At 43.8% G+C, this 72,089-nt stretch overlaps 5 protein-coding genes across 5 annotated transcripts; all 5 read left to right on the top strand.

Moving 5' to 3' along the window:
• Positions 1-40,311: 40,311 nt before the first annotated feature.
• On the top strand, positions 40,312-40,836 carry LOC124694260 (GPI-anchored protein LLG1-like). The gene is made up of 2 exons (XM_047227267.1): positions 40,312-40,375; positions 40,475-40,836. The coding sequence occupies exons 1-2, from the start codon at positions 40,312-40,314 to the stop codon at positions 40,834-40,836; spliced, it is 426 nt and encodes a 141-aa protein (XP_047083223.1).
• A 6,608-nt stretch (positions 40,837-47,444) lies between these two features.
• Positions 47,445-48,020, top strand: LOC124694259 (GPI-anchored protein LLG1-like). The gene is made up of 2 exons (XM_047227266.1): positions 47,445-47,583; positions 47,662-48,020. Exons 1-2 carry the CDS (start codon positions 47,445-47,447, stop codon positions 48,018-48,020), a joined length of 498 nt encoding a protein of 165 aa, XP_047083222.1.
• Positions 48,021-56,613: 8,593 nt separating this feature from the next.
• On the top strand, positions 56,614-59,337 carry LOC124694286 (trafficking protein particle complex subunit 3-like). Its single transcript, XM_047227288.1, has 5 exons — positions 56,614-56,708; positions 56,831-56,928; positions 57,706-57,805; positions 58,353-58,535; positions 58,918-59,337. The coding sequence occupies exons 1-5, from the start codon at positions 56,649-56,651 to the stop codon at positions 59,038-59,040; spliced, it is 564 nt and encodes a 187-aa protein (XP_047083244.1). The 5' UTR covers positions 56,614-56,648; the 3' UTR covers positions 59,041-59,337.
• A 367-nt stretch (positions 59,338-59,704) lies between these two features.
• Positions 59,705-60,076, top strand: LOC124694258 (pollen allergen Phl p 2-like). The gene has a single exon (XM_047227265.1). The coding sequence runs from the start codon at positions 59,705-59,707 to the stop codon at positions 60,074-60,076; it is 372 nt and encodes a 123-aa protein (XP_047083221.1).
• Positions 60,077-65,142: 5,066 nt separating this feature from the next.
• On the top strand, positions 65,143-65,937 carry LOC124694256 (pollen allergen Lol p 1-like). Its single transcript, XM_047227263.1, has one exon. The coding sequence runs from the start codon at positions 65,143-65,145 to the stop codon at positions 65,935-65,937; it is 795 nt and encodes a 264-aa protein (XP_047083219.1).
• Positions 65,938-72,089: the final 6,152 nt, after the last annotated feature.

The following is a 72,089-nucleotide window of genomic DNA, read 5'->3' as shown; positions in this document are numbered from 1 at the left end:
AATTTACCCTTTGTTTGTGTTCTAATATGGCACATCAACGTCAAAACCCCCCAAAGTGGGAAAGTTCATAGAAAACTCGGTCGGTGCCCATGAAATGGTAGTTACCCACTATAAGTAGGGACCTTAATGTGGTATAATCATGTGTGTGAAGCAGCTTTACTTTAAAGTGGTGCAAGGATTTTCCTATATATATCACCCTTACACTCCCATATTATGACCGACTAAAAAAGAGTAAGGGGTTTCAACCCTTCTTCTTGTGATTTCATGTGCCCCTGTTCGGGAGGCTCCACGATGTCTCCCCGCTATCTTTTCATCGAAGGTGGTCATTCCATGTGAATTTACCCTTTGTTTTTGTTTTAATAGGTCACATCAACGTCAAAACCCCCCAAAGTGGCAAAGTTCATAGAAAACTTGGTCGGTGCCCATGAAATGGTAGTTATCTACTATAAGTTAGAATTTTCCTGCGGTATAGCCATGTTTGTGAAGCGAGTTTACTTTAAAGTTGTGTATTAGATTTAAATTTTTGTACCACCCTTACATACCCATAGTATGGCCGAATGCAAAAGAGTAAGAGTTTTCGACCCTTCCTCGTGTGATTTCATGCGTCCGCTGCCCAAGGCAGCCACGAGGACCACACCGCTATCTTTCATTGAAGGTGGTGATTCCATGTGAATTTGCCCTTTGTTTGTGTTCTAATAGGTGACATAAACATGAAAACCCCCCATGGTGGCAAATATCATTGAAAACTGGGTCGGTGCCCATGAAATGGTAGTTATCCACTGTAAGTTAGAATCTTCATGCGGCATAGCCATGTTTGTGAAGCAAGTTTTACTTTAAAGTTGTGTACTGGATTTGCATTTCTGTACCACCCATACATACCCATAGCATGGCCGAATGCCAAAGAGTAAGGGTTTTTGACCCTTTCTCGTGTGATTTCATGCGTCCCCTGTCCGATAGTAGCCACGATGTCCTCGCCGCTATCTTTTCATCGAAGGTGTTGACTCCATGTACTGAATTTACGCTTTTTTGTGTTCTAATAGGTCACATAATTAAACATGAAAACCCCCACATTGCAATACTAGCATGTATGTTCCACGAGAGTCTTCTAGACCCCTCCTTTGTGCAAAAGAAGTCAACCTTATACGTGTTTGACTAACTTTGTAGAAATGAGTACCAACATGTACAATGTCAGATTGATAGATTCTGAAACTAAATTTGAAAATATAGATCTAGTGACATCAGTTTAGCAACGTAAAAATGTTGCTACGTTTGTGTATAAAGTAAAGTTGAATTTAAAAGAGTTTGATTCAAAGATAAAAGTATATTTACCCAGGGGTAGAGGGAATAACTAGCTAGTGTACGTTGGTACTCCATTCTGAAAATATAGCTTACGGCGATTTTACTACTACTATAAATTATACATTGCACTGGATGTTAACTTTTTTTCATTCTAAATATTCAATCAAATTTTATTAAGTTTGACTAAACTTAAAACACGATCTAATTGTGAGCGGAGGGAGTAGTCTCTCTTTTTGAATTCGATGATGGTTGCTAAAATAAAGGTTCCAAACATCATCGAGTAAGTTAAGGTAAGCAAAAATCTAAACTGCTAGCTAAAAGAAGGGAGTACTTGGCCACGGTGCAAAGTGCATATGGCATGATAGGGAACAGGGGAAGACGCCAAAGTGCGTGGTAACTTGGTGAGCAGTACTCCGAGTTTTATTAATCTTTTAGATTAATCGATGGATGTGATCAGTGCTAGCTTTTGGACTTCTCCGAGTTTTATTAATCTTCCGCGTGTGTGCGCAAAACACAAGGAGAAAGTTAGAGAGTTCCTTGCCTTGATTAACACATGCAGCGGGGGCAGTTAAGTCTCCAATTTTCTCCGTCTTCTCGCTAAACGCGCGGCAATCAATCTTTGATGATCCACTCTCCATCTAATCTAATACCACCACGCAACGCGGAGCCGTCTCCCCGCATCCATCGCTCGAAGAGCACAGATCCAAAAAAAATCCATTATCGAAAAAAATAAACACCTTTTTTCATATATATTATATGTTGTATGGCTCGAAGAGTTTTTGAAGTCGGTTTGAAATATAGCCTCCTCCTCGAGGACCATAAAAACTGTTTGGTTTATGTAAATCGTTTTATGGGCAACCGGCCAAAGTCTATCGGCAAAGACTTTCTCCACCAGCTTCAAAATGACGTTCCTATCCGGCGGAGTTGTCTAATTCAATCCACGCAAGAGGTTGTCGGTACCAAGTTTGGACAACTGATGTCTACGAAACCAAAAAGGCCCCTGTGACCTCGGATGGTTAAGATTTTCACTAGGACCCAATCGCGGCGCATATTTACGTCTCGGATGCGTCTAGGCGGATGCTGCATGGCCGTGCAGCGTGACCACTCGCTTTTTTATGGGCCCGCCTCACAGCGACCTAGAGGCATGTATCGAGTGCATCACTTCTGTGACCGTCGCTTCGGTGGTCTACGCTTCCGCGTCTGCGCCGGCAATGACCGACGATGAGATCGCAAAGCTCAGTGTCCTCGTGTGGCAGGTCGACCGACATCATGCCGTCAAGCCTCACGGAGGACATTATGCCACCAGGCCTCACGGAGGACATTATGCCGCCAGGCCTCACGGAGGACGGTGCGCTACAACGGGCACTGCAGAACTCGGCCCCGCACCCGTCGATGCCTCCACCTCCGCCGTTCAACCCGTGGGCTCCTCGACTTTCATCACTGGCGGTACCGTCGTATGTTCCGCTGATTGCCAACTGGCCGTGGTAGAATACCGGATTTCGTCGTGCTCGACGACGACGACGACGAGGAGTAGGCTAGGGTAGTAGGCGGTACATGCGCCTTTTAGTATTTATAGTTTTTTTTATTTTCCTTTATCCACTATGTAAATTATGTTTATGTTTGAAAGAATGCATAAACCAAAATAATTGCACCGTGCCGCTGGGGGCACCCGACGCAAACCGACGCGTGGTCGATTTTGACCATTTCGACCGACGCAAACGGACGCGCGCGGTTGAAAATGCGTCGGGCCATTAGAGATGCCCTAAGCCAACACTACGCGCGCTGTTCATTCCTCACCTTGTGACCTGACTTTGACGAGGCTCTGGCTAGTTGAATTTGTCGCTGGTGAGCCCAATCCGGCGAGGTCGGTTTGCATCTAAACAAATCTTAAGTGACGTAAATGTTGCTACGCTTTACGTATAAAGTAAAGTTGAATTTAAAAGAGTTTGACTCAAAGGTAAAGGTATAATTACCCATGGATGGAGGGAGTTTGACTCAAATTTTGTTGACTTTAACTAAAAGGCGATCTAGTTGTGAGAGGAGGGAGTAGTCTTTTTTATATATTTTATTTCGATGATGGTTGCTAAAATAAAGATTCCAATAATTATCGAATAAGTTAAGGTAAACAAAAATTTAAACTGCTAGCTAAAAGAAGGGAGTTAGCCACGGTGCAAACTGCATATGGCATGATTAGCAAAGTGCATGGTGATCGAGTATAGATGGATGCATCGATTAATCGATGGATGTGATCAGTGCTAGCTTTTGGACTAGCTTCTCCGACTTTTATTAATCTTACGCGTGCGTGCGTGTGCGCAAAACACAAGGAGAAAGTTAGAGAGTGGTCCCTTGATTAACACATGCAGCGGGGTCTCCAATTTTCCCCGTCGCCTCGCTAAACGCGCGGCATCCTCGATTCACTCTCCATCTAATGACACACCACGGAGAGCCGTCTCCCCGGATCCCCTTTCTTCCTCCATCGCCCGCGTTGTCCGCCATTCGCATGATTCGTGTGGTCGAATGCCATGCATTCGCGTGGAGTGAATCTCATCTTGATGCATGTTGTCCTCTAGCTACTAGTAGTAGCTACTCCCCCTTCCACGAATAAGTATACTTGTATCTTTCTTTTAAGTTAATTTTATTTGTGTTTGATCAACTTTATATAAATAAGTACCGACATATACGATGTCAGATTGGTAGATACGAAACTAAATTTGAAAATAGATCTAGTGACATGAGGTTAGTGACGTAAATATTGTAAAGTAAAGTGAGGGTTTTTTAACAAGGAGAGCCCCGAAGGGCCTGAAAGCTTATATTAAAACACAAAGAGTGAAGGTGTACAATATTACAAAGACCCCAAAAGATTAAGAAAATAATACATAGGTCCTCGGGTTATGTGGAGGAGACCTCTCTGGAAGATCTAAGAAGCAATCAAGTCCCTCCCTATCTCCTCTGCCGACCCAGACGTCAGCTGCAGCGTCGTCGAGCACCGCCGCGGGGACGGAACCACTTGCTTCAATGCCGGCATTGGGCGCGGCCGCTGACCTAAAAGAATGCCTCCGATGGAGGTTGAAAGGACGCCGAAGCTCACAGGATTTAACAGACGACATGCAGGCGTCGAGATGAAGGTCGCCGAAGTTGCTTCCAAGCTTCAGAAATCCTAGACACAGGAATTCTCAATAGCTCCATCGATGTCGAGTAACCCGCCTTCTAGCATAACACTCCTGCCACGGGTGGGAGAAGGCCGGAGGAGAAGTTCGGAGAAGCCATGATTCGGCACAAATTGGCCGCAGAAGCCAACGACGTCGCCACCATATTCATCTTCCTCCTCGCTGCCACGGCCGGCCAATTGCGAGCGGAGGGGTAGTCTTTGTTTTTTAACTTTAACTGGACTTAAAACGCGATCTAATTGTGAGCGGAGGGGTAGTCTTTGTTTTTTTAATTTGATGATGGTTGGGTACGCAAAATCTAAACTGCTAGCTAAAAGAAGGGAGTACTTGGCCACGGTGCAAAGAAGTCACGTTGATTAATCGATGGGTGCTAGCTTTTGGACTTGTCCGAGTTTTATTAATCTTCCGCGTGCGCTTGCAAAAACATGGTCCGATTAACACATGCAGCGGGGGCAGTTAATAAAGTCTCCAATTTTCTCCGTCGCCTCGCTAAACGCGCGGCAATCAATCTTTGATTTGATGACACCACGCAGTCTCCCCGGATCTTTACTTTCTTCCTCCATCGCCCGCGTCGGCCGCCATTCGCCGGCCCCTGCATCCCCGCTCGCCGGCACTCGAGTCCCTCCCCGCGCACCGCCGTATCCCCGGCCACGGTCATATTCTGCTCGTCCGCGGCATCAAGCGCCGCTCCAGCTGGTCGGTCACCTGCTCCAAGGTCGCCGGCATGGAGGCCTTCCAGCATCCACGCACCTCGGTCAGCCCCTCCCCCTCCTCCCTCATCCTATGCCTTTCGTCTTCAATCGCCGATTTGCTCACGCCGGGGCTCGTCCCCTTCCCTTAATTTGGTCCGGACTTCGGAACACCGACCAGGAGGACGGCCAATCGGAGGACGGGGAAAACGGCCAACCGCCGACGTCGCCGTCCGGAGCGTGGAGCTGCGAGTGGGTGACGCGCGCGCAACGGGATGGAGCAGGCGGGCGGCCCGGCCACGACGAGTAGGCCACCCAGTCGAGTCCGGTCTTGTGCTTGCTCAAGGGAGACGTCGACCAGCCCTGCAACTGCAAAAGGTACTTTCTTTCCCCCCGCCTCCTCTTCTGTGTTACAGCCTAGTTAGATTCCACGGTTGAATCATCCGGCTAGCTGCTGATCTGCTGTGCTCCACGGTGAGCATGCATGATATATAGCACAAGAGTAGTACTAGTACTGGGTAGGAGGAACCTGCAAGCATGCAAGCCCGGCAATCACGATTTCCTTTGTTCTCCTTTCTTTTGATGCTCAAAACAGAGGTTGCCAATGCTATCCGTGACAAGCACAATGAAAAGTTCTTGACGAACCTTCCTCTGGGGCGGGAGATGGAAGAGCTGTGTCCCAAGTTCCCAACACCCCGAACGCTAATACAGGAAGCAATGATCGAGTAGAAAATGGTCTGAAGATCAGTCCGACGTTTTCGAGTACGCGAAGAGCCGTTACATACCCACACTCATTGAAGATGATGAAGCTAGATGTCGGTGCCATAATGGTGCACGAGTTCATTGAACAAGTGCTGCAAGTTATTGTTTGCAAAGAGTTCGTTTTTGATCTTCTCTAAAGCTCGAAAGCATGTTAACTAATGTATTGCATTTGTGAGAATATAATTGGATATGGACCGTATAAGTGGCATTTCAAATCAGTAAGTATTTTCCAAAAAAATGTAATTCAGTAACTCTAATTTGCCTTGTGTATAATGTATGATGTGCTGAACTTGAGTGATCGTACCTGGTTGATTAATGTGACATAGACCAAGGATAATTTAAGCCGCTAGGTATTTGTTGTCTTTGTATCAAGCATGTATAGAGAATCCATGCCTAACAAAGGAACATATATTGTTTTCCAATATTATTGTGCTTAATGACTTCCTGGTTCGGTTCATTTAGGGACTGAATTTGTTTTGTGGGAAGTCAGGGTGCAATCTAGTTTGCTTGCCACCACAGCCTCCTATTCTCTGTAACAGGAGCCTTGCCTATGCTGAATGAGCATGGTGCTCTAGATAGTTTAGTGCTGCTCAGTTCAAGAAACATCATGTTTCTTTTTCCTGCAGCCTTTTTGAGCTAGATTTTCAAATCATATCTAATAATTGTGCACTATTTTTGTGCGCAGCAAGCCCCTAGGCGTGCCCATGATGGCCAGAAAACAATAAGGCCCATGGGTAAGTCTTGGTACCAATTTTTCTGTGTAGAGTGAGCGAGGAGTAGTATGTGTAACCGGTGATTTTGACCCGATTGTATTTCTCATGCAGGACTGCTCATGCTTTGAAGCCAAAGACTTCACTCCAAGAGCATACTCCGTTGCGAGCAATACCAACTCAGAGTGCCCCGAGGAGATCAAGGTGTAGATCACCTGGTTGTCGCAAACTCTGAGAGCATAAACCTAGGCTGCTGTGTGTGGCGTTGCGGTGGATGGACTCCCTTGGGCGCCGTGGGTTAGTACCACCTTCGGATGGCTTTGGTTAAGAATTTGCAAAGTTGATATGTTTTCTTGGTATGGCTTTACTTGATTTCTGTTGTTTTGCTCTTCTTCGCTCTAGACTATCAAGTGTAGGTAGCTTGTGCTATGTGATGATAAGCTCGCACGTAGTCTTACTTGTCTGTTCTTTTTCTTTTTGTGGGGAGTAGGCTTGTCTTGCTTGGTCGCAAATTGACTCCTCCTAATATCTAAATCACTTCTATCATTCTAAACCTTTTGGACATACATACATATAGTCTGCACATTCAGGTTCATTTTATCTGTTAATGTTCCTCCAGATTATACCCTGCTAGTATATTACATGATGATTATTAAATAACTGATTTTGGATTCCTCTTTTCCACCATGAGTGTATCAGCAGTGTAATCTATTCAGGTTCATTCTATATTATGAAATGATGGATTATCCAATATCCATTAACTCCTATCAAATCTATTAATTTGTACTAAATAAGTTCTGTAGCTTCTAGCTCTTTTCATGGAACCTGAATAGATGGTACTCAAGTAAAATAATTTATTTTGTCAAATGGTCATATGTACGACAGCTTGACAGTTTCTTGTTTTTAGTTCAGCTCATCTCTCGCTTCTTGTACACTATTTGGTGCAATGTTTTTCTAATCACACCATGTTCCTTGCAGGTTGCTTTGGCTCTTGGGGATGCGAGGCAGCAGCGTCAACAAGAGGCAAGTGGAGTTAGACGTGGCTTGGAGGTACCAGCTAAAACCTCTGGCTTGGAAGTTCTAGTGGCCGAGCTTTTTCTTAAAACTCAACTTACATGCTCACAACAACGCCCTCCAGCTCAAAAAAAGCCCTCTGCTATTAACTTCCATCACCTTAAGTGATTCGTTTTCTCGCAAAATACTGGGTAAAAGGAATCAGTTCAGGCTTTGGAAGGGAGTATTTTCTAGATATTTTGCATTTCTCCTATGTAGTTGGCAACTGAATTATGTACAGGGGATGGTCTTTTCTATTTTCTTTTGACCTGGAAACGGTATATTCACTTTATACTAGTGATGTGTGTTCAATTCTGAAGGCTGGGAGTTTGACCATTTTTATCAATAAAGTTACTGGACATTTATATGATTGATGATAACCTTTGCTAACTAGTACTAGAGATGATTTTCACAATTTAGACTAGGCATGATTTACATATGTCCTCGTATTCGTGTCAAGCTACTTTCCGTCAAGACCTGAAAGCATTCCTTGTTAGGAAAAAAATTACCTTTATGCATTTGCAGCTTTATGGGTGTGCGTAAAGCTTCTGCAGGCTAGATAGTTCTACATTTGTTGTAGTTCGAGTTATAATAGACAACAATTTTTCTACATGTGTGAATTAAATCTGAATCAGACCAGCTCTAGTGTTTGATAACTTGATCAAATTGACAGGTGGATAAGGAACCTTGGAGGAGTAGCTTTGAGTTATTGCCTGGACACAATCAGAAATACTCCCTCCAGTCTCTTTTAGTTGACTCGGATTTAGAACAACTTTGTACTAAATTTGAGTCAATTAAAAATGACCGGAGGGAGTACATAAGAAGCTGGTATAGTTACCAGCTTTTACTTTTTGGTTCTTTTCCACATGATGGTCCTTTCACACTACATGACATGAAGGTACCAGCTTAGGTTCAGTCATGTAGTAAGAAACGATGGTAGCATATTCATCGTTAGTCTTGCATCTTAGCGAACATCCCATTCGAAGAAAAATTCTTTATATTTTTCATACTCTGCAATAGATAAGCACAAGTATTGCAATTCAATGCAGGAGTTTATTTTTTGTTCATCATCCTATAGGAATACAAATATGCTTATTTGCGGACTAAAGCACGACCAAAATTTGCACTTTCTGCAGCTTTTCACGCTCCAAATGTTACCGGGATAAGTGTTGGACAAACGAGAACACTCAAGCTATTCTTAGTTAGCTTCAGGAATTGTATATCATGCTTTTCGGTAAATATTCAACATGGATTGATACTTTGTTCATTAAACATGTATATGAATCAAGTGCATTTGGATCTTTGTCTTGCTCGTGGTTTTATTTTAAAAAAGGCTCAGAGATCTAGCAAATATGTTTGAACAGCAACCAAGTACGTTCAGCATCAAAACTGTTCAATTCTGAAGCTTTGTTTTTGTTTTCATCGTAAATTTTCGAGTTAGAAATTTCCCTGTACCGAAGCTTTGTCGTTGTAGGGTTATGTATGCTCCAAGCTAGGATACAGCAAGCTGCTAGCTTATTAGTAGCATGTGCGCAGCTGAGAAGCGTGCCCACGGTATATGATTCAGGAGTGAGGCATGCATGAACGAAAGCAAAATATAATTTAATGGATAGATGGATTGATATCGATTGATAGGGAACGGGCATCAGCAAGTCTACTTGTTGTTGACTTGGATGAAAAACCATATAGACAATCCAATGATCTTATTTTCTTTTCTTTTTTGGTGATCTTCGCTTGTTGTAAGGGCAGAAAAATAGCTATGTAATGACTTGCAGTGGGGTTTGTCTATGCAATACTCTCTATTACCAGTCCCCCTTTTGTACCTCCCAAATTGATTTGCTGTTAAAAAAATTACTAAAATATCTATGTACACTATGAAATTACTTTGAGTTGTTATCTGCACAGTGTGCATCATGATCGCCAGGGGATGTTTAACATTCTTTTGTTTTGTTATTTTTTTATCTACTCATTCCTTGTCTCTTTGCACAATATGTTCTTACAGTCACAGGCTCAACTTGCACAGTCGCACCTAAAAAGAAAGATTGGTGTATATTGTATATCTTTCCCTGGGTTGTTAATTCATATTAACAAATCCCTTGCATAGGATTTGTGCGCAGACTAGACACATGTACCTAATTAAAGATGCTATAGTAGTAGTAAGACCTTGTGTATAACTGCTGCCATCATGGGAACAATTAATCATCAGTTCACCACCAAGTAGAGAGAGAATTTGTCTTTTTCAAATTCCAGAGCTTTATTGTCACTTCTTGCAAGGAAATTCCTGGGCATAGAATGTTAATACCTCTCCTAGTTCTTCAACTTCTGCACTTCAGTCCAATTGATTTCATGAGCTTATGAAGTTCAAATTTAAATCATGGAAATCGAGGGTGCATCCAGATACCTTTCAACTATTGTCGTGGACAGAATTGTTTTGTGCGGATTTATTCATGATTTAATATGTTAGCGATTTGAGCGTAGTATTTCATAAGGTGGGGATTCCCACGAAAATTACCAACACTCAGACTATTACCATTTGTTAACAGGGAAAAACTTTTCTTATAGTATGAATCATACTTATCCTACAACTCTTTTGAAGAATGTGTATCAAACCATGAAATAAGGTACTCCCTCTGTCCCGTGAAGGATGTTTCAACTTTATTTAGGTACTCATGTATATAGACGAGTTTTAGGTAGACTCGGATCTAGACAAAGTTGAGACATCCTTTTCGGGATGGAGGGAGGAGTAAAAGATAAGCCTACTGTTAAAGACCTGATTTTGTTGGCAAACAAGTAAATGTGGACAATAAATACCTAAGATATCTTAAGTTAGAAAGCATACAATGAGCTATCGATCCCAAACCTTGCATGACATCAACAGCTGAGATTACAATATTCTTAAGAGTAACTGCATCCGCCTGTTAATATAATGGCAATACCATTAGTCACAATCTCAAACGTAATTATTTGGGCACAAGTAGAATTGCAACCGCAAAATTATTCCAAGTTTAATCAATGCAGTTTTCACAGCATACCCTCGCTCCTGATGTGACTGGCAGTCGCCGTTTGCTTGATTTTAGAGCTTCAGTTGCCCGGAATAAGAATAGACTATTCTCCTTTTCAAGTGTTGGCAATGTAGCTTGTTGTAGCTGATCTGGAGTAGATAGCCATCTTTGAACCTTTCATGAACGAATCAGTAGCTATATGTGACATCTATGTTAGTTTTTTCATGGTTCTTCTTCTTTCACTTGATAGGAATCATCAGATCTGAATATTTGGACTATATAGTCATTTTGGCTAACATGCACTTGGGCTGCATTTTTTATATTTCTCAGCGAGAACAGATTAATATGAAGTTTTATTTATATGTTTGCTATAAGCTCTAAGAAACTTGCTTGTGTATAGCAAGGATGACCAAATCAGTCCTCGTGCTGCTATTTGGCATGGTGGAGCGGCTAGGGGTGTTTCCCTTGCCGGCGGAGAAGATGGAGCAACATGAGGTGACCGAGGAGGATTTTCTGAGTAGCACAACATCAAGGTGGGGCTCATTGTTCTGGTATGCTATTCTAATTGCTCTCTGAATAGAAATTGACATCTATGTGTAGTTCATAGGTTATCATGATTCTTCTTATAAATGTACTGCATCTAGTTTCAGAGCTGCTCTAATGCTAGATGTACATTGTGTTGTGATGCTCTAGCTACTGTGCTGGTTTTGTATTGTTACTTGTGGACTGAGTGCACTTATGGGAGCTGAGCTGGAACAGTAGATCAGAGTGGTTGCTCTTTTGCAATACAACAAACACAATATTTGCCTAAGATAGATGAATTTTGTTTATAGCTTTCTTGATGCATGTAGTGATGGTTATTTCTGCTCCTTATTTGTTGCTGAATAGTTGCCTTTGTGTTCCAGGACTGGTCGGACCTTGGACTGGTTGGACCTTGCATCTTTTCACAGGAGCAGTAGCTGTTCCAGAGCGATGTTGATGCCTCCCTCCTAGGTTGTTCTACGACTTCTAAGCATTTAGAATTGCTTCATGATTGATTGCATATGCTAGATCTGCCTCTACTGTATGAGTTGTAGGTCGTCTACTACTGTTTTTTGATAACTTAATGGCTTGATCTAAACATGTATTGAGGTCTTTGGAACTAGTTTTGTTCTTAATGTACTATTGTTCAATGTCTGTTTGCTGATGTGTATATTGAGGTTCTGGAAAGCTAGCTATTGCATCGTACTGTGCTTTTGGTTTGGGAAGTGCAACATTTGGTGAGTGTGGAGCTTTACTCTGTTTTACATTGTCTTTACCTGGGACCTCTTTATCTATACACAAATCAAGCAAGCTACATGTTGCATGTACATATCTTACTTTTTTTTTAGTTCTACACGTAGTTTGACATTGTCAACATTTACTTTGACCTTAGTTTGATTATTATGGTTTTTATTCAAGTTGGAGGTTTTCTCTAAGTCTTTAACTCATTTACCTATTAGTCTGATGAAAGCAGTTTCTGTTGTATAAATATTACTTCTTGCTGTAAAATTTAGTCGCCTTGTCTAGTTTCTAGTATGAATGTAATTACAAATTTTCAAGAAAGGGACACCATTCTCTCGACATTCATTCCCTTGATGTGTGTATGTAGGTGTTGTCACTTATTGACATAGGCATCCCAAATGGGCCTGCCTCATATAGTACCCGGGGTTTATTGAAGGCCCACTACCCGAAGAATAAGAAGACTCGAGAGCCCAAGATGTATTTAAGGAAAAGATAGAGTTGTAATAGGAAGTGTTATTTGTAATCTGGCGGGATGAGTTAGAAACCGTCCCGGACTATGTAATCCTTGTATAGCACGAATCCCTCGGCTCCACCTATATAAAGGGGGGGTCGGGGGACGAGAAGATCATCGAGTCATTGTCTGCAAACCCTAGTTTTCATATTCGTCGAGTACTTTTCGACTGAAACCTTCGAGATCTACTTGCCCTCTACTTCTAACTAAACCCTAGCCTATAATCTATAGGCATTGACAAGTTAATCCTTTGTCAATTGGCGCCGTCTCGTGGGAATTAGAGGCGTAAGGATCCGATCTCGATGGCACGTTCAAGATCTTCGACATCGTCAACCGGGAGCAACACTATGGATCGAGGTAAACAGATCGCTACCGGTCCCGTTGATTTTGTTCCTCACCCACCCTCCCGTTTGGATGCATATGCGTATCTGGCGGAGCCCTTGGAGATGACGTTCGGAAGGTTCCACTTTCGCGTCAAGAAAGAAGGATCGTATCGTGTCGAAATTCCAAATTCGTCGGGATCGTCGGCGGTCGATTCTGAATTTTCAAGCTATGCATCATCAACTGAGTCGAAGAAGAAACTTCGGCAACACGCTACGTCAGCACCGAACAAGAGAGAAACTCGCCAAGATCTTCGACAACGCATCGTCCGGGTCATCCGCGGACTCATATATAGCGATGGCTCAAGCGATGTCGACAGCTACGACTTCATCGACAAATCTCTCACAATGGGCAAGGTCTTCATCAATCTCAACAATGATGTCACCAAACCCAACATAGATCTGAGTACAAAATATCATCGGATTTATGCTATCGAAGATCAAGAGGAAACATCGGAGGCTTTCGATCAATTGGGAAATCCTTTTGTCGATCCCTCGGATCTAAGGAGAGGTATGGGCACTAAATACGTCGGGCCCACACCACGCGTCGAGTCCAACTTCCACGAGCAGCTCTGGGATAGAGCGGCAAAAGCCATAGATGGTTCAGTAACCAATGACGACAACAGCCTACAGCTCAAGAACCGCAAGCTTATCAATATATGCTCGCACGAACCGCCCGAGAAATAGAAAAACGACGTGACTGAGCTAAACAGAGAAAGGAGGCAGCTTCTCGCATCCAGCAGAGAAGGGCAGATCTAAGTGGACAATCTAGAGTTTCGGGTGATAGCCACAGGGAGGCTCGGAACGGAGGAAGATCAAGGCTACAACACATACCCGAAGCGTAAAGAGAGTACTTGGTTCAAAACCTCGACATGTCCTGTATGACGATAGATACAAGAGAAAAGATTATCCCTAAGACACCGTAAGCTGGGTATATGGCGACACAAGCTTACATCCTCGCATCCAAGCCGCCCCAGGAGATCCAAGGGAAACATTATACAACATGGCATTGGCAGGAGTTGGAGCTATGGGGACAGCGTTCGTAGCAACGCCTCCCGAAGGAGCAAGCAAGGCAAAATAGTCCACGACTCGCGGCAGCAACGGCGGCAGCTCCGGAAGGACCAAGTGGAGCAAGAGACACAGGAGCACAAGCGAGGGTCGATAGAGCAAGGCAAAGCGAAGAGATCATCGGCAGTCCCCGGAGCTTAATGACGAGGATATGTGTGGTCTACCGTGCTTCACGAGAAGAGTCCGAAAAACTCGAGTCCCCTCAGGATTCAAGTTACCCGATCACTTCAAAAAGTTCGACGGCTTGCAAGACCCGGAGGACTCGGTTAATTGATTACCTCGAGACGGTGAAGCTAACTCGGAGGAACTAGAGCAACAGCGATGCAAAGTATTCAGGTGCACTTAAGTGGAGCCGCTCGATCTTGGATCAAAAAACTTCCGCCGAGATCCATCGACAACTGGGAAAGTTTCGAGGACGTTTTCGTCAAGAACTTTAGATCCACATGCAAGAAGCCTGCATCGTTGGAAGAGTTGAGGGCGTGTCGACAAAAGCCAGATGAGTCAATGAGAAAATACATCCAAAGGTGGAACATCATAAAAAACTCGGCAGAAAACATATCTGACGAGAGAGCAATAGATGCGTTTGTCGCAGGATCGAGCGCGGAGATTTTGTCGAGGACTTGGGAAGGACCAATCCAAAAACAAGTATCCGCGTTGATGGAGATAGCAAATAGATGGGCAGACGGAGAAGACGCTTGTCCACAATAAACGACACAGGTCGCCGGAGGAGGACCGTAGTCGAAATTATCGACGAGGCGACGATTTCCTCGGCAAGTATCCGAATTACGACGCCCTGGGGCAAATTTCGGCAGGATTTCGGTCAAATACAGGAGCAAGCAACAGAGATGATTATCGGAGAAGCAATGAGCAGCGAGGCGATAATAGGGACGACTCCCGTAACGAGCAAAATAGTGGGCCAAGGTTTCCACGACCTTTTATGTCTCCCGAAGAAATGCTGAACGGACCGTGCCGGATGCATTTTTTCCTCGATAGCAATGGGAAAAGACAGTCAGACACCCGCGTAAAGATTGTCGAAATTTCCAAGCAATGTTCGGATGTGCAGTAAAACGCTCACGCACGAGCAGACACGAGAAACCCTCGGGAGCCTAGGAGCGAAATTCATCTACCGCCACCTCCCGCGATTACGTAAGGCAATCAACACCAGCTCGGAATAGCGGCAGCACCAGCACCACCACCCTATGTTGATCCTAACTCCAACGGAGCAAGTGTCGATGATTCGAAGGGAAGGCCATCCAATAGAGCTCAAAAAGTAATCTCGCGACAGTGTTCATGGCGTAGAAAATGCCTCCACCAACAGCTTGAGTACCTCAATTGGTCAGGACAAGACATCGGCTTCACCATAGCGGACCACCCGCAGCAAGTTCCTCGACCAGGGCGGTCAGCACTCATTCTCGCGCAGCTATCGCAGGATTTGACGTTTCTCGAGTATTCATAGATGGCGGCAAGCAGCCTAAACCTCATGTATGCGGATACATTGAGGAAGATGAACATATCCTTAGCAAACCCGAAGCCACCGGACACAAGGTTCCACGGCATCACACCAGTAGAAACCAAGTTACCCATTGGGGAAGATCAACCTCGACGTTCGCTTTGGAACCCGAGAAAATTATAGAATCGAGAAGCCGGAGTTTGAAGTCGTGGATTTCCCATCGCAGCACCACGCTTTGTTGGGACGACCAGCATACGCTAGATTTATGGCAGTACCACACTATACATACCTGTTATGGAGATTGCCTGGACCCAAGGGACCAATCACGGTCAAAGGGAGTTTTGCTTTAGCTGATAAGTGCGACAAGGATTTCCATCGATTGTCAGAAACCTTCGGGATGCAAGCTGAATACTTGGCGTCGAAGAGCATGACCGATTACGACGTACCGCCGTACGTCGGAAGGCCAAACAAGGAATCAACTTTCAACACAGAGAAAAATTCTAAGGAGGTGCGTATTCACCCGACGGATCCAAAAAAGACGACATCCATTGCAAACAACATGGATATCGCATAGGAAAGCGCGCTCGTCGAGTTCCTCCGTGAGAACCGGAAAATCTTCGCATGGTGTCCAGCCGACATGCCAGGAGTACCCAGGGAACTTGCCGAGCACCACCTAAATTTGGATCCAACAAATGAAACCAATCGGACAACCTTTGCGGCGCTTTTCGTAACCAAACCGCAAATCCATGCTATCGAAATAAATCGACTAGAGGAAGCTGGCTTTATCGTAGAGATATCTACGTAAGCCACATGGGTAGCTAACCCAGTGATGGTGCCAAAGAAAAACACGACAGTCCTTCGCATGTGCGTCGACTTCACGTGTCTCAACAAACATTGCCCTAAGGATCACTTCCCCTCCCAAGGATCGATCAAATTATCGACTCCACGGCAGGTTGTGAACGTCTTTCCTTTTTGGATGCATACTCTGGTTATAACCAGATCAGACTAAAAGAAGATGACGAAGCCAAGACAGCGTTTATTACACCTTACGGCGTGTTTTGCTACAAGACAATGCCCTTCGGTCTAAAAAATGCGGGAGCAACATATCAGAGGATGATGCGTAAGTGTTTAGCAACACAGATTGGGAAAAACGTGCAAGTATACATCGATGATGTCGTTATAACATCAAAAAAGGGGGCAACGCTGATCGAGGATCTCAAAGAAACTTTTGACAACCTCGACAAATTCTGCCTCAAGCCGAACCCGACGAAGTGTTCTTTTGGGGTCCCAGCAGGAGAACTTCTGGGATTTCTAGTTTCAGCAAGAGGGATTGAAGCAAATCCCGACAAAATACAAGCCATAGTAACAATGAGGAAGCCAACCAAGTTGAAAGAAATACAAGCAGCCTAATCGGGCGAGTCGCAGCTTCCGAGCGGATTCGTCGCCGAGTTAGGAGAAAAAGCACTACCATTTTATGCGCCGATAAAGCAAGGAGATAAATTCCAAGTGGAACGAAGAAGCTGATCGAGCTTTCGAAGATCTAAAGCGAAAAATATCGACACCACCAATCTTAGTGGCTCCTAAGGAAAAGGAACCTCTCCCGCTGTATATTGCAGCCACGCCCCAAGTGGTTAGCACGGTGTTAGTTGTCGAAAGAGAAGAAGAAGGGAAAATCCATGGAGTGCAGCGACCAAGCATACTTCGTGAGCGAAGTCTTGTCGCCTCGAAACGCAGGTACCCTCGCACCAAAAGCTAGCATATGGAGTGTTCACGACAAGCACGAAAATTGCGCCACTATTTTTCGGCACACCCGATCATAGTGGTCAATGAAGCTCCTTTGTCAAATATACCGAACAACCCAGAAGCTACGGGTCGTGTCTCCCTTTGGGGAATAGAACTTTCCCTCGGGACATCACGTATGAAAAAAGAAAAGCAATAAAGTCGCAAATACTACCGGACTTCATCGCAGAGTGGATGGAGTTGCAAAATACAGGACCCCTGCATTTATCGAGAACCTGGACTATGAATTTCGATGGGTCCAAGAGGCTAGAAGGGGCTGGCGCAGGAGTAGTACTCATATCACCTGAAGGCGACAAGTTGAAGTACATCCTTCGTATGACGTTCCCCAACGCATCTAACAATGAAGCGGAATATGAGGCTCTCATACACGGGATGAAGATGGCGAAAGACTCGCGGAGCAACTCGACTAAAAATCTTTGGCGACTCACAGCTTGGTAGCTCAGCAAGTTATGAATCAATGTGACGCAGTCAATGATAGCATGATGGCATACAAGGAGGTGTACAATGAGCTCGAGAAATTGTTCGATGGATGCGAAGTAAAACATATTAGCAGATTGAGCAACGACGAAGCCGACGTTCTTGCAAACATCGGGTCGCAGTGCCTTGCAGTCCCACCAGGTGTATTTTGGGAGGAGATAACAGAGAGATCCACTGAGACGACAAAATCAAAAAAGAAGGAGAAGAAACCCCTGGGGCTATCAAGGAGAAGCAAGAGGAAGAAGAAGAAGAGCAAGACCTGGTCCTAGTAATACAGTATACCATGGATGCAGCCATACATATCATATATCCTCAGGAAAGAAATACCGGATGATCCAGCTTGAGGCAAGGCGAGTAATCCGACGCTCCAAAGCTTTCACGGTGGTTAAAGGAGAATTATATAAGCGAAGTATTTCAGGCGTCTTGCAAAGGTGCGTTACACCCGAAGAAGGAAGAATAATTCTAAAGGACGTACATGAAGGAATATGTGGCCACCACGCAAGTAGTCGAGCTATCGCAGCCAAGGTTTTTCGGGCAGGATTCTACTCGGTTGACAGCAATAGAGGACGCTAAGGACATAGTACGAACTTGCGACGCGTGTCAAAGGTTTGCCGCAAAACCTCACTCTCCAGCGAGCAGAGCTAGCACCAATACCTTTGTCATGGCCCTTTGCACAATGGGGACTCGACATGGTTGGCAAGTTACACAAATCGTCGCCAGGAGGAAAGGAATACATGCTAGTAGCTGTCGACAAATTCACAAAGTGGATAGAAGCGAAGCCGATAAATTCACCAGACGGAGCATCTGCAGTAAAATTCATAAAAGACCTCGTCTTCAGGTTTGGAGTGCCCCACAAAGCATCGTCACGTACAACGGCAGCAACTTCACGTCCAATGAATTCAAAGACTATTGCGAAGAGGTGGGTATCAAGTTGAACTTTGCATCAGTTGCACATCCTCAAACCAATGGGCAAGTCGAGAAAGCCAATGGCATCATCTGCAATGGCATCAAGAAGCGCTTGCTAGGACCACTAGAAAAAGCTCGACATACCTCGGCCCGAAGAACTACCAAGTGTGTTGTGGAGCATCCGAACAACTCCAAATACAACTGACACAGAAACTCCGTTTTTCTGGTACATGGAGCAGAAGCAGTACTACCAATCGAGATAGAGCACAACTCTCCACGTGTCGCGGAGTATGACGAAGAAACGTCGAGACAAGCATTAGAAGATGATGTGGACGCACTTGATGAAGCTCGAGATGAAGTATTGTCTCGAGTAACCAAATATCAACAGGACTTGAAGAATTACCACGATCGACGTTTGCGGCCAAGATCTTTTCGTGTGGGCGACCTAGTTCTTCGGCTCACGCAAAAAAGTCATGAAAAACTCGAGTCACCGTGGCTCGGCCCTTACATCGTCACGGAAGTAATCGGAGGAGGAGCATACAGGATAAAGGACAAGAAGACAGGGGTGGAGGAGCCAAACCCCTGGAACGTGGCGCAACTCAGGCGGTTCTACGCCTAGAGTCGAAATATAGTCCTGGTAAAACTTCAATATACTGAAACGCCCGCGAGTTTTCAGACGCACTCTTTTCCTTTTTCGGGGCACCGAGTGGGGCCGGAGAAGGTTTTTAATGAGGCGGGCTCGCGGTGCTGCAATATAATAAAGATAGTGGCTATATCACCTTTTTCTTTGTCAACGCGACCAAAGTCATCGCTCCGACGAATTTCAATATAGTTCATCGATAAAAGAAGAAAAAATCTTGCCTTGGTATTCAAATATCTCGTGAGTCAATAAAAATACAAAATAGTACTCAATAAAAGCTCGGGGCTCATACTTACCTTCAATATATAAATGCCTTGGTCCACAACCTCGCAAATATACAAATATAGAAAAAAGTCACCGAAACACTCGGGGGCTAGGCAAACATAGAAATATAATGGTTGCTTCACAATATGGTCATGGACTACAAAGAAGAAATTTCTACAAGAAGCAAATAACTAGTCTTGATTCAGTATGTCGTCAAGAGTAACTCTTTCTCTTCAGGAGCAAGCACCAAGAAAGTCGGCATAATGGCCATCAGCAAAAAAGTCGGCATCCATCCGAAGAAGGTCCTCAATCATTTCTTCGGCTATAGGTGTAACCTTCGTGTTAATCCTATCAACACCAACTCTCCGGCATTTTACCTTTTGATGAACCCTCTCGACAACTTGGGCAAGGTCAAGCTTTGAGTGACAGACTCGAAGCATGATAAGAGCAACTCGGCACCAGCTACCGGCTTGTGCTTTGACAAAATCGTGGATACTGCGAGCATCCTTGAATCTTTCCATCAATTCAGGAAGAGTTTTTGGTGGGACATTCCGAGGAAACATGGAGTTGTAAACCATAGATAAGGTTTTGGTACGTAAGTGAAGGAAATCACGGGTTTGAGAGGTACGATCCTGAAATCTGGTAATTTGGCGGGTCCTCTCCGGAGTGGCCCAAAACAAAGAACCATGGTCCAAGGAAAGATTGACAAGGAGGTTTGTCCTAGTGTTTACCCTCTCTTCCTCGGCAGCAACATCAATAAAGGCACCTATCAACACAACAAAGGGACAACCTTTAGGAGACAATAGCATGAAGATGAAAGATTTCACAAGACGAGACAAACATACCCGACATATCTGCACTGGCTTCATTCATTAACTCGAGCATGAAATTTTCTCGAGTGACCGCTTTTTCAGCTTCAGTAAACAGCAATCTCCTTAGCAGCCATAGCCTCATGGACCTGCCGAAGGGCAACTTTTTCGGTTTCGGATGATTTACGAGACTCGCTCCATCATCACAAGTGTTTGCTTCTTCGCATATCGAAGTTGTTGTCGAAGATCATTCAATTCATGCGACAGGGTATCATCGACAAGTGCGATCGTAAGCAGCTTCTCTCCGCGCGGAAGAAGGCGAAGCATTGGAAGGAGTAGGAATTGGAGTATAGTTATCAAATATCAACTGAAATTTAAAACAGAACAACATTAAAAAACAGGCAAAGATAGAGTTCTTCATTAATCTCTCGAGAATAATTACAAGGGCACTACAGTGGGGCTAGGGAAATACGTGTCGCCAAAAGACTACTTTGGCAACAAGAGCAAAAGAAGCAAAAGAAAAATAGAGGCATGCAACTAGACCTCCGGCCTTGACGAACTAGGAGTCGACGTTGGCTGGATCCCGAGATACGCCAAGATTTTCTTCGTATTGGGCTTGGCCGCCTTCATCAGTGACTTCCACCTCGACTGTTCTATCGGATCGGTGTCGCCAACCTTCGTCCAGTCGAGAGTCTGCTGACTGTCAGCAACCAGAGCAACAGTATTTTCAACCGCTACCTTCATGTTCTCATGGCGCAGCTTCAGCCCAAGATCTTCTGATGTATTGAACATCTTGGCGAGGTCAAGGAAAGTCGAAGGTTCCTCTTTCTTCGGGAAGAAGTAAGGGAACAACGCCGACAAAGCCCCACTGGCATTGGCCACACCTTCACGAATTTCGCGTCCATGGGACTCTAGAAGAGAAAGTGCGTCAAGGAGAGGGTCATTGACAGATTTCTCCGGATCAAAATCTTGGTTGGTTTGAGCTGCCACATAAAACAGAATGTTAGTCGAAAACCAAGAAACAAGAAGTACAAACAAAAAAGAAGGGACAAGCGATATTACTCAGCGTGCGTCGACTTTGCGAATTCAAGCGCTTGATGATCCCTTGTTCTCGTGCAACCTCGTGCAGATTTTTGCTCGTGCAAGGCGGATTCAGCATCTTTGAGCCTTTGCTGCAATTCTTCGACACTAGCAGCCTTTGCCTTGGCATCATCAGCTTCAGCTCGGCTTCGCTAGCGGCAAGCTCAGCCTTCTTGCGAGCCGTTTCACTTTTCTCAAGATTCCGAGAAAGTGTCTCGGCACGTTTGTTAGCCTCTCGCAAGTTTTTCCGTTGAGAAAGGAAAAGAAAGAGAAGAAAGATTCAAAATAGCGACAAGCGAGAGGAGTAAAAATTCAAGGAAAAACAGCAAGTACAACAAGTCGTTACCTTCGGCTCTGTCGGCATACTCGCGGTACCCAATAAATTGGGACCCGATGCGGATGAGATCCTTGATCATAGGCTGTCAAAGAAAAAAGTAAGAATGGGAAAAACTTCGGCATCACAAGAGTAAGGGTCCGCAAAAGCAAAATAGAGGAAATATAGATCTCGATAAACTCACATCATCTAAGAGCTGCGACGAAGAGCTGCCCAATTGAGGAGGAGGCTCAACGACCATTTCAACCCTTGCCCTTTTTGGCGAAGGGACAAGGGGGCTTGACGGTGGAGTAGTAGTGACGACGTTTTGTTGGGGAGACGATGTTTCATCTCCTTCAACTAACGTGTCTGAAACAAGCACAGTACGTGACGTGCTGGTCCGAGGAGCTACGTCAGTAACTGGTACTTCTTCCTCATCACTAGTAAAAAAAAAAAAAATCGACAGTACAAAAAGCAAGACAGAGTTAAATCTTTCGAAGTACATCAAAAAGAGGAGGAGAGAAAAAATTGACTTACGAGCTGATGAGGGACTCAAAATAAGGATCATAAGCTGCCTTCGGATCAGAAGGAACAACTTCTTCAGCCTTAGAAATGCCAGAATCCTCGACTTCAGTCCTTTTCCTTTTGTTCTTCGGAGAAACAGCAGGAGGAAGGGATTCAGTTGATTCACTGGCCTCATACTCAGCCTCTCTCTCATGAGAAGCCGCAGATTTGTGAGAACCCGCAACTTCACTTTCAGGAACGTAAGAGCCCCGAGTATCGTCGGCAACGATGGTCATTTCTTCGACCTCTCCACCCTCGTGAAGAGGAGGAAGGGAAGTTATACTAGGATGATCCCGAAAAAATAGAAACCAAAGAAAAAGTAAAGACATGACAAGTACAATGAGATGCAAGAAAAAAGGTGCAACAAGATAAAAACGCGGAAAGACAAAATACCTTGGGGAGTGGATTGGTGGAGCTGTATGGTTCCACACGACAAGAAGAAGGAACTCGGATCTTTGCCCGAGGCGAGAAAGTCTTCGAACCAACTTCTCCAAGTCCTTGGTGGAAAGGTCACCGGAGATTCTGTTGGCGTCATTTTCACCAGAGTACGTCCAAAGGGGATTTTTGCGAGCCTGAAGAGGCTGCACTCTAATCCTAAGGAAGTAGGCAGTGATTTGAACACCAGATAGCTCCTCGCCTCGAGTATTCTGAAGCCGGCGAATGCGAGACATGAGCGCCTCGTCGCCTTTTTCTCTTCCTCGAAGCTTCGGCATCCCAAGAACGGCGACGTTGGATTTTGGCATTTCCGTCGAAAGGAACTATGTTGTGCTCAACCGAGTTGGCGCTTTCTTCGTGAATGTAAAGCCACCTCTTGCGCCATCCTTGGACGAATCAGGAAACTTGACGTCGAAATAATCGACATCGATACGAACACAGATAACAACGCCACCTATGTTATAAGTGACGTTGTGGGAGCCATTGCGGCGGATGCAGAAGATGCGTTTCCAAAGAGCCCAATTAGGAGCGACTCCAAGAAAGCATTCGCAAAGGGTGATAAAAATAGATATGTGAAGGATGGAATTGGGGGTCAGATGATGCAACCGAATCCCATAAACGAACAGAAGGCCGCGGAGGAAATCATGAATTGGAGGTGAAAGGCCGCGGATCGGATGGTCAACAAAACTAACCCGATACTCCATTGGAGGCTTGGGATAGCTTTCTTCACCTGGAAAGCGGATGGCGCCTTCCTTCTTCGTCGGGCCAAGCCTTTTCATCAGGTTGACGTCTTGGTTGGAGATCTTGGATCTCTCCCACTCAAGATCTTCGGCGGCCATCGCGGACTCGGAGTGCCGTGGCGGGTCAAACGCGCACGCGGCGGCATCCACGGAAGCGGTTTGAGCAATGTATGCGAGAGCGGGAAGTCGGCGAAGATTGGGCGCAGAGGAAGATTTGCGAAGAGGAGCAGGTGAGCGGCGCAAGCGAGGGATGAACGGAGGTTGAAGACAGGTTTATATAAGAATTGGGTGAAGCGAAGTGCACCGTTGGATGAGGAAATCGTGTGGCGAGAATCGATCTTCTAGTTACAAGGGCAAAAAAGTATTTTTACTGGGATAGGCGTTACCGTACGTGCACCAGAAAAAGCGGAGGACGTGTGTCCCCCACTTCCACGACGTGTCAATATGGTGGGAACGATGGACCCACAAAGCAGAAAAAAATCGACCATTGACAGAGTTGAAGAAATTTGACAAGGGAAAATATGTCGACAAGAGAAAGGAGAATGGCGACAGGATAAGCTATTTGAATGCATCGGGAGCCTTTAGTCAGAAACAAGTTTTTGCCCAAATTCTCGGGGGCTACTTCGAAGAAAGAAAAATTTCGACAATGGCAAGTATAGAAAATGTTGAGCCTACAGTCAAGCACAAGTTCTTGGCTGTAGCCTCGGGGGCTACTCCCATCAGGAGCGCTGTTCGCGCACCCGATAAATAAATAAAAAAAAAAAAAGAAAGAGAGAAGAAGAAGGAGGAAAGAATATCAGGAGATAATGGCAATATAGTGACAAGGTGGACTAAAATGTTGAGCCTACAACCAAGCACAAGTTCTTGGCTGTAGCCTCGGGGGCTACTCCCATCGGGAACGCCTGTTCACGTGCCCGATGAAATTAACAAAGGAAAAATAGAACAAGCAAGATAGTATATTTCGAGTTATCATTAACTCTCCATATACTCCCATCGGGAAAGCAATATAAGTCATATTTGACTCAATAAAATGTGCCATTCCAACAGCCGGAAAAGCACTCGACAATATATTCTCGTAACGCCGAAGTTGCGATCAATTTCTGAATGCCGCAAAATTGCGAAGGTAAGACCCCAGACCTACTCTGCTGGGCGTGGCATCGCCGAAGACTGCGCTCTGCTACTTTTATCCGTATCAACAGATACGAAGAAAAATCCTAACGGACGCGTTAGGTACTCGATAAATTTAACTGGGACTCGACAGAATGGTAAGACCTTAAGCGGCGCCTCGTCGAAGTTTACACCGCATCCCGAAATCATGTCCAGGGACGTGATTTTGAAGTAGGTTTTTGCGGATTGCCACTAGAGCAGCTTAACTAGTACCCGATCCGTCGATGAACTAGCCCCAACTACCAATATCCCTGTACAATATAGAATTTTATGAGAAAGAGTATGAAAGTTAGAGCTTTCGAGTAAAATAAACAGATGGAGATTTTCCCCGACTCTATGATTCAAGCAAAATCTCGGGGCTACCGACATAGGCATCCCAAATGGGCCTGCCTCATATAGTACCCGGGGTTTATTGAAGGCCCACTACCCGAAGAATAAGAAGACTCGAGAGCCCAAGATGTATTTAAGGAAAAGATAGAGTTGTAATAGGAAGTGTTATTTGTAATCCGGCGGGATGAGTTAGAAACCGTCCCGGACTATGTAATCCTTGTATAGCACGAATCCCTCGGCTCCACCTATATAAAGGGGGGGTCGGGGGACGAGAAGATCATCGAGTCATTGTCTGCAAACCCTAGTTTTCATATTCGTCGAGTACTTTTCGGCTGAAACCTTCGAGATCTACTTGCCCTCTACTTCTAACTAAACCCTAGCCTATAATCTATAGGCATTGACAAGTTAATCCTTTGTCACTTATGGAGGACGGATGCCAAGCCGCTCGGCATGGTCTTGGTCACTAGCAGACTGCACACGGTGAGGAGAAAGGCCTAGAGACATAAGCTGAGTGAGGGTGATCTAGTGTTCCGGCCTGGAGATGAACTGGCCGCTCTGCAGCTTCCACAATAGGTTAGAATGGAAATTTCCTATACTTCAGCTCAATGCAACTTCCTATGTGTATAGTTCCCATTTTAGACTTTGTGTATGAATCATTGTCATGGAACTGTAATGGAGTTGAATATTCTCTCGGAAATAACTGCGAGATATAAAAGTATGTTTGTTGGTTGAAACCACCGTGGAAAATATAATATTTTCAAAAATTCTTGGAACATCTAGTGTAAGGAAACAAAGTACTACTCTGTTTTCTAAATCTGAGATTATTTCATATGAATGGACATATATCTTTGTATTCAGAATCCCCTTCTAATCTAATATAGTTGCTTTGTCATGTTCTTGGTTTTGGTTGCATCATAATAAAATCACCTTCTAATCAATGTCATGTATGAACCTTTTGAAAAAACATACAGTTTGCACGTTCATGTTAATTTTAGTTGCTAATGTTCCTCCGTATTACACTCTGCTAGTATATTGTATGATAATTATTAAATAACTAATTTTGGATTCCAATTTTCCACCATCAGTGTGTACCAACCTGTGTTATTCATGTTCATTTTATTATTAACGGACTGATTATCCATTGTCCATTTACTCGTTCAATCTATTAATTTGTACAAAATTTGATCTCTGGTTTCTAGTTCTTTTCATGAAACCTGGGTAGATGGTACTGAAGTTAAACAGTTTATTTTGTGAAATGGTCATGTGTATGTCATCTTAATAGTTTCTTGTTTTTAGTTCAGTCCAGAATCTCTCTTTATTGTACACTTTACTCACTGAAACAAGTAACCAGATCCCTCGAACACGAAGCAATCAGATCTATTACAAGCTTTTCGAAATAAGTTCATCCTTATAATTCTATGATCTCTTCTTATTTGACATTATAATCAATTCTTAGTTTTTCGCTAGAGAGTATAGTATTTCCTGGACCAATAGTTATTTGTTTAGTTGCTAATCATTGGATTACATGCATGTTACATATATCCACATCATCATCAAGTTGTGTATTTGTGCATCGTGATGATTCTTTTTTTGGGCTGACCTTCAAGGCACATTGTTATTTGATTCATGTTCTTATTGCCATTGTTGTAGTCCTAGTGAATCTCGTCTATTTTAACTAAAAGATAATTGCTGGACCGGTGCTCCCTTGTGTCATGTGGGTCAATTTTACTCCAAATTTATTCTTGCCAAAACTCATTTAGAACTGATATCATTTGTGTTTTTTTTGTGTAAGGATGTCGAGGAGGAGGACTAGATGATGGCAGCTGCAGCTGGGTGTTTCTCGCAGCCTGATGATGTTGTTGGGTCCGACCCCAAACTCAGTCTGACCATGATGTTCAGCCCATACACAAGGTAGCTCGCCTCCGTCGCCACTTCAAGATGGCCCCTTTTTCTTGTTCTGGTGTGTCGTAGCTCATCATCTCAGACTGCATGCAAAAATTATTTGTCTCCACTTGATGAATATTCTTTTGTGCCCCTCTGTGATGCCTGGCCTGGCATAGTGTCGAGAGTTATTACGTGCAATGTTCATGTGTCGAGAGTTATTACGTGCAATATTGCAATGTTTATGAAATGTTGCTGGGAGATTCTATATAGCGACATCTCTCATTCTGAAATCATGTAAGTTGCTGTGAAATCCTCGCTATCTATTAGATGTTTGCATATTAGTATTGTTGTGAGCTACAGGTTATCTCGTTATTACTATATGTGTCGTTGCAATGTCTATGAAGATCTGCTTGGAGATTATAGTGACATCCCTCATTCTTAGTATTATTATGGTAGCAGATGTCAAATTAGATGTTTGCATAGTTGTACAGTTGTGAGCTGCAACTGATCTGGTGATTACTGTCTGTGTTGTGCATAGTTACCGTGGTGTCTTTCATTAATATAGTGTTTCTCCAAAGTGTCCTGTTTTAGCTCCTGTGTGACTGATACAAAACAACTAATGTTGCATACATAAGATGAGATTGCAGCATAGATTTGAACCTTTCATAAACGAATCCGTAGCTATCTATGATGTCTATGTTAGTTGGTTCATGGTTGCTTTTCTCGCGCTTGATAAGAATCATTCGAACTGAATATTTGCACTATATAGCCATTTTGGTTAACATGCACTTGGGCTACATTTTGTATATTTCTTAGTGAAGATAGAGTAACATGAAGTTTTATTTATATGTTCACTATCAGCTACTAGAGACATACTTGTGTATGGGATGGATCGTGCTGCTATTTCGTACAGTGGACCGGCTGGGGCTGTCACCCTTGCCAGCAGAGAAGATGGCGCAAGATGAGGTAATTGAGGACTTGTCGAGCAGTGCACCATCAAGGTGGGGCTCATCGGGGGCCTTGCCAAGAAACTAATTTTTTACGGTTCTGGTTTGCTATTCGAATTGCTCGCTAAACAGATACTATATAACTGTCCTAATCTTGTTAACATCTATGCGTAGTTCATAGGTTATCATGATTCTTCTCATAACTTCACTGTAGCTAGTTTGTTGTGACCTAATGCTGTTTGTACCCAGTTTTGTTAATTTGTGATGCTCTAGCTGCTAGTTTCCCATTTAGTAGGTTTGACACTAGTTGACGTCATGCTAATTTTGCATTGTTACTCGTGGGATGGTTGCACTTGTTGGAGCTGAGCTTGAGTACTAGATCAGAGTGGTTGCTCTTGTTTGATACAACAAACACAGTATTTGCCAAAGATAGATGGTTCTGTTTGCAACTTTATTGATGCATCAGCTGATGGCTATCAAAAGATTGATTTCTGCTCCTAAGATGTTGCAGATTTGTTGCCTTTGTGTCGCTGTTCAATTAGTATCCATACATCATGCCCGATGCATGCCTAAATCCTCATTTTGTGTTTCAAATAATTTACACAGGTATCTACAGTGCCTATTATAAATATTCATTGTGAATTTTGTTGCTTAGGTGTAGTACTCTCCTTCTTAGCGACAATACTGAACTCGTGTCTCTTTTGGCTGACTAAAGCAATGCCATGCCAATTGTGGGTCAACCTCATAGTGCAAGTTATATTTTATTTCTAGTGACAATTGAAATCTATGATATAGCTTAAATCCACATGACGCGTTGCTTTTGTAAAATTCGTTGTTGTGTATAGTCGAAACCCTCTTTTAAATTATTCTCGTTAAATTTGCTCTGCTGACCATCATGTTTTGTTCTTGTTTGAAGATAACGATGAGATCTAAATGATAGCCATGCCTTGGAAGCCGAAAGACAAGAAGACACCATGTTCCTTGCTCGAGCTGGGGCCTCTATGCAACAGGTTTTCTTCTAGCATGTCAGCTACACGATATATATGGTTACTACAATGCTTTGATTCGACTTCGCTTGATGTTCTTTTTTATGTATTAGTTTTGCTGTATGCACCTTAGTGTCTTTTTTGAAGTTTACGATCTGGATGTCCAATATAGGGCAAAGGTCATGGCTAAAATTCCAATACTACTGCTAATTAAACTTGTATTTGTTAATTAGCTGAAGGACCACTATTGTTTCTTGAAGAAAATCATAAGTGGCGTTGGTTTTTCTGGTCTTGCATTATTGGTCTATCACGAGCTAGCTAGTTTGTTTATCACTGATCAGGCTGGATTTATTATTTTGGCTATCCTCTGGATGAAGCCAGCGGGTTGTCACTGTTGCTTTGTCCTTTCCTGCTTATTGGTTGGTGTCGGCCCTGGGCTGCACTGATCTATTTTCTGCTATTGCCATTGTAGGTTATATGAGGCTGTGGTCGTCGTTTTTGCTGGCCTTTTCGGATTGAGCTGCGCTGGTTGGCTGCGGCGTAGCTCTAGGGCTTCGTGACCGAACACCTGTGTCTTGAATTCTGAAGGCTGGGAGTTTGACCATTTTTATCACTAGAGCTACTGGACATTTATATGATTGATGATATCCAGATTGTCTCTTTATACATGCGGTGTGTTGCTAGCTGCTGGATGCAGGGAAGGTGATCATTTTGTTTCTGCATTTCTTATGGGCATGGAGGTTGTTGAGCTGCGGGAGGGTGAGAGATACTTTCTGCAGCTCGGCTGGTAAACATTGAGCCAGAACATCGACAAGCTTGCTTGCAGCAATGCAGGCATGGACGGGACGGTTGGTTGCGATGTGGGATCAAGGTGCCCATGGCCATGGAGTGGACAAGCTATAGAGATTCGTCCTTTTGAATGAAATGAAGCTGATGATGTTTGTATGTAAATAGGTTAGACTTGCTGGGCATAGAATTGGTGTGTCTACTGCTACGATTGTCGACTGTGAAGTCAGGGATGATTTTTGTAGAGGGATTTGATTTTTTTATGTGAGTTGTGTTTGATTTGGATGTCTACTAAATAGATTTTGCCCAAAACTGATTATATACTGTGATTTTGAATATGAAGTGTAGTGTGCATGTGCATTCAGTATCATATCAAAATGAATTGGCTTTAGTTTAAATTAGATAATGAGTGTGCATGTGCTTGCTATTCGACAGCGAGGTCCACCTCCCCGCACAACCACCTTGATATAATAGTAATACGTATGGTGTTGTTGCTCCTTGTTAGCTAGCCAGCACCCATGGATGGGTCGATTTGCTAGCTCGACCGAGCGACTGCACACAGATTATTTTGGTTTGTTCCTATTTGGGCGTAACTGAGGTTATATTCATTTTTATCTCACTAGATGGGTAGAGCAAGCAAATTATGTTGATTACCGTCAAGCCGCCTAGATCAGTAAACAGTGTATATTCAATAAACTACCTAGTTGAGGCCAAGGAACATTTAGAAGCACATACGTGTATTAATTAAGTCATCATTTTTAATGGATAATAAACGTTTTGATCAAAGGTATATTGGGGAACAAGACAAATCGGATCAACGGTGTGGAGAAGGTAGAGGCAGAAACCGAGCTGCCTGGCATGCATGAAAGTAGATTGACTAGTAGTATGCCTAATAAAATAGAGACACGCCTCGTTTTTCGCTACGTTCTGTTTTACGAGGAGACTCAATCCTTGAGACTTGTCAATCTGGACAGTGTTTCCTCCATCAAGCAACGAAACGAAGAGCTAGGGAGAGTCAAACACCAAACTTTCACGCCCGCGCGCTCATCTCTTTCCCGCCCTGCCTTCGCAAAATTCGAACCAGCCAGAAGCCCAGAGCTGCTCTATAAGTAGGAGCCTATGGAGAGACACCGCGTGCGGGAATCGCGTGTGACTTAGACATAAAAAAATTAGGTAATACTTCATAACAAATTTACATATAGAAAAATATCAAAAAAAATTTTTAATGAAAAGGTCATCCAATCTATTAATAATAAGAAACATCAGTACAAAGATCGCAATAAATAAAAAATACAATGATATCCTTAGATCACTCAACGATGACTACAAGCACAGGAGCAAGCCGAAGACGTGCAACCATTATTACTGCTTCGTCATCAGATCTAGACAAACCATGTCGTAAAAGAACCATCGTGATGTTACCTGAAAGAACCAGTGCAACAGAGTAGCAACCGTCACCGAAAATGAGAATAATAGATTGGAAGGGCCATAGCTACAACAACACCAACGAATACGAGCGTCGTCCAGATTCAAGGAGACACACCAGAATCCAACGCCGACCAAATTACAAGAGATCTGATAGAAACAAAACTCGACACACACGCTCTGCCGATGCTCGCTGCAGGAGCAGGAAGGGCCATAGCTTATTTCTGAGAAGGTTTTTTGAGATTGCTGTTATTTTGTGATCCAAATTCATATACTAAAGGGAGGCTAACTTCTGACGAGCGGAGCGAGGCCCGTCGCCGCCTATTTATTTTCCCTGTAAGCCGCCGCTAGGGTTATCATCGCATCATTGTACACCCACGGCGTTTGTAAACACCACCGAAATAGTGAAGTTTTGCTGGCTGGCGCCCGTGGTTTTTCCCTTGTGTGTTGCAAGGGTTTTCCACGTTAAAATCTCGTGTCCCCTGCAGTGTTTTACTTTTCGTTCTTCGTTTATTGTGCATCTCAAACATAACAAGTGGTATCAGAGCCCGTGTTCTTTGGATCTAGGGTTTACGAGATGTCGTCACCGAAGTTCGATCTACCGCAGCTGGACTACACCACGAGATTTGCTTTGTGGCAAGTGAAGATGAGGGCGATTCTCGCCCAATCTTCGATCCGGATGAAGCGATCGATGCTTTCGGCGAGAAAGCGAAGGATACCTGGACCGATGCGGAGAAGCGGAAAGACCGTAAGGCTTTATCGTTGATTCAACTCCATCTCGTCCAATAATATTCTGCAGGAAGTGCCGCGGAGAAAACCACCGCCGAGTTATGGGTCAAACTAGAGGAGATTTGTTTGTCCAAGGATCTCACGGGCAGATTGCACGTGAAGATGAAGCTGTTCTCGCATAAGTTGCAAGAGGGAGGTTCGGTAATGAATCACCTATCTTCCTGGAAAGAGATTGTTTCGATTTGCGCCTATAGAAGTTAAGTATGAGGATGAGGATTTAGGTCTTCTTCTTTTATGCTCGCTGCCTAATTCTTTCAGTAATTTTCGTGACACCATATTATTGAGCCGCGACAAACTAACTCTCGCGGAAGTTTATGATGCTCTCCAACAAAAGGAGAAAATGAAATCTATGGTGCGAGCTGAAAGTTCGTCCTCCAAGGCGGAGGCGTTAGAGGTCCGTGGCAGGACCGAGCAGCGAGATAACTACTACCACAACAACGAGAGATAAGAGCAAGGGCGATAGAGGTCGCTCAAAGTCCAAAGGACGTGACAAGTTCCGCAGGTATTGTAAGAAATCTAGCCACAATATTGATGATTGTTGGAAGCTGCAGAACAAGGAGAAAAGGAACGGAACTTACCAACCGAAAAATAATGATGGTAATGGTAAGGCTGCCGTTGTCACCGGTAAGGGTGAGGCCGTTGTTGTTGCCGGTAGTGATAGTTCCGATGGAGATTGCTTAGCTGTTTTGGCTGCATGTGTTTCACGTGATGATGAATGGATTCTTGATACCGCATGTTCGTTTCATATTTGCCGTAACAAAGATTGGTTCAGTTCTTATGAGTCCGTGCAGAGTGGAGATTTTGTGCGTGTGGGGAATGACAACCAAGTGCAAGCATTGTTGGCATTGGTTCTCGTTCGGATCAAGACCCATGATGGGATGACACGCACGTTGACAGGAGTGAAACACATACCCTCCATGGCGAGGAATTTGATCTCTTTGAGTACCCTTGATTGTGACGGGTACAAGTACAAAGGTGGGAACAAACTTTTGAAGGTATCATCAGGTTCTCTCATTATTATGATTGGTGATATGAATTCTGCGAAATTATATGTCCTTAGAGGTAGCACTTTGCCCGGTATTGCTGCCGCCGTTAGTTCTGATGAAACTAGTAAGACTAACCTTTGGCACAAGCGTCTTGGACATATGAGTGAGCTTGGCATGGCAGAATTGGCAAAGAGAGAGCTAATTGATGGCTGCGATTTAGGTAATCTTGAGTTCTGTGAGCACCGCATCTTTGGTAAGCATAAAAGAGTAAAATTTAATGCTTCCGTTCATACCACCAAAGGCATTTTAGATTATGTACACGCTGATGTTTGGGGTCCGTCCCGTAGAACTTCTAATGGTGGTGCTAATTACATGCTTACAATTATTGATGATTACTCAAGAAAAGTGTGGCCATATTTCCCGAAACATAAATCTGATGTTTTTAATGCTTTTAAGAAGTGGAAAGTTATGGTAGAAACCCAAACCGAAAAGAAGGTTAAGATACTCCGTATCGACAATGGTATGGAATTTTGTTCAAATGAATTTGATGAGTTTTGCAGCAATGATGGGATGGTAAGACATCATACCATTCCGTACACCCCTCAACAGTAATGGCGTGGCCGAACGCATGAACAGGACCATTATTTCGAGGGCTCGCCGCATGTTGTCTAATGCAAAGATGCATAGAGGTTTTTGGGCTGAAGCAGCCTCCACCGCATGTTATCTCATCAACAGGTCACCTTCTGTTCCACTTGATAAGAAAACTCCAATTGAGGTATGGTCTGGTTCGCCTGCTGATTATTCAGATTTGAGAGTTTTTGGTTGCACTGCTTACGCTCATGTTGATAATGGAAAGTTGGAGCAGAAGGTAAGCAGTCCTGGGTTATTAACCCGGACCCTTACGTACCTAAGAAAACAAAGGTACCGGAGGTATCACTGAAGCCTCTCCCCAGGAGGTCTTGGGAAAGTAGTGCCGAGGAAGTCGAGGCGGGCGCGGCTGCTGATTTAGAGAAATGGAAGGCAAGCGTCCGTAAGAAAATAGAGGGCGAGCCCAAGCCAGGATATTCCGACAAGGAAAAGCAATGGGCTAAGTCATTTTTTAACACACCGTCCCAAGCCGCGAAGAATCCGCCTCGACGACTATTTACGTGAACTTCGTAGGCAAGCACTCGCGTTCAAGAACAGGAAAGAGTTGGCGGAGAAGAAAGCCTTGAAGGACGAGGCCGAGTCAAAATTAGAAAGGGGGAAAGAAGTTGCCCAGCTCGGGAACAAAGTAAACAATCGATCGCCCCGCTCATAGTGCAAGCCGCCGGTCCGGATGCCCCCGATATCATAGCAGCTGCGGCAAGCACATGGATTGACCGTAGAAAGTGCCGTAAAACAAGCGGCCGACTTAGGTATCACTCTTCGTGCAGGTGTTAGGCCTTGATGAGGCGCCAATGAAGGACGTAGTATTTTCATATGTGAAGAATGGCCCTCTCATCGAGCCTGCGCAGGAAGAGGATCTACCTCGACAAATGAAAGGTCTCGCTAAATTGGTACAAGGGTTACATAAAACATGAAAACGCCAAAGACTATATCTATGCGGAAGTTAAATATGTGCATCACTTCAAACGTTACCGGGTACAAATTCCTCTCGAGTGAATTGTTCCAGCTTGTTCAATCTGCGCGAGCTCGACAAATCTATCATCGCTTGCTACGTTCGTAAGTGATTTATTAATTTCTACCCCATCTCGTTCATTGCCTGCACTATATATATATATATATTGTCCTAACTATCTTGTTGTGTACGCTATATATTATGCAGAATGAAGAAGCGGGAAATGCGAATAAGGAACATCCATGATGTTGGGTTCATTGACCCACACATCGTTAATTCATATGTGTTAGAATACCACCCCGCCGACGTGGAGGAAGACCTCGTGGCGGTTTATTAGAAAACAAGCAAGAGAAAAGTGATATTCTATTTCCTTACCATTTTGGGTGAGTGTTTCTGTCTTGAGCACATTCTCTTTTGTTTACTCCATGCATGGTATGTGGCTAATCGATGAGTTATGCATGATCGTGCATGTATCGTGTCCGCAGGTTCCACTCGGATTCTTATGGTAATTAAAGTTCAGACCTCCTCGCTCTCGTCCACGACTCTCCGAATATGGATCCGGCGCTTTGGGGCGACATGAGAAAAATGATGCAAAAGTAATTATTTTCATTCATTTGCGCTCTATATCGATCGGCCTATTTCGTTCATCATTTCCTTATATCAAGTAACTAATTAATAACTCTCTTGTTTATTTAATTTTCTTTGCCTCGTAGGGTTTGGAGACGGTTCGTAGATACCAAGGTCGGTGAATTCAAAAAAGAGCTACATTTTAAAATGGCAGTGCCGACGACTGGGGGATACTCAGCCACCGGGGACCAATCTATGTGGATACTATGTTTGTGAGAGGATCCGGAGATACCGCAATGAGCGGGACCAGACGTGTGAGAACAACATCCCGAGGAATAACCTCCGGAAGACGCTTAGTCCGTAAGCTCGCTTCCGACCACTTCAAGAGGAACTAGCTGGATGGTTGGCGAGGGAATTCATCGATCCTAGAGGAGAACACTATTACGATGACGTAGATCTTTATACGCACCGGAATTTGTAACTAACTTGTTCAAAATTGTATATGGTCATCCGATATTGAATATATATTGTATATGGTCATCCGATATTGAATATATATTGTATATTACTCTTGAATTCTTTTTGGTTCTAATTTCAAATTTGTTTGAAATTGTACATTCATATGCATGTATGTATACAAGTACCGTAGAATATGTGAAACTCCTTCAAAATTAAAACCCAAAAGAAATAAAATAATACAAATTAAAAAGAAACCAGATTTAGGGGAGGGGGGCTAAACCCTAAACCCCGCGGAGGCCTTTAGTCGCGGTTGGCCGTAAGAACCGCGACTAAAGGTCCTCCGCCCTGGCGCCGCCCGCGGCCCACGTGTATGGGCCTTTAGTCGCGGTTCGTAAGGAACCGCGACTAAAGGGGGGCCTTTAGTCGCGCTACTTTGGTCGCGGTTGGGCCACCGCGACTAATGGCAGTTGCCAACCGCGACCAAAGCCCCTTTTTCCACCAGTGATCTCTGATGTTTCAGCCTAATGTGGTTAAAGCTGTGCAAAGTCTATGAAAAGAGTGGCTTATATTTTGGGGCCGAGGGACTTTGTTGCATGTTTCAGAATCATCATAGCACTAGAAACTCCTTCCGTTCACAATTACCCTATTTTATGGCTTCAGTCAAAGTCCGACTATGTAAAATTTAACAAAATATGTTGGAAAATAGATCAACATCTACAATATACAATCAGTATTATATTAGAATAACATCATAAAAGTTGTATTACATGAATTGGATACTATAGTTTTTTTTTTGACACCCCTAGACTGTGAGGCAAAAAGCCCCACATCAATTTATTACTCCAAGTTATCCAAACTTATACACAAAAGAAAATATGTACAAAAGCTAGAAAAAGATAAAAGAATAAGGCTCTAAGGGAAGACACCTAATTAAGAGAGCAACCTATCATTATGCTTAACTTTGATCCTATACTGCATCAAAGAGATATCATGGATAAACTTTTCCTTCCACTTAGTGAAAGAGCAAACTTGAGCACTAAATATCTTGCCATTTTTTATCAACCAAATATTCCGGCAGGCCAAAATGAGAACTTCCATGAAAAAAGGCCGAGAAAAGCTTTTCTTTGCCCGTGTCAGCACAACCTGCATATCATCATGAGGATGCCATTCATTGGGTACTATAGTTGCCGCCGGATCACTTTCGTGGGTGCCCCTGGAGGCTGGAGTCCGTGGTGTCGCTATACAAAATCTGATGAAGCAGATCGTACCATGGGATTGCATGCCACCGCCTCGGCTTACCTCGTGTACAAGATCGTGCAAAAGCTTGGTGGTAGCGCGGTGAATGACTTGCTACGGATCAGCGAGCACGCTGTGGCCATAGGGTCATCGCTACCAGCAATTCCGAGGGTGGACAGACCTACGGCACCACCGTGGGGGAGTTGTCTAACCATACAATTATGCCATTAGAACTCCCATAACAGCTTGAGCGGCGAAACATGCAAGGACTTTTGGGTGTCGAGAGTGGTCGTCCTCAATGTTGTATTGTGATTCAAATTCATTCTAAAGGGAGGTTAACTTTTGACGAGCGGAGTGAGGCCCGTCGCCGGTAGGCTTGGGCCGAAACACCTAGAGTTTATCAAATTATAAGTTAACCCACGACATTTGTAAACACTCCTCCGATATAGTGAAGTTTTGCTGGCTAGCGCCCATAATTTTTTACCTCTCTTTGTTGGAGAGGGTTTTCCACGTTAAACTCTTGTGTCGTCCGTATGTGTTGTTGTTTCGTTCTTCATTATTTGCTTATCGCTTTTATAACACTCAACACCGGGATCGACGAGATCTCCGCGCTGGCAATTGGCATGGACGTGGACATGTCACGCTCCAATTTGTTGGCATCATGAGGTAAGCCATGGCATATTAAGCTGCAATAACCGTGGTGCTGTGAATGATAGGAATATGAAGATGGTTGTGCCGGATGACCAGTGCATCTCGATGGTCGGGTCATCTTGAGTACGAGATTATAAGTGATAAGGGAGGCAGGTTGGGATATGGTGAAAAACATGAACCGGATATTTGGTGTTTTGCAGCAGTCTCCGCAAGCGGGGACGATAACACAGAGTGGCCTTCATTTTTGGTTGTGCTCTTTGGGCAGCAAGTCTCGATTTTCAAGTGAAAACTCTAAGTCTGACCTTTACTAGTTGTACATGCTAATGATGGATTTCTATTCGCTCCTTGTTGAAGGCATTGGCTGGACTTCAATCAAACTTTCTTCGGAGTGAAAATCCATGATCTATGATCGTACGAATGATGGTGTACATGGTAATGATGGTGTTTATATATACACTGTTTCCTTCTTGTAAGGATTGTTCTTGGAGCGTCATTTTTTGCAGTCGGGTGTGGCCTTTGGTGGCGGTAGTCCTACTGCAAGTTCGGCTGGTATTTTATTTTCCTTTTTTTCTTTAATTTTCTTTTTATTGTGTGCATCATTTATATCTTGAATAGTTCATTATATTGCTGCAGAGGCCGGCTGTAATTCAGATCTTGTTGGTATTAAAATATTTCCTTTACCAGAAAAAATATTTTAATTTCCATTACATAATTGGAAAATCTTTGTAAAATTTACCTTGGCTAAACCCAAAAAGCATGGTAAAGAAAAGAAGCAGAGGGAATAAATTTTAATAGAAAATTATTTTTGACAGGAGATAGTGGTCTCATATAACTGTAAATTATATTTTTGATAGTGTGCTTCTATTCAAAACCAGCGGGAGTAAAAAAATAAGTGTTTCTCTTACCAATTTAGCATGATCGATGACATCAGATAACCAAGACAAATCACTGACTTGTGCACCATATGCAAACCTTTGCAGACAAGTTGATCAGGCGAACTACTTCACAAAGACACACACGATGGCGATATAACACTATGGGATTATGGGAACCAGTCAATGTGTCGACGGCCGCTATGCCGTTTTTAAAACCATTTTTACTCTAATTACACTTAATATTAGGTCACATTGCACTCGTTGTTAAACTTCCCGGTCAGTCACTCATTTTCACACTGCTCTAGCACTAGCACACTTAACTTCTATGTTCCTTCCGAACGAGATTCCGCGACGTAAATGACACCTTGTTTGATAATAATATCGTATCAATCCTATTAATCCCTATTCCTCGATGTCGCACCTCTTTATTTTTTTTGAATTCCAAAAAATTATTTATGTAAAATTAATAAGTAATATTAATCTTGAATTCAAATGGCAACAAAATAATTTTATTTTGTGTCCTTTTCTATTTAATATGGAATAATTAATATCTTCACATATGTAAATTGAAAATATGTCTAAATCGATCAGAAAAATAAGAGGAATCCAAATATGACATCTATATCATATTTTAAACCTAAAAATGTTTTTTTCAAAAATCATACGCATTAGATCATGTACCTATAGTTTAAATATGACCGACTCTCTTCCGATTTGTTAGGAATTTTTTCACGAGGGGTGGACGAAAATATTTAAGATACCCCGGTTGGGAAATTGTGCATGTAAGGTGGTCTATTATTTTTTTAAAATTGGGTCATACCATTGTGAAACTTTGATTTGGGGGGTTGCTTTACAAAACACCCCATAGTTGGGACTCGGAAAATGGAAATCTTCCTCCTGTAACTTTGTTCAACATCCCAAGATGCACATGTGCGTACAATATAGGTACAAACTATGCCACGAATTTAGCGATAACATTGGTTGTTTGGCCTGAAAATCATGAAACATCGAACATGATAGCTTATTTCTGAGAAGGTTTTTTGAGATTGCAATATTACAATTTTGATATTTTTTTCTTTCAACTATGTCACATAATATGACACCACGCGAATGTTTTTAATTGTTTGATCGATTTTGAATTTCTAATGCCCGTTTCAAATGATGGTCAAAACGGTGGGTATGAAGATTCTTAGCTCGGGGATGAGCCTCGCTATACTTGCAGTAGATCTATGATGAAATAGAATATCGTGAACGTAAAAATGATTTTAAAAAAAATCGTGAGTATTAGATCGTGTATATGTAGTTCAAATCTGGTCGACTTCCTGCTGACTTGGTAGGAATTTGTCTTTCTCACGAGGTGCGTACGGAAATGTTTCAGATACCCCGGTTAGGAAAGTATGTATGTAAGGTGGTCTATTATTTTTGAAAAACAGGGTGGTACCAAGTGATACTTTCATTTGGTGGTTGCTTCACAAAACGCCGCGTTTTTGGGATTTTGGAAATGGAAAATAGCTTTTTTGTGCGCTGAAAATGAAAGCTTCCTCTAGCAGCATTGTTCGCCATCCCAAGATGCACATGTGTACACAATATGGCACATTATCACAAAATGTGCGATGATTCTAGCCATAACATTGGTCGATCGGCGTGAAAGCCTTGAAACATCGTACATGATAGCTCATTTTTAATAACGTTTTTGAGATATTTGCAATAGTCCAAGTTTGATGTTTTTCCAAGATAGATTTTATTTTGCTGAAATTTTAATATATTATATATTTTCAGAATTATAATGATTTAGTTATGATTTTATTAAGATTAATGTGGTAAAATGAAAAATAGCTATGCTGACGAGAGGTCCGGCGTTGTTACCTCGCTGTCATGGCGGAAAGGCTATGCCGACGGTCCTTTGCTAACGGTTGCCATCGGCACAGGGTTTGTGCCGACGGCTTGCCTGCTGGCATGGCAGAAATAGGCCCTGTGCTCCGTGTTTTCTGTAGTGTAACATTCAAATTAAAACTGCTTTAATTATATGAGATGTTTAATTACCGGCAGCTCCGCATTTACTGAATAACTCACGTAGTCTCGATTCAGTTTAATCCAACCAAGAGTATAACCTTTTCTTTTTGTTACAAAGTATTTAAACGAGGTAACGCACGCACCTATATTTAACGTTCTGTTGGCCTATTTCTTCCACTAGATCGATCTTGTCCAGCTGGGGATTGCAGCTTCACAAGATTCAGGGAAATGCGCTTCCTGCTCTGCCTCTGCGCGGCCGTGCTCGCCGCAGCCACAACTGTGTTCATCTCAAGTACGTCTCCATCGATTACTAAGCCCATTACATCTAGCTGATATCTAAAGTAGATTCTCGCCTGATTTAACTGAAAGTGCACTGTACATTTCTACAAAGGCGTCGGCGCAGATGTTGCGGTCCTCCTAGCGCACGACAACCCCACCGTCACCGGCCGGAGCCGGACGCTGCTGCAAGACGGCAGGAAAGCGTGCCCGGTGAACCTGGCGGCGGCCAACTATACGGTGCTGACCAGCCGGTGCCGGTGGCCTCCATTCGACCCGCTGCCGTGCTGCGCGGCGTTCAAGGACCTGGCGTGCCCATACACCGACTACATCAACGACGTCAACGGCAATGACTGCGCCATTACCCTGTTCCGTTACATCCGTCTCCATGGAGGCTACCCGCCGGGCGTCTTCTATGAGAACTGCAAGGAAGGGCCCAAGGGGCTCAAGTGCCCCGATGATCAGGGCACCCTGTAGCTTAGGCCGCCATAGTCCTGGCATGGCCTCGTCATGGGTCGTGGAATATGTTACACAAGTCCTAAAGATGTCAGACATTTATGAATGTGTACTTTTACAGATCCGTGCACTTTAAGCAATCCCGTTGACCTAATCTTAGTGGTAACTACTTTGTTTATTCTTTGTTACTCCGCATTCTGGGTTTAGTTTAACGGGAGCATCCCCCAGGATCAAATCCGGATCTGCCGAGTTGCAAGCCGTTGGGTCGAAGGAATTTCAGCTATTCGATTAAGTCGTTTACCTTCCTCTCCTGCATTTGCTACTATAAATCAGGAATGTAGAAAAACAAATCATGATTGCAGCAAAAAAGGGTTCATCCATGAAACAACTAAAAAACACGGGCCTCGCCAAAAATCTCGCACGAGAGCCCGTAGTAAAAACTTGGTCCTATTGTAGCACAAACCGACCTCATCGGATACATCGCCAGAGAAAAACAAGTGTGCTTTATTGCAAAACCTATTCACATCGCCAGATACTCTGTGGCAGCAACAATTTTTGCACCACCATGGCAAAAACACAGAAAAATCGTAGCAAAGCTGATCTAGTCAGAAATATCGTCATAGACCTCGTATCAAAAAAAAATTATACTACTATAGTATTGCTCCCGCAATTTTTTTTGCAGTGGGCCAGAATAGTATTGTAGCATACTAGCATTTCAAAAACACCGTTGTAGCACAATAAATATGATTGTGTAGGAAAATAAATATGAATGTGTAGCAAAACAAGCCCTAGATCCGCCCCATGGTAGCATCTCAGTTGGCCTATGGTATCACCCGCATATCCTTTGGCAACAATACCTGTTGGAAGCACCCATCATAGCCGTATTGTAGCATACTAGCATTTCAAAAACACCACTGCAGCACAATAAATATGATTGTGTAGGAAAAAAAATATGAATGTGTAGCAAAATAAGCTCCAGATCCGCCCCATGGTAGCATCTCAGTTGGCCTATGGTATCACCCGCCATATCCTTTGGCAACAATACCTGTTGGAAGAACCAATCATAGCCGCAGGCAGCAAGACCACGATACTGAACGCTCGCAAACAACGCTAATGAGGAGTCCAGCCGGGCGGTACTCACCACTTGCAGCACCGCCCTGCTGCAAGTGGTTTTTCTTTCGTATATTTGGTCAAAATTTGGCAATTTGGCTAAACCTAGAATAGATACCCTCAGAAATATACTTTACCACTTACCAGGCTTCTCAACTGGCATTTTGTAACACTGCCAAAGCGTGCCACAATCGCCACTACTTTTCTCTACACGCAATCCCAACACTGATGATGCCTCCTATACAAGTTTTGTTGAGAACCAAAAGTAGATTACGTGTCTCTTCCTCTCTACGTACTGGGGAGTGAGAATTGAGGTGTATAAAATGTATATGCTCTCCAGTCCGAAAGAAGATATCACAAATTTATCTAAATTCGAGTCTATATCTATATATAATGAATTGTGTCGAGATACATCCAAATTACATCCCTTTTTGGTAACGGATGGAGTATTTCATTCACAAGCCCAACTAGCAGCACACGAATCGTATCGACTTCAGAATAAAATTTGAACTTGAATTCTTTGTACAAAATAAAATGTATTAATGCCAAACGGGACATATATCTCCGGTTCTCTGCTTGGAGAGTGGGGAATAGCTATAGCTTTGGTGGTGCTAGCATGGAGGACCCGAAGAAGCAAGCTAAGGATAACTTACTTGAGGTGGTTTCTCTCCTTAGTACATACGTATTAGATCTGCACAACACTACATGTCTCTACGTACAACACATCTAGCTAGGTACTAGCTCGTACTGGTCTATCTACATAACACTATGCATGCGTCCAGGTAAGGTAAGATCACACCAAAGAAGAAGATACCAAATGAACCACCTCACGCAACTTCGATGCCCTTAGCATACTCTGGCTCCGACCCGATATAAACCATGCCGGCTGCCTTATCGCAGCAGACACATCGACCGCTCCACCTACTCCATCATCTCTAACCACACTCACTCCACATATACCAGTAGCCGATCGAGATGAAGACTCCAGGGAAGCCGACGATCCTCGACGACGGCGACGACCACCAGCAGCAGCAGCAGCGGAGCCTCTGGCCGTCGCGGCAGCAAGCGATCCTGTTGGTGGTGCTGCTGCTCTTCGACGCGGTGGCTGGTATGGCCCTCTACCGCTTTTACCGCTTTTACAAGCTGATGGCCACGCCACAGCTGAGGGTCTGCGAGCTGGGGCCGCTCGTCTTCGAGCGACTCAACAGCACCATGGGGGAGCTCAAGCTGAACATCGCCCTCTGCTGGAGATGAATGGATCCAACTTGATTGTCTGGTTTGATTAGTTCGATTACACAAACATATCTGCTATGTTCTCCTCTCAGTTCCTACAGACAGCTATGTTAATTCAGCTAGAAACATGTCAGTGCAATGTACATACAGAAATATAATGTGTGTCCTTCCTCCTACATCACCAATTGTTGCCAGTAAATTTGCCATACCAAGTTCACTACTCAGAACAAGTGGTTGTTTAAACAGAGATGCAGAACAAACGGTAAGGGAACCAAGGAGATGTCTGATTAATTCCAACCATTCTAGTTCATCATCATGGCTATATAGTTACACTAGCACTAGCAAATGTCTGATTAGTTCCAACCATTCTAGTTCATCATCATAAAACCACTAGTCGATCAAAACCACGGAGGCAAAGCCATATACCATACTAGCATCAATTATCTTCGACCTCACGGCGTCTGCGGAACTCCAGCTCGGTCTCGGCCCAGAACAGGTCTGTCCCAAAGGAGGCCCCACCGCCCTCCGCGTTACGCTTCTCGACCTCCAGAGCACATTTCTTGAACATGTCAAAGAGCCACGCCATCACCCTCTCCTTGGTCTTGTAATTGCAGCCGTGCTCGGTCATCAGGTACTGCTCGAACCTCCACTTCATGGCGTCCTCCTTCAGGGTCTCCTCAGCAGCGGACTCCTTGAGCTCTGCGATTCAGTATGAGGGAGAGGAAAAGATTCATTCATTGATCTGCTCATAGCTAACAAGGTGAAAACAGCCAGCTAGCAATGCCCTGGGAAAGCAGGCAGAAAAGTTTCGTACCTGCTGGTTCTGGAGCAGGGAACTTGAGAATGTAATTTACTCCATGCAAGGTAAGGTAAGCATCCAGGATCCTTTTCCTGCAGAGGATCAAAACTTGCGTAAATCGGAAATCCGAAGAACGAATGTCCTGGGTAAATTATCTCACTGTGAATAGAAATAATATCCTATTTCTGTGAACTGCCACATGTGCTGCAAAATGCAGAACACCCTCTTAAGCTATTGTACTGGCCTCTATGCTATGCTGTCAAGGACTCAAGGTAGCTTTGCTTTGAAATGGCTGGAACCACCATTCGATTGATTGTTACTCCCTCTATTCCAAAACAATCGATGTTATAGAAGAGATTGGTTGGAACAAGATAGAAGCAGAAAATTTTAAATGGTATTTCATTTTTGCTAATCAGGCCTGGGCATATAACAATTTATAAAGCAAAACTGACCTTGTGCACTAATAACTAGTCTAACCCAGATATTAAATGGCTGAATGTACAGCATAATTTCCTTAGCTACAATATCATTAGCAGGCAGCATATACGAGTGTTTCAGGTGTGTTTGCAAAAACTAAACTTATTCCAATCAAATTACATGGAAGCTCCAGCATGCCACCAGATGGAAGGGAACCAATTGAAATTTGAGGACAATTAACACCAGCATAAACCGAATTAAAGCCTTACACCTGCACCGAACTTTTTTTTAATCAAACAAAGTGATGTGTCTTTGTGTTAGGATGAAATCTAAACGGTGTTACATCTATCTCTACGAAAATGACAGTACTGTGGGAGCTGTAAAATAATGATAATGTCCGAGAAATACATCGAATGGAGGCTACTATACTAATCAATGATTTCATTTGAAATTTCAATGAATTCGGACAAAATATTTCAATGAAATGACAGGTTAGTTAATTGAAAAACTAACTGTGCTAAGATTGTAATTATGTTGCCACGCATAGCTAAGCTAGGACAACACCATTCAGATTTATGTAAATCTACAGAATTTGGTGCTTTGTGCATTAGTAGTTATTCTAGCCCAAACATTAAACAAGCACAACGAACAACACAATTTCCGTAGCTATAACAACATTATTAACAGGCAGTCGTATACGAGAGTTTCAAGTATGTTTGGAAATAACTGAATATACCGCATTCAAATTTTACGGAAGTTCCAGCATGCCACCACATGGAAGGGAACTGGTCGTGATTTGAGAACAAGCAGCACCAGCAAGAATTGAATAAGAAAGTTCATACTTGGAAGTGCTTTTCTTCGAAAAGAAGAAGCTGATGGTATCTTGATGTAGGATAAAATTCAAAGCATAAGAGAAAATGCATAACTACGGGCTTGTTATTCTTCTTCTCATAGTATGCACCAAATGCATAAGTTGAAATTGGATAGTGTATTCACGACATCCATGGAGGGAATAAGAGACAAACGTACCTGTGCCGCCAGAGGCCGCGGCGGAATCTCTCCGCCTCATCCTGGACGTTCCTGCGCAGCCTCCGCGCGGAGCCGGCGGCCTCGCCCCAGACCCCCGCGTAGAAATCCCTCTCCGCACGAAACTGAACGAACCTCCTGCGACGCGAAACGGAGAACTGAAGGCCGGAACTTGGATGAAATCGAAGAGAATTAGGGGGGAGAGGCGGCCCCGCGCAAGAACCTGTGCTGTAACAGGGCGCGATAGCACTCCCGCGCCTCGTCGCCGACGTCTCTCTGCGATTAGTTAGCCATGGCCGTGAAATTGAGCACGCACGCGGCCACGCGCGCACAAGAACGCGCGCAAGGAGAAATGGAGAGGGGACTAGGGAGGGTTACGTACGTGGAGCCTGCGCGCCGCCGAACCTACGGCGTCGCCGCAGATCCGGCCGAGGAACCGGAGCAGCATTGCGCTCCGAGTCCGACCTCTCGCCGCTCCGCTGCCGTCGCGTCAGTCGAGGGTTTGTGCTCGGCTTCACTTGGCCCTCGATCGGCGGCGCCTACCAGTACCAGCCCATCAGGGCTCAGGCCCATCTTCGACGACGAATGTGTTCTGATGGGCCACGACTCTGTTCAGGCCGAACTGTGCCAGACAACAAGGCTGCAATTTGTCACACTTTTCTTTGCACTTCTATCATTTACCATTTTATGTGTCACTGACATGTGGTGGCCATGTGAAATAATAGATACCTTAAAGAAAAGTGTGACAAATCATAGATACTCTGAACAAACATTATCATGTATGTGATGATATTAATTTGGTACCATGTTTCTACTCCCTTCGATCCACCGTGTCTTGGTAGTGTCGGGACGACACGGCCTTGGTTATGCTGTGGCGTTCGGTTGCTTTGTGGCTCTCTACACGGAATGCAAGTGCGGTTGCTTGCAAAGCTATCCGGTTGTAGACTCGGCTCCGTGATTCCGTTCGATATCGTTGGCGGCATCGTTGTCGTGTCATGGACTCGGCAGAGGGGTGGCCTTTTCCGTGAACTGGTGGCCGCAACCCTTTGATCTTGTCTCGCCTGTTGGTTGCCTTTCGACCAGTCTTACGGCTCGCTAGAGTTGCGGCGTGGACTCGGTTGCACATTGCCCTTCGACAAAGCTGGTAGCATTGAAGTGCCATGGTTTGGTCTCATGTGATTGGAGCTCTTCATCTGCGGTGGTGGTGTTTCTCTCTCGGTGCCTCACGTGGGTTTGTCTCGTCGATTTTTGCGGAGGCCTGCTTGTGGAATGGTGAGTTTTCTTTGCATTGGGTTACATCTGTGCCATGCTTGCCCTTCGATATCATTGTGTTTATCTCGGTGAAGCGAAGGACCAATGTACTACTCATCAGGGATCTACTCCAAGTCATGTTTGAGTTTCTTATGTGTGTATGTGTTTTGGATGAGTGTAGGTATGCGCCGATGTTTTTTTGGTTGTGTCTCTTTTCTCATGTATCCCCGAGTGTTCGGATTCAATTGAACCCTATCCTGTAATAGGCTGGAAAGCTTTATAGTCAAGAAATGAATACAATTCAAGTGAAGGGTATTCTCCCTCCCCTGTGAAAATAAAAAAAAAACTCAGCGATGCTTATGACCTTAGATTCATATCTCGGTTGGGCTTCTAAGTTCCCATTTTCACTCACTTTACTTTGTGCCATATAATTCCATACCAAGCTTCCTCTAGATCTTTACACTCCATTGGTACTATTGTGAATTCTCATGTGGTATGTTAATGTTCATTTGGTATTATAGACCATAATATATTTATGTATATACTTGGTTGAACTTAGAAAACATTAATTTCAGACTAAAATTATATGTTGTATATAAATATATTGGAAAAAAATAAACCGTTTCCTTGGAAACCAAATCAATACTACAGTGGCCTTGTTAGAGTAGTAACTTGCTTGCTGCTACTAGATACCACTTAAACCACGAATTAATGTGCATATATCTAACCTCTCCTCATTCTTCCGTTACCACGGTCGATCGAGGAGACTGGCACATACGGGAAGCAAGGGAAGATGCATCTTGCGTTCTGGGCGGCCGTGCTCGCAGTCGCCTTAACAATAAGGGTCGCCGTCGACGGAGGAGATGAGGCCACGCTTCTCAGGCTGCCGCCGAATGGCACCGCCGGCCGGAGCTTGCTCCAGATCAAGAAAAGTACGTACACATATACACACGCACGCACGCTACCAGTACGTATCCTTTTTTCCATTGCGTAAGTTTGGGTCTTGCCAGATTGCCCGGTGAACTTGGAGACGGCCAACTACACGGAGGTGACGAGCCGGTGCAGGGGCCCCGTGTACAACGAGTCGCTGTGCTGCGCGGCGTTCAGCGACTTCGCCTGCCCCTACGGCGCATACATCAACGACATGACCACCAACTGCGCCGCCACCATGCTCAGCTACCTCCGCCTCTACGGCAGGTACCCGCCGGGCCTCTTCGCCAACACCTGCAAACAGGACCTGCGAAAGGGACTCCGGTGCCTCGAGGAGGAAATCAGCGGCGGCGCCGTCGTCGGCGCAGCTCAAGTGCCTCCCCTCGTCGACACCGCATTCACCTCTTGCGTCTGCATCCTGATTATTATGCTTTCCTGATAGATTTCAAGATACCTTTTTTACCGCACGGTCATTCTAATTAAGCATCTCTATCTCTATCTCTACTACTTATAAAGGCACGAAGTGCCGTAGGAAAATTAAATCTGGACCATCCATCCACGTACATCACACGGTTGAGGTTTGTTTGTTCTCCCCCTCCTTCCCAAATTCCCACGGTGGGGCTTCATCTTTATCTCTACTACTTATAAAGGCACGAAGTGCCGTAGGAAAATTAAATCTGGACCATCCATCCACGTACATCACACGGTTGAGGTTTGTTTGTTCTCCCCCTCCTTCCCAAATTCCCACGGTGGGGCTTCATCTTTATGGGGAAAGAAAATAAATGCATTGCATCATCAGATCACGGCTTCCCCTTATTTCCCGGCTCCCTATAATGCCGCCTCCTATGTATACGACGCCACCAAAGACGATCGTCGTCGTCGTGCCCGGATCAAATACCTCCTCCCAGTGTGCGGCAGTGCCCACAACTCACCTATGCGTCCCCGACGACAGTTTCTCCAGCACCATCAACACTTGGATCAAATTGCTGCCGAGGTACCAGCCGTTACAGGTGAGATTTGAGGAGGTTTCACAGAGGAGGTCGGACGACCTCGCGCTCTGCTAGATCTATGGAGGTCTCCCGGAGGTCGTCATACGGAAACGACGGTACGGGCTACCGGCCAGCTACTTTTTTTTTCTGCGGGGGCGACTCCATTGTCATATATCCTCGTCTGACTACAGATTGAAATGTTGGCCATATTGGCTTCCACACGCTCTCTTCTGTTTTGGCGGTCAGACCATCTCCCATTATCTACCTTTCACCTCTCTCCAAATCTAACGTTTCTTCTTGTCACGTCAGGTTTAATGTTCAGTTACTACGGAGTCATATAGATAATTTCCTCTGAAGAATTAAAGATATAGAAAATAATTAGGGAGTCTCTAATGCCGCGTTCAACTTGGGATCCTTTTTCAATCCGGGCAGCCGCGTCACTTCTCTGGGCTGGCTCCGCCCTCCGCTGCCTGCAAAGCTAAAGCAGCAAGGTTAGCTCCTTCTCTTAGTTTTTTTCCCTACATATATCACCGTCCAGATTTTTTTACACAACTAGCACATATATGTATCTGATTTAAGAATTGTTATGGATGTCTATGGAAGACTCCTAATAAGATTGGAATCGTAAATTGGTTGCAACAATTTTTCAAGTTCGACTGATTGCTGTTGACAATGATTTTACCATGAGCTTGCGTATTCAACATTTTACCTAATGCAGCTTGTTTATTAATTATTCTCAAGTATCGCAACAGTTACTTGTTTCTCCCCCCATTCACTTCTCAGTTTAAAAAAATAATACATCGAGCACTATGCCCAATCCAGATCTGCATGGGTTTCAAACATTCTATTTAGTATAATCTGTATCACAGATAATATTTTTGACTTCTTATCGAGTCATGCTCTTGTGTTTTGTACATTCACTTTTTCAATCTTTCCAGATTTATCATACATATTCAATCGAAGTAGCAGGCCGTGGTGCCATCGCTCCCCATCATGGAAAATTAATACAACATTCTCAATTGAATTGATCTAGGATCCTCCTACCGACAAATTTATACAGGTACTAATTTTTCAGTGAAGATAGATACCAAGGCAACATAGCGTTTTCCTCTTAACTCTGTATTTTATACTACTTGAGGTCCCTTATACTTCCGAAAATGTTAAGTGAAGACTGCAGTGGAAAGGGCATTGCAGCAAAAGCTTGGATTACAACAAACTGATGTCCCTATTGCCATAATTATCACCCGTCCGACAGTCTATATGAGAATATACGTACCTCACTAAACAGACAATAACCTCAATGGAAAGCAATGGCCTGTTATTTCCATTTCGAACGATAAAATTTCTAATGTTTCCTTACAAAAAATTCTTCCTTTTAATTCTCTTCAGAACAAAAAGACACATTGATGTGTTTTTTTTTTCCTAGGAGATTTTCCTTGTTTCAGCTCCAGATCATCGAATACAACGTGAGTTTTGTAGATTGTCTTGTGCTCTTCAAGGTGTTTACAGTGGTAGGCTGGCTTGTTCTAACCTACAGATCTACAATGAGACTCCTTCCCATCTGGTCTGGTAAGCTTTAACGTCCTACACTACCTAGCGATCATTTAAGGAACTGCAGACTTGTTTAATAATTTAGGTTGATGATCATGCTACAGATAATGACATGAAGGTCTCTATATATCGTTAAATGCAATAGCTTTGTAATTGTAGGTGCCTTGCTGAGCAACTTCTCCTACAGATAATGAGATGAATGCTTATGTTCTAAGCTGCAATTTTTTTCCTCTTTATCTGCAATTGTAGTGGGTTGTCCTTTTGCTGTACAAGTCAGTGTAGGCAAGCCAAAGAAGTTTTGTTGATGCAGAGGGAAAGGCGTAGGGATTGAATGTATTTCTTAATTTTCATCTTATGGCATATGCTGCGTAGAATTTTCCGAGTCAAGTAGTTCTATTACAAAAGGGTATACCTACTAAGCCATACTGTATTCACGAGAAAAATATTTCACTTAGTTGTAACATTTTCTTGTCAACAGAATTGATGCAGACAACCAGTTGGAATGAATCAGCAGAAAATTTATTTTGATTTTAGAACGCGAGTATATAAATTGCTGCCTAATGGATGAATATTGGAATGCCATTATACAGGATAAGTGCGAATAAGCTATGTGAATTTCCAGTTCTCTTGGACCATTTAATTACATTTGACATGTTTAACATAAATATCTCACATAAATCGATCAAAGTAATAATTCTGCAAATGCACGGCAATTTTTTTTAGAGATGCTCCATTGGCAATAATTTCTTCTGTATCGAAGAAATGCATGCTCTTATTCCCAGGCCTGCTGAATGGAAGAAAGAACTAGAGGGAAGGTGCAATTCTTCTCTTTGTTTGGTCATCACCTGTCAATAGTGCTCGGAACCAAATTATGTTTTATGCTGGTGGATGTCAGTATATAAGCTCATCATGATTATGTTGCTGTTGGAAAGAAAGAACTTTGGGAGCACACATGTGTTATGGAGGCCGTTCGACGGAGATGCAGAGAAAGCAAGAAATGATCGTGCCATGTCAAAGTTACTTTCTCACAAAGACTTCTTTTCGTTCAGAAGTTGCATTGTATTCTCATGTTTATTGTTTACTTATAAATCTTCTGCCTCTGGAATCAAGGATTGTAGTCATTGTGAAACCACAATTCAACTTTTTATTTATTTTTGGCACAATTTGCTTATTCGGTTTCTCATGTGCCGGTTTCGCTTGCATGTGTGCGACCGTTGGAGGACCCGTTGTGAGAGATTGCAAAGTCATCATGACTATGATCATCGCCGAATAGAATTCTAGAGAGGGGAAGGGGACGGGCTGTGGGGATGTACCACATGGAAATAAAAAATATGAGACTAAGGAATATTAAATGCTTTCATAAACGTGCATGGCACGTGCAGACTTACTAGTTATCTTTAAGGACATATATATACAATGGTTGATAAGGTCGGTCTTGCTATTTTTAATAACTAGAACAATACCCCGCGCGTTGCAGCAGATATCTCTTTAAGAAATCTAATAAACACATAAAATTTGGTTTATAGAATATGCAATATTTATTTAATAGCCATGAAATGGATAGGTATTTGAAAATTTAAAGATCATTATATTCCAGAGGTGCACGTGATTGATTTAGATAAGGTAAAGAACCAAATGATATTGATGGCTTGCATGAAAAATACATGCACATTGCCGCATGTTTTTAAAAACGTCATATATGTGGTTACATATAAAAGCACATAATTAACATTGAGTTTAATTCGTAAAGAGTTCTTTTTGTTGTCAAACTATTTCGGTGTTCAAGTTGCACATGACTTAACTATATAATGATATAGCAGGAGGGTGCAATATTATCAATCGAGCGGAAAATAAAATCTGGCATTGCTAGTTTAATGGTTAAAAATAGATAATATGAATATCTTGCATGTAGAGATAGATAATAAATAATAACTATTAGTGGGATGAGGTGGAAAAATGATTGGCTAAGGGAATAGGTGATGTGGATAGCTTGCATGTTGAGATAGACAAATATTAATTGCACTTAGTGGGGTTTTGTTTTATAAGAAATATAGATATGCACGATTAGAGAAGACAAGAAAACATCGAATACAATGGATTATAATTAATCATGGTTTACACGCTCCTTAAATTATCACATGATTAAAAATGAACTAAAATATGTGTGATAAGATAAAACATATCGTGGAATGAAGAAAATATCTTATATTCTTTGCCAAGAAATGATGTTCTTGTTAAGAGAAGGTAAACTTTTATTTTTATTTTCTCCAACTCAGCAATTATTATACGTGAGGACGCAAAAATATATCCATTATCTAATAATGTTATAGAATTCCATAGCTACCAAGTGATGCGGCACACAATTGTTCACTACTAGAAAAAAATAGTAGGTCCCAAGCTATCACCGCCGCGTAAAAAAAGCGGCCCACCGGTGCGCCGGTGCTGCTGAAATAGTGCTGGCGGAGCGAAAAATACACCAATAATGAGCAATCTTTTATAACTTAGAGCGATTGGTACCTCTACGTACTAAGATTGGGGTCTTGCAGTTTGGTTCACAAATTCAAATAAACGGTGGTCAACTACTCTTAATTAGTTCATGATGATAGCTGAGTGGTTCTAATGGGTTTCATTTTCTCCATTTTGGGCATTAGTTTTTTTAGGGGAGTTTAGGCATTAGTTTATGATTGATTTTTGTTCTGAGGTGTCACAAATGCTACTATAATGCTGCTTGACAGATATTGGCAGTGTACCGGGGATGATACATCTTTGTAGATTGGGTTGTCTTTAGGAAATTTACGTTAGGTAATTTTCATTAAAAATGTCTGAGATTTATCCAAATTTGAATGTATCTAGCTTTTAGTGGGATAGAGAGAGTAGGAATAATGGATATTCTTTCATTCTTTGGCCTCTAGTATTGGTACCGAGTTGATTCCTGCTCAAAGATTGCCTGCTAATAATAGATTAATCATGGAAGAGTTATATAATGATAATAATGCTTAAAGGAATGTTCCTTCTCAGTTTAACATCTACTCCCTCCGTACTTAAATAATTGGATGTTTATGTTCAAAATTTATTGTACTTGTCTCTTTCCGATGCACTTTAATGTATAATAAAAAATGCATCTCTCATCACAAGGGAATTAAGACCAATAATATTTAGCACAGTCTTCTTGTTTTCTACCTGCACTTAGCTTATTGGATATGGAGAAATTAAAAAGGTGAGAGACTATGTTAAAAAAAAAAGAGGCAAGAGATGGTGGATTACACTTTCCAATACAAAATCCTTAACATCCTTTGAAAAACCCAGAAGTATACCCTTTCGAAAATGAAGGGAGTATTCCTGAATGATGGCAGCAACCACTAGTAGAAAAGAGACCTTCCATCTCAACACATTAGTCTCCAAATATTTTTACTCAGAACTAATGGGGTCTTTAGTCCCGGTTCTACTTGGGAACCGGGACTAATGCTCCGGCCTCCATCGTCAGCAGGTTCGAATGGGACCTTTAGTTCCGGTTGGAGACACCAACCAGGACTAAAGGGCTATGGCAGGCCGCGGCCGGCGTAGGCCTCTTTTTGTCCTGGTTGGTGTTATCAACCGGATTAAAGGTCTACCCTTTAGTCCCGATTCATTTTACCAACTGGGACCAAAGGTTTTTTTTTTTTGCGTTTTTTGGTTCCCCACGCACCTCCACCCCCACCCCCGCCCCGTGGATCGCCCTTTTTAGCTCTGTAAAATATAAAAGAAAATGATAAAAAAATTGAAAAATTTAAATATTTTGAGATTCTTGTATGTTACGCAACGTACTATTAGGGAAAATTGACAAATTTGAATTTTGACTTTTTCTGCATAAAGAGTTTATAAAAAAGTAAAATGGCATTAACTTTTGCATGCGACGTCAGAAAAAGCGTATAATATATCAAAATGATCGTGGGAAAAAGTTCCGAATTCTCAGGACTAAAACCCCTTATGAACCGAAATTAAAGACCTTTTTATACTAGTGAACCGTGAATTCAGCTGGAGGTCCCTTTTTGTAGGGATGAAGGTGGCGTCCCGCAAGGTCCCCCCAAAACTAAATTAAGGCAAGAGTTAGCAGTAAATTTGGCGTGAAAACATTCTGTCCCGCGCCGCAGCGGCTATTGACTCAGAACATAAGGTATAAATTAGTAGGGATGGCAGTTTAGCTTTAATTACATCTAATTATCGCCCTTAGCTTAGATCATCAGCCATACCTCCTGCATTAGATTAAGTGAAGTACTCCACGATTGAAGCTAAGGGCGATAAGTGAAGTACTCCACCATTTTTGCTATGATGCAGAAAGATTCAATCGTGGCAGTTTAGTATATGATCTGTTATTATGTTCTCTCTGTGTACAAGAACTTAGTGATTGGTGCCATTGGAATCTGCAATCGATGTTTTTCATGCATCGCAATCATCTGCATGCTGCGCCACAGTTTGCTAGTACTTTATACAACACCTAAGAGGTTTTGGTTCTTTTTTTGCAAACTGAACATATATGTATAGCGCTTTGTAAGAATTAGTAATTGCTTAAAAGTTGTTTCTAGTGGTGGCATGGGGGCCTTGGCCCCCCTCCCATTGACGCATGTATAATTAACGCAGAAAATAGATGCAAGTCATTCTAGCACCGTACAGCCTCCTCTTGCCATAGAAAATGCCTAGTCATACAAATCTCCACACAGCACATTCGACGATAAAAAATTTGACTCAGCACTAAGCTACTCTCTCACAAGGGCAGTGTATACTTCCTCCATCCCAGAGAATAAGGCGTAAATATTTCAGCACGCCGATTAAGGAGAGATTTACAACGACAATACTTTCCAATCCTACCCCCGATTACTCTGGTCTTTCCCATAAATCTCTCTTTCAATTGCTATGCTAGTCTCCTCGTTTACCGGTAACTGCCTCACGCGCATGCACAGCAATAAAAGACTCTCCCGAATACACTGCATGCAAATCCAATCAGCAACGTTCTTTTCGGGTGCTCAGTAATTGCCTGCCAAGAATACGAAGGGCTAGAGGTTTAACTGCGTGCGCGTTTGGAGGAGAGGTTGCAACATGAGGGGCAGTTTCGGAAGATTATCGAATAACTCGCACCTGATATGGCTCGCGCCTTAAGCTATGACGAAAAAACGAAAAAAAAATTACGCCTTAAGCGTTGGAACGGAGGGAGTATATACTTAGCGGAGAGTTGATCCACCGCTAGCTACCGCCTATGCATTTGCGCGACCTTTCCAATACTAGTGCGCATCGAGAGCTAGGCACAAGGGCAGTGTGTGGGGTGTTGGGTCACGCGCTAGCTAGCGTGCCCACCGATTTGCATGCATAACGAGGGCGGACATCAATTGATGTTGCGGCCTTGCGGGCACACTGCTGCATCGCAGTAAACCCACGCCTATAGTTGTTGGCTAGCCTGCAGGGGCGGCAGTTGGTGTTGGGCCGGATAGGAGCTTAACGATGGTTGGCGACAACCGGAGCCACGTTCGATGCACTGCATCCTACCTACTTGTGTTTCTAACCGGAGAGCACTCTCTCACATTCGGTACACTGCCCCGTGGTAATACTAAGTACTTGTGTTTGTACAACAAAGAGAGGTTAGTTCTTAATACTTAATTCTTTTTTGTGTGCGTGGAGGAAGGGGAGGGGGGGGGGGGTTGCCCCCTCCCAACTTGTGGCAATAAAACAATGACCTTAATCTCTGGGGATCTATCCATGACCATACCGTGGCAACGTTAGCGGGAGCCCAAGCAACGCATGCGAGGCGGAAATCGCCCAAGGCTAGTTTAGCGGCGAGTGGTAAGCCCATTCTCTCTGCGGAGAAGTCGGTACTCACAATGCCTTGGGAACCGAGACGAGCGCAATCTCTGGCCACTACTATTTCGCTCAGTGGTGCCGAGAAGGCCCGAGTGCGCCAACACCAGTTTATACATCTCCACGATTGAATCTTTCTGCATCGTAGCAAAAATGGCCATTGCTTGGCTGGTTATGGGTTCCCTTCCCTTGGGCTGAATTTTGAGCCAAGTGACCGAGAAATATTTTGGTTGAAAAAGAGGTCCCATACTCTGAGAACTGAGATGACCAGCATTTGTTTTTTGAGCTTAAGATAAGACTAGGAAGTATGCCCGTGCGTTGCACTGGGAGAAGAAAAAAACTACGTCGTTACGAAGTGGAGCCACATGATGAGAAAAAAAACCATTTATTTAGCTACCTTGTATCTGTTAAATCATATGAAGTGGTTGAATTTTGAGCTAAATGACTGAGAAATATTTTGGTCGAAAAAGAGGTCCTATCCTTTGAGAACTGAGATGACCAGCATTTGTTTTTTGAGCTTAAGATAAGATGGCCAACATATGGGCCAGTTTTTTTTTTTCTCCAAAGAACGAGACCATATATAGGCCCAAAGCAAACAGCCATCTTATCTTAAACTCCAAAGAACGAGACCATTCTTTCTGGCCTCTGCTCTGCCGGTGGTGATTCTAGTCGCCGTTGGCCGCGATCGCTCCCGGCGCAGGATGCCGCCCCTGACGCCCCCCAAGTCCGGCGACGCCCTCTTCGCCAGCGTCGACCGCGTGGTAAGCCCCTGCTCCAAACCCCTGAACCCTTCCCCACCCTGTCCGCCCACGCGCCCGCCCGCCCGCGCGTAGATCTGCAGCCCCCACTGATCCTATCTGGTCGTGCTGTTGGTGATCTGCAGAACGCGGAGCTCTTCACGCTCACGTACGGCGCCATCGTGCGCCAGCTGCTCACGGATCTCGAGGAGGTCGAGGAGGTCAACAAGCAGCTCGACCAGATGTACGCGCGCCCGGCCTTCTTTCCTGCTAGCTCTTAACTTTCTGGCCTAGGCTATTTACAAGACTTCTCATGTTTATTTGAAGGATTTGCTCGATCTACTAGTAGTAGAGGATTTAACAGTGAACTAGCTGCGATAACCTGCCTACGAATGAGAAATTCCAAATAAATAGAGTTAGCCATTTACTCCTCACCTTAATTGGCCCATGTGCCTCCAGTCTCTGAATGGAAGGTTTTGCCTTTTTGGTAGCTTTGTGTGAAGTTTTCAATTGAAGACATCTTGTTCAACCCAGGTTATATGCGATGTTGTCATTGCTGGTATGTTGACAAATCATTTAAACTCCATTGTTCAACGTGCAGAGGAGATTTCTTTCATACCGTGCCATGTTCCAAAACTGTTCCCATTTGTACCGATGAATTGAGGAGTCAAATCATTTAAACTCCATTGTTCAGTGTGGAGAGGAGATTTCTTCTAACCATGTCATATTCCAAAACTGTTCTCATTTGTACTGATGAATTGATGAGTGATGGATCTAGTACGTTTAGAACGATGATAGAGATGAATCACTTATAGAGGAACAAGCGGAAGCAGGATGTGGAGTAAAACACATAAGAATTGTCAAATGTTTCTCCTACTGTGGTTGCTGCCATTGCTGGTTACTGCGTACTTGGTGCATTAACATTATCTCAAGCTTGCTGGCAGCTATTACTACGTTACTGTATTTCAGCTTTGTGTATGAACCGTTTTTATGTGTTAATTTTTTATTTTTTACTTTTCAGGGGTTACAATATTGGGACTCGATTGGTTGATGAATTCTTAGCCAAGTCAAATGTATCAAATTGTGTTGATTTCAAAGAGACTGCTGATACTATAGCGAAGGTCTTCTTCTAAACATGCTATTCTTTTGTTGAAATTAACACAAAAGTAGCACTTCCCATGTTTTTTCCAAGTTTGTTATCCTAATTAATATTTACTAGACTTGTTAAAAAAATGTTTGAGTGGCCAACAAGGCTTGTTCATAGATATGTTTAGCTATGTTTTGCATCGGGAATTGTATAGCTTATGCACATGAAGTCCTGTTTCCATCATAAGTCAAGAGCCTTGCACTTTACAGTGTTTTGAGTTTTAGTAGATGCAGACACTCAGTTGTGTTTTTGTCCATTTTTTGCATTCTTTCCTGCTATCATAGCTATGTACCTTTCAGAGACATTCCATGCCTTCTCTTTGTTTTGCAGATTATGTATCTAGTCTCATTAATTTTTATATCTCAACTTGAGGGTCCAATCATTAACCATGTTTCCAAGTCGTCCAACATTTTTTGCTTCCTGGAACAATCAAACTCATTTGTTATCTGGTTATCCTTGTTTATCCTCCTTATGGCTTTATGGTCTGACCTTTTCTTCCCCTTTTTTCTTTTCTAAAACAGCTTGGCTTCAAAATGTTCCTGGGCGTGACTGCGACTGTAACCAATTGGGATGCTGAAGGTACAACTTGCAGCTTCGTATTGGAGGACAACCCACTTGTAGATTTCGTTGAGCTACCTGATACTTGCCAGGGCCTTCAGTATTGCAATGTGTTGAGTGGAGTTATCAGGGGAGCACTGGAAATGGTATGCTGCAATCTCTTATAATTTTCTCTTGTCAAACAGTTGAAGAATAAAAGCCTTTTATAACATGCAGCTGGGATCCCGGACCTCACACCTTTGTAAAACCAGCATTTGATTGTAAAATCTAAATCAAGAACTGCATAGTATTATAAACCTTTTTTCCCCTTGCAAATTGCATTTTTCTTCATATCCAGCTCTTAAGACATATCATGGCATCACAAATGACCAACCTGCTGGTGTTCTAACTACTACTACTGCTACTATTACTACTACCAGCTTATATCAGAAATTTAGACTTGTGCTTCCAGTGCTGTGATACTACTGTTTCAGATTTCTTTTTTAGCAAATGTGCTGCTTTAACTTAACTGACATTTTCGGGGCGCAGGTTTCCATGAAGACGGAGGTTACATGGGTCCGCGACATGCTCCGTGGAGACGACGCCTACGAGATGCGGGTGAAGCTCACCAAGCAGGTCCCAGAGGAATACCCCTACAAAGATGACGACTAGTTTGTTTCAGCTCAATTGGTAGCTCTTTTGGCATGGTGGTGCTCGTTTGCTCGTCGTTTTTTCTTTCCCAAGTGGCTGTAATTCAGGTATGACCATGATGTTGACATCCGGCACCTGTGCATTATATTTTGCAGCTGCACCGTGTACTGCCGACGTATTGTAGAGATGTTGTATGGTTTTCGTGCTTTCAAACAGTTTGATAAAGTTAGTCCTCAGGGCAAATCATTATGCTGGGCTGCTCGCTAGATGTCATGTTTTGTTGCACGGATGATAGAAGTTGCAAACCTTTTTGTACCAGCGAACTAAAGCAAGCTATTTTTACATATGAATGAAGGCATCTTGCACACTATAACTAAGTATGACTAACAAGAACTAGGAGCTGTTTTAAGAGAAGAACGAAGATAGCTGATATGGCCGAGCGCTTTATTTAGCACACTCGTGCACAAAACCATGCAGCCATTCAGGCAAGCCGAAACAAACGGGCAGGCCACGGAGCACGGAGGGTCTCTGTTCTGACGACGACGGCAGGCCGCATGCGCACCAACGGCGGAGCAGACAGCCATCGCCCATAAATAGCACCTACACCTCCCACCTCACGGCTGCATTACATACATACCCAGATACGCACACACATAATCGAGCTTCAACCAATCTAAGCTTCTCGATGGCGTCCTCCTCAAGCAGCAGCGGCCTGCTGGCGGTGGCGGTGCTGGCGGCGCTGCTCGCCGGCGCGCGGTGCGCCCCGGCGAAGGTGACGTTCACGGTGGAGCAGGGGTCGGACGAGAAGCACCTGGCGGTGGTGGTGAAGTACGAGGGGGACACCATGGCGGAGGTGGAGCTCCGGGAGCACGGCTCCAACGAGTGGGTGGACATGGTGAAGGCCGACGGCGACGTGTGGAGGTTCGACAGCGAGGAGCCGCTCCAGGGGCCGTTCAACTTCCGCTTCCTCACCGTGAAAGGGATGAAGAACGTCTTCGATGACGTCATCCCGGCCAAGTACACCATCGGCGCGACCTACACGCCTGAGCAGTACTAGTGAATTAGTTAGTGACCGATCGATCGGTTGATCCTGCTTCTTCGATCTCCTTCCGTCGATCCTCGTGATCAAGTTTTTCTTCTTTTACCCTTGTTAAGCTTTGGCATGGGTTAATTGTTGCTTTGCTGTATGTTGAGAGATAGAGAGAGGTATATGGTGCTTGGATTCTGTTTAGCCTTCTTTGACTCCTGTAGCTTTGACATGGTTGATGATAAGTATAGTTTGGGTTGTGGGGATGTATTGGAACAAGAACTCAACAAGGTCCAAATAGAATTTATTTTTTTGTTGTTGTTGCGAAATCGAGAGGGAGACTCCTGGCCTCTGCATGGAAGAGATGCATATAGCTTTTATTTAGATGTGCCACACCAATTTTCACCACTTGGAGATATGCCACTCCAACTTTATAATACCACTTTTTCTTTTCTTTTTTTGCGTGGCATTTTATGATAACTCTACCAATGCAATTTTCTTCAATACCAGATGAAAATACCTTTATACAACGAATGTTTTTTTTAACTCAAGGTCGATGCACACCTTAATATTCCCTGACCAGCTTTCCACGTGACGAACCCTAAAGCTTTGAGGTGACAGGCGGTTGGAGGGAGGCAGGGAGGCAAGCTACGCCGGTGGGCGGTGGCTGGAGGAGGCAAACGACGACGGTGGCTACAGGGAGGCGAGTCCTGCAGGTGCTGCTTAGGGCGACGGAGCTGGAGCCGTGGAGGGCAGCAACGCTCGGTCGACGAGGCTGTGCAGGGCCCCCGTGGCTCGAGGTCTGCTCAATGCAGCCACAGGAAAGGTGTTACAGCATTACATGTGGGCAGGATGGAGCCGACCCTGAGTGCTTGTAGGAGCTAGTCCCTACCATCTCTCTCCCATCTCTCACTATGTCATTGAATGTACAGATAAACATTCTTTAATTCCGATTTCTCCATGAATTGTTTAGGCTCGAATTGATGAATACGTCGTAGCTTAAAAATATTACTCCCTCCGTTCCTTTCTATAATGCCTATAGATTTTTTGCATTTGTTTCAGAATATAAGGTTGTAGCTTGGCTCTTTTTCAATTACCTCCTCTACCGGTCAGCTCCCACATTGACATGCGTGAAAAAAATCCATACAAAAAAAAAAGAAACAATTAATTGAGATTCCTAATGCATGACCCCAACGATTCCTTAGATTTAGGAAGCAATGTTTTTATTTCCTTAATATAACCTGGCTACACATATATGGAGAGTCAACCAGATAGATTTGTGGGATTTGTTATGTTAATTTAGGAAGTTACCGATTTCCCTCATTTTACTCTGATCTCAAATCGTTAATCTAGGGGGTCTTGTGTAAAGAACAATCTTGTGCTAATTTCCGTGCCAAAAAATTATAGGCACTATAGAATGGAACGGAGGGAGTAGTGTTTTTGTTTTTCTGTATTTTTTTTCATATTTTTCTGGGAAGTTCAAAATTTTGGTAGAAATTTGTCGAGTTTGAACTTAAAACATCATTTTAGAGGTCTAAATCTTCCCAGAAATTGCTCATATTTGCACAGTACGTACAATCATATTAGTGTTCATGATTTTATGTAATGTTTTTTTTTGGTTTTTTAGTGAAGTTCATTTTTTGGCCAAAATTTAATTTGATTTTGAATTTTTGGGCGCCTGGATCCGTGAATTTCTGTGCGGTAGTGAGAAGAGCCAATTATGTTGCCGAAACTTGAAAACAGGTGTCTTATAGTAAATACTGCCATACATACTGAAATACGTATATGTTTGAACCATTATTCTATTTAAGTGTTCAAATGGCATAGATAAAAATATGAGAAAGTTGAAGGGGCATATCAAGTCTTGTTTTTGTAATGGCATATCTTTAAGTTGTAAAAATTGGATTGGTATAGATCCAATTAACCTTAGATTTTATTCGGCTGAGGTCTCCTAAGAGCATACAACCATGGCCTTAGGCCCTAAAACACAAACAATAACTCACCAACTAACTACCGTGGGTACTGAGCCACCTTATGGTGAAAAAAGAGAGCACGTCCGCCCTAGACCGGGGGCACCGAGTCACCTAATACTAAAGATACCACGATATGGCACGATATATACCATATATGTATAGGGATATAAGTAAGATAATATTAGATTAAGATACCACGATACGTATTGGGATAGTAAGATAATACCAGATTAAGATGCCACGATTGTATCGATTAGTCATGATAATATCATAGAAACGTAAGATACTACAATACACATCGGACACCCACGTGTGTGACAACAATTTTAGAAATAATTCCAAAGATTTATATCGCATTGTCGTGCAAAGTTTTAGTATCATAGAAAGTCGTTGCAAAGGTTTAGCAACAAGGAATTGTTTTAGAAACAATTCCAGACAATTTTAGAAACAATTCCACATGAAACTCTTTGCGGGAGAAGCGCTTACACTGTCCATTATGGAAAGTCGTTGCTCGTAAGCTTAGGAGGAAATGGCCCCACGATTAACCGGGAAAAAACACGATGCCCAAAGTGCCAATGAAACCATCTTGTGTTCATTAAGACTTGTTCTTTCAATTCACAAAAAAACATAAGATCGATGGCAGCGGCACAAGCGGCGAGATCCTGCAAGGCATCACGCAGGGTCAAGTTCCTCAGCGAGGGAAGCTCACTTTTGGTGGCATACGGTACATAGTGATCTCTTCCTTGGTGCCACGGCAGGCTTCTTCGAGGGGGAGAGGCGACCTCCTCTTTGTCAGCCTCGGTATGCTGAACTCTCCCTCGTCTAAAGCGGCGCAGTCACATCATGGACAGTTCTTGAGAAGGAAGATACTTCCTCCAATTCATATTACTTGTCTATAATATGAATGTATTTACAAGTAAAATATCTCTACATACATACATATATATGAGCGATAATTAATATGAAAGGAGTACTATGTTTACCTGCTAATTCGAATCAAAGTGTAACGTATATTAATTCTTCAGTTTATGATGGTAGGAGCCCTGGTTTTCGCATTGATTGATGCACGAAACATCTTTATTTAAGTTATTGAAGACATTGTTACAAGAATGACAAAATGCCCTCGTACAAGATTACTTGTCGCACTCATACTCCACAAATCATACTGCTATACCTCCATACATATCGATTGAATAAAACCACTGCTACCATCTCTAAGTGGTTGCACCCTCAGCCGGATTTGGTGGGAATGAGTTAAATTCCACATAAAAGATGTCACCTCTTTGTTAATTAGTTTAAAAAATTATTTCAAACAAGTCAATTGTAGCTGATGGATTCGCAATCCGTTGGTTTTGGTGTCGCCGAGGGATTCAAAACTAGATCCCCCATGAGTTTATACAACTTTCTTATACAAGACAATAGTGCACGAGTTGCCATCCCACGTTTTAATAATTATCCATGTTGTAATCGATACAAATTCATCTGCCACGTAGTAAATCACAAGATGAAAAGTATGAAAGTTGAAAAAAACTGTCAAAACGTGTAGGCATTATTTTATTTTTTGAAGTAGTCATACTCGTGACCCGAGAGTTGTAGCATTTTGAATTTTATAGAATAACACTAAAAGTGTCGATCCTAGTTGCTCGTGTCACTGAATCCAATTTGAAAAGACGAATTCTACAATTTCCCCGCTAGTTAGTGACAATTATTATCCTATCAAGTGATCATTTGTTTAGATCATTCCTTTTATAAACTTTGGACCCTTCTTTTGTGATGCATATCCATTGGGCAATGTGGTCTTTACATATTTTGTTACGCTACATCGATCTATAGCATGCCAATCTAGCAAAACATGCAGAATGCTAAAATGGGTTGAGAAAAAGCGATCGAAGTTTTGTTAATGGACATTTTGGTAAAAGTATCACTAAATGGGGTAATATGTTAAACGTTGAATTCAAAGAATATCATTCATATTGTTATTTGTCTAGGGTACACAAGTTGGCCCCGGATGATTGCCCTATGCAGATAATTACACATTCCGTATCCAAGCCAAGCTCACAGCGGATGTGGCTGCATGCATACTACGGGAAAAATATGCGTCGCCGTGTAGCATTTCTTTGCCGTGTGTCCCCGCACGGCAAAGAAATCTTTGCCGTGCGCACAGATAAAAACGCACGGCAAAGACCTTGGTCACGGGAAAGATAGACACAAGCGCACAGCAAAGATACGATTCACGGCAAAGATGGAAGAGGCCGCACGGCAAAGAAAGGTGCACGGCAATGGTCCAACACACCGCACGGCAAAGACTTGGTGCACGGCAAAGGCGTTGGGCATTGCCGTGCCTCATCCTTTGCCGTGCGCGCAGCTGGGTTGCACGGCAAAGCAGCCTTTGCCTAGTGTTTTTGAAAAACGCACGGCAAAGAAGCCTTTGCCTAGTGTAAGCGCACGGCAAAGATGTAGAAACTGGATTTTTTCTCATCTCAAAAGGCATGGCATGGTATAGTTATCAACAAACGAACACATAGCTCAGTGGCAAGGTTGCACGCTTTCCCTATTCTGTGTCCTAGGTTCGATTCCCAGACCAGCAAGTTTGGGGCCTTTTTTTAGATAAAACATGTTAGGCACACGGCAAAGAAGCGACCTTTGCCGTGCGGCGTCACACGGCAAAGCCTTTGCCGTGCAACGTTGGCGAGTCACACGGCAAAGAAGCCTTTACCGTCGATAACATTGCCGTGCGATCTTTGCCGTGCGGGGTCGCACGGCAAAGCCTTTGCCGTGCAAATAGGGCTCTTTGCCGTGCAAATAGTTGCACGGCAAAGCCTGTTTTTCCCGTAGTGATATGCAGATTGTTGACGGATGCAAAAATAGCATACCTCATGTTCAGGGGGCACAGGTAAGCACGACCGGTCAGAGACGAGCTCCTCTTGTTCACGGCAAGCCTTATGTTGCATCAGCGGACAAGCTCGGTCCGTCGCCTCACGGACTTACGGCCAGCCGCGTAAGCTACCACCGTCATCGCCGGCTTGCCCCCCGTCGTGCTCTCGTTTCTGCCCTATAAATACCATGTACACCGTAGCATAATCCATCACAGCTGCACACACAACAACCAATTCAAAACTCAAGATGGCGTCCTCCTCATCGGTGCTCCTTGTGGTGGCGCTGTTCGCCGTGTTCCTGGGCAGCGCGCACGGCATCGCAAAGGTGCCCCCGGGCCCCAACATCACGGCCGAGTACGGCGACAAGTGGCTGGACGCGAAGAGCACCTGGTATGGCAAGCCGACCGGCGCCGGTCCCAAGGACAACGGCGGCGCATGCGGGTACAAGGACGTCGACAAGGCGCCGTTCAACGGCATGACCGGCTGCGGCAACACCCCCATCTTCAAGGACGGTCGTGGCTGCGGCTCCTGCTTCGAGATCAAGTGCACCAAGCCCGAATCCTGCTCCGGCGAGGCTGTCACAGTCACAATCACCGACGACAACGAGGAGCCCATCGCACCCTACCACTTCGACCTCTCGGGTCACGCGTTCGGGTCTATGGCCAAGAAGGGTGAGGAGCAGAAGCTCCGCAGCGCCGGCGAGCTGGAGCTCCAGTTCAGGCGGGTCAAGTGCAAGTACCCAGACGGCACCAAGCCAACGTTCCACGTCGAGAAGGGTTCCAACCCCAACTACCTGGCTATTCTTGTGAAGTACGTCGACGGCGATGGCGACGTCGTGGCGGTGGACATCAAGGAGAAGGGCAAGGATAAGTGGATCGAGCTCAAGGAATCATGGGGAGCAGTCTGGAGGATCGACACCCCCGATAAGCTGACAGGCCCATTCACCGTCCGCTACACCACTGAGGGCGGCACCAAATCCGAAGTCGAGGACGTCATTCCTGAGGGCTGGAAGGCTGACACCTCCTACTCGAGCAAGAAGTGAAGTGATCTTCTTCCAATCAGCGTAATTTTCACTCAAGATCTCAAATAATCCAGCGGCACAGATATACGAGGCGGTGAGACATACAAGCTCCTGCATGAGTATATTCATTCATGGCGTATAGAGAGGAGAGAGATGGCTGAATAAGAGTTTGAGGTCCACACCTTGTGAGAGGTGTATGTAGGAGGCACCCAGTCCAATGTGGTTGGCCCTCCCGCCCCACGCTCGACCTTACTGATTATGTATCTAAGACTGTTCATGATTCCGATATATAGATTCCACAAAGCCCGTACATTGCTGCGATGCCATATTAAATAAATCAAAAGAACAATTTCATAAGCTTAAATTTGTATGTCAATCAAATCCAAAGGCCATGTAGTCATTGTTTTATGGGACGGAGGACAGAAGATGGATTGTCGGAGGGAGGGAAGTGGAAGGGGAGAGGGTGGAGTAAGACGAATATGGAGATCAAATAAATCGCTATAATTAGGTAGAGTATGTTTATCCATGGTGCTCTCCGGGAATATGAATAGGTGTGCAGGACGCTAGTGGATTGACGTGGAAAATATGTGTGTATTGATCTGGTTGGAAGGGGAAGCAACCCGGTTTAAAGGCATCAGTACAACAACCTGAAGAGCGGCACGCATGGGATAGGACTACTTGGACATGAGATGGCTGATTTGGTGGGACCGCTGAGGTGGCATAGCTGCATGTTTAGAGAATTTGGTTAGTGGGGATGAACTTCTTAGTTACTAGATGATGCCCCACGCGTTGCTGCGGCACATATTCTAAAAATAAAATATCCTCTAATGAGAAGCCCATGAATAGGAAAAATGAATGAAAAAAGAAACATAAGTGAGAATCATTGTATTGTATATTTGAGGCTACGAAACAAAGACTTCCTAGAATCCTCTCGATAAGTATGTACTAACCAACGGGGTAACCCATCTCATATATTTGTTTGACACAAACATTGAAGTAAAAAATGCCACGAAGTAAAAAAGTATGACACAATATCAATTCTAAAATTTGCATTACTATATCGTCAAGAGTATTGAGCATCTTTGCAGTTACTATTGTTTGCTTTTCCTAACACCAGAGGGCAACATATCAGAAAACAATCATATGGTACTTATAGTCATTTCGTTGATTTCTTGCACTATAAAATAAAAGAGGAATGAAGCTCCGTGAACAGGAGGATACGTAAGCACCCCCTAGCTGCTCAACACGTGTCTAACGCCATCCATTATTCCGTGAAGTGGACAAGTCAAAGATTCGCCTCTCCTTTTGCTATCGCCGGCTTGGAGCCTCCATCTTTCTGGGCTTTCTTTTCCCCCGATTCTGCACAAGCTAGAACAACTTGATTGCGTTGACGACGGATTAGAGAATCAAACACCGAGACCCCCGATCGATTCCCGTCTTCTATTTTTTTCATTAGTGAAGAGGCAGAGCGCAGAAACGAGCTCCGCGACGGCGGGAGTCGGCCATCGGCGCGTCCACGGATTCGGCCGAATAAAGCCGTCGGCAGTCGGCACGGGACGGCCGCGGTCGTCGCAGGCGGCCTCCGGCCACGGATTCCTTTTCCGCTCCATCCCAACCCGCGACCAGCATCGTCACGCCCGCGGCCGCGGCGCCGACTTCCTCCCCTCCTCTGTAGCGGCGGCAGCTAGAGGAAGGGCGGAGCTGATTGGGTCCCGCCCGCCATGTCCGCCGCCTCGAGCTTGAGCCCGTTGACCCGATTTGGGCCACCGTGGCTGCCCCTTGAGCTCCAGTGGCACACTCCATCGCCGGACAAGGAGAAGCCGAAGCCGCTGCCGCTCCCGCAGGACCCCGCGCCCGGCTGCTCCTCGCGCCCGCAGCGGCCACGGAACCTCCGCCCGCTCCGCTACGCCGCGTCGAGGCCGGATGGCGCGGCGGGGCCTCACGCCGCGCTCCAGTCCCCGAAGCCCGCGCAGGCGCAGCCCAGGAAGAGGGGCTTCGCCGTCGCGCTCACCCCGGACGAGATCGCGCACGACTTCGCCGCCATCCGCCGCTGCGCCACGCGCCCCGCACCAGCTGCCCCGCGCCGCTCCTCCCGCCGTAGAACGCCGCCCGCCACCATGGCCAGAGCTCGGCGGAGGAGGCCGCGCCACCTTCTTCCCTCCTCTGCAAGTGGACGCCTCCAGCGAGTTTCTCTCCTCGTGATAGACCGATAGGAGAAGAAAAGGGAGTTCAGGATAATTTTATTCTCTCCATCAAGTGGGCCCCACGAGCATGCATCATGTATCAGGATGAAAAGTCCCTATTGGACCGTGTAGTCTCCGTTAGTTGACAAGCTAGGATGGGGAGCATCCAACGGTGCTCGGCCAAATCCAACGGTGATAATCGGGTGCTCACGTACCCCCCTGTTCACCGAATCCACTCTCAAATAAAAGAAACAGATAAATAGTTAACAGGCCGTATATGATAGTGGTGTTATTTGTATAAATGATTAATCAAGATGCTTCATCATTATCTATCAAGAACAATTTGTATTAATTATACATGAACTTTATTTGTAGTCGCCTTGCGCTGCTCCATGTCTAATTTTTATGATTTGAAAGGGTGCTCCATGTCTAATTTTTATGACAAATTGTTGAAAGGGTCAGAAGTAGGAGAAGCTTGTACTAAAATAAGAGTAGAAAAGATGGAAGGTCAAATCGTTAGCATTTGCGGAGAAGACAAATGACAAGACAGTGGAGTTCTTAAGTTTTACAGGGAAAGGGCGTTAATCCAAACAGAATTAGCATATGACCATATAGCCCTGTAGTATAAACAAAAGAAGCAACTGAAGATAGCATTTAGACCAGTGAGGTTACATCTCAGCAGCCTACAGTTGTAGACCGAAATTTGAGAAAAATATCAGATAATTCATAGAAAGCGATGTTGGAGGTACTCACCGGGCTACTTATATTTTTGGCAATAATGAATAAAAGGTGCAATTCTTAACAATGTTGACAACTTGAGTTATTAGACCTTCGTCAGCGCAAGCACATTTCAGATCAGAAAGAGCTGCTATCCAACCAGAAATATATTCCATGTGTTGGTGATGCATGAAGAAATGTTTGCAATAAACTCCATCAATATAGTCTAGCATATCTCCTGAACCCGACCGAGACAATGAATAATCTTGAGATAAAGCGGACTTGGTGGATTTTTAAGGTTGGAATGTGTGGTCCGCTGAATGCATTGTTGGATGCCCCATTTGTGTAGCTAGTGCAGGAGAGATTTGTTCGACATCGTAGTTCTCTCAGTTATGCCAATTCTTACTCTGATTTCTCTGGGATCTGGAAAGCGGAGTAAACAATTGCATGATAGAAGTTCAGCAGTGCAATATTTTATACTGAAGAACAACGCAGATACAGAGAATCCAATCCTTAGTCTAGTTTCTCTAATATCTCGAAACAGAACTCAAGAATTGCACGAGAGGTGATCGATTGGAGATTAAAATATCAAGCAAAGCAGTAATTAATACCTCAATTTTCCGGGCAGATTTTCTTGACTCCCTGGGATGATGAAGATTAGGCAAAGCAGGAATACCTCAATCGCCTACAAGTCATGTGGGAGGGGAGTTGATTTTGCGTATATCTCATTGCCATCAGCGTACACATATTAGACCAATTGCTTTGGCCCAGACATCACGAGCTGCTGGTGGTTTCTGGTAGTAGAGTTGATTGCACGCGTCCACATTTTGCTGCCCGCCGCCGCCGGTCTGCAGTTTCAGCACGGGAGAACGGAGCAGATCAGCGTATGCCTCTTTGACGTGGGAGTCAATGCATCAGAAGTTGGGACTGATTGGCGGCGGCCCTAGATCTTCTTCGCCTTGCAGAAACAGGTGATGGCGAGGCGATTTGTGAGGGTTGGAGGCACATCGTGGATTGGGAGGACGGGAGGGGAAGCGTTGAGAAAGGGAAGGCGAGCACATGGGTGTATTAGGGCATGTACAACAGGAGCGCTTAGAGCCGGCGCTAGGATCTTTTTCCTGGCCGTTTTGCTTGATTCCTGATCGATCCCGGGATTCTGGCCGGAGTCGACGCAAATAATTGAGTCGGGTGCTTGCCCTTTTTTCCCGCACGAACTGAATCGAGAAGGCGGCGGGCGCTATCCCTTGCGCCAGGATAAACGGAATATATAGCTAGTTGTACGACTCCTTCCAAAACAGTTTCAGCGATGGAAGAGGTCCGGCGCTTACAGGGCGCTTAGCTCATATATTGATTTTGCGATCTTTATTTTTTTTCACTTAAGCGTTCATGTAAGCGCTCAGCATTCTAGATGCCCTTAGAGCTGCTTAAACCTGAGAAAATCGGTGGGAATGGGAGAGGTACGGGCATCGTGGATTGGAGGTGAATGCTGCCTTCATCGGGCGGTTTCAGGAGAATTAATGGTGAGGAGGCATTGCCTCGCATTGGGAGCATTTGTATCCAGGAATCATAGCGGCGACAACGGTTAACCGAGGAAGAGGAATAGAGGAGAATTAACGTGTAGGGTTAGGAAGCGGGCCAACCCTGCGGCGGTTAGCATCTCTCGTTCGGAAGTGGGGCTGGAAACAACGCGGGGAGGTAAAATTTGTTAATAAGGCTACGTGGCTCGCTGTAAGGCCAGTAAAATGGGGCCATCTATTAAGAAAGAGAAGATATAGGATTGCAATACATGCTCACGCACGAGGAAATGCAGGCGACGAGTGACACATGAACCGAAGGGACATTGTGGTGGTTTTGAATGGTGGCAGAAGAGAAGGACAACATGTTGCTTGCCATTGTGAGGCATGCCCCTTATCGAGTAGGACAAGCTCCTCTCAACATGCCAAACTCTTTTCTTAATTTGAGGTGCATCCAGTTTAATTTTGTACTGACATGGGTATTTAGCGAATAAGTTTTGGAGAATAGCCATCTTACAGAACACGCCTTTGTAGCATATTACTCAACGTTTCTTCCAAAAATCAGAGTGGAAACTCCAAGTGTTAACTGTCATACATAGAAGTTAAAAACAAGACAACAATGTTGTTCAAAAAGATATATATATTTTGGTGCAGATACACACACCTAAGCTAATGTTGCTTATATGAAAGTAATATGTTCCCAAGGTGGATGGATTGTTAACCTGGAGATATTACACTAGGTGATGATGAAGGTAGGACATCATTGCTGTAAATTAAATCCCTTATTTCACAATACTACTGAAGTTGTGAAAAATAACCCTTTGAGCTAACAATGAATTTATATGCGGCGAAGGCACAGTAACAACCCAAGACACTGTTTAACTTGTGTATAAAATTTATTCCTCCAATATGGTGTTTCTGTTCTCTTACGGGAATAGAATATCTGATTCCATGTGTTGTAGATTTTCTGCTCTACTTGCTCGGCTTGCACTATCCAAAATCTAGAAAACTTGCGCTGTTTGCACTATCAGAAGCCTAGAAAAAATAAGCAAAATTCTGAAAACCGTGGCAACAGTAGAGATCACAAAAAAGTAGGTGTTACCTATCACAAATCTGAAGATTCATTCACTCTAGATTTTACAACTTTGATTTTATTTTTTCCATACACTTGAGAATGGTAGCCAATCATACAACCAAAATGAGGTGTATATAACATTTCATACATTTGAGCTTAACTAATAATAATGGAATATCAGATATAGCATACATTTTGCTTGTTACAATTGAGTCTATTAGTTCCGTACGACCATATGTATGATTTTTTTCCGACTAACTAGATAAATTTGCTGAGCCGTGGCGGAGCACGGGTATTCAACTAGTAATAGTAAAGAAAAGAGAGCATGCCCGCCCTAGCAGACCGGGGGCACCGAGTCACTTGATACTAAAGATACCACGATATGGAACGATATATACCATGTACGTATCGGGATATAAGTAAGATAATATTAGATTAAGATACCACGATATGTATTGGGATACAAGTAAGATAATACCAGATTAAGATGCCACGATTGTATCGATTAGTCATGATAATATCGTAAAATCGTAAGATACTACGATACACATCGGGCACCCACGTGTGTGAGAACAATTTTAGAAACAATTCCAAAGATTTATATCGCATTGTCGTGCAAAGTTTTAGTATCATAGAAAGTAGTTGCAAAGGTTTAGCAACAAGGAATTGTTTCTAAAACAATTC

This window comes from Lolium rigidum, chromosome 3 (assembly GCF_022539505.1).
Source record: "Lolium rigidum isolate FL_2022 chromosome 3, APGP_CSIRO_Lrig_0.1, whole genome shotgun sequence".
Taxonomy (NCBI): domain Eukaryota; kingdom Viridiplantae; phylum Streptophyta; class Magnoliopsida; order Poales; family Poaceae; genus Lolium; species Lolium rigidum.
The sequence above is the reverse complement of the archived record's forward strand: the minus strand, read 5'-3'. Positions and strand labels throughout refer to the sequence as shown.

Coding starts and splice junctions, on each gene's coding strand:
- LOC124694258 (XM_047227265.1), top strand. CDS start 59,705: ATGGCGTCCTCCTCAAGCAGCAGCGGCCTGCTGGCGGTGGCGGTGCTG.
- LOC124694286 (XM_047227288.1), top strand. CDS start 56,649: ATGCCGCCCCTGACGCCCCCCAAGTCCGGCGACGCCCTCTTCGCCAGC. Junction 56,929..57,705: donor AACAAGCAGCTCGACCAGAT/GTACGCGCGCCC, acceptor TTTACTTTTCAG/GGGTTACAATATTGGGACTC. Junction 58,536..58,917: donor TCAGGGGAGCACTGGAAATG/GTATGCTGCAAT, acceptor TTCGGGGCGCAG/GTTTCCATGAAGACGGAGGT.
- LOC124694259 (XM_047227266.1), top strand. CDS start 47,445: ATGCATCTTGCGTTCTGGGCGGCCGTGCTCGCAGTCGCCTTAACAATA. Junction 47,584..47,661: donor CTTGCTCCAGATCAAGAAAA/GTACGTACACAT, acceptor GGGTCTTGCCAG/ATTGCCCGGTGAACTTGGAG.
- LOC124694260 (XM_047227267.1), top strand. CDS start 40,312: ATGCGCTTCCTGCTCTGCCTCTGCGCGGCCGTGCTCGCCGCAGCCACA. Junction 40,376..40,474: donor CACAACTGTGTTCATCTCAA/GTACGTCTCCAT, acceptor ATTTCTACAAAG/GCGTCGGCGCAGATGTTGCG.
- LOC124694256 (XM_047227263.1), top strand. CDS start 65,143: ATGGCGTCCTCCTCATCGGTGCTCCTTGTGGTGGCGCTGTTCGCCGTG.